This window comes from Triturus cristatus, chromosome 4_1, assembly GCF_964204655.1.
Source record: "Triturus cristatus chromosome 4_1, aTriCri1.1, whole genome shotgun sequence".
Taxonomy (NCBI): Eukaryota; Metazoa; Chordata; class Amphibia; order Caudata; family Salamandridae; genus Triturus; species Triturus cristatus.
In genome coordinates this window covers 1,197,952,961-1,198,025,049 of record NC_140585.1, presented here as the reverse complement: position 1 = coordinate 1,198,025,049, position 72,089 = coordinate 1,197,952,961, and the positions used below count along the sequence as shown (strand labels likewise).

Genomic DNA, 72,089 nt, shown 5'->3' with positions numbered 1-72,089 from the left:
TGAGTGACTTATGTTGCACCTGCATTTAAGAGATAAGCACAATATACACATTCCTATATCTTTTCCTATTAAAATATCATATCTGTACTATCATAATGCAATTTCTAAATTACCCAATGTTTAACAGGCTTGAGCTTCTCACTCATAATGTTGTCGCTGTATAACGTTTGTAGGTGAAACAGATGGCTGCGACGATTAGAAGGCTAATAATTTCTTAGGTATTTGTAGACTCAGTAATAAACTCCAATTAAGCTCTTATGGAGTACTAAAGTGTTTGAATGGTTTCTTTTAGATTGTGATATAGGTTTTTAACCATTTACATAATAGTGTTATGTTGCTTGCACTACTTGTCAAGTTCCAAAATTGCTCTAAAAGTTCCAGAAGACAAACAGTGAACTGAATGGTTCGTAACTAGGCGAGAGGAGATTAAGTAAATTTTCTTACCCAAAACAGCATGAAGCAGTTCTCTGTACTTTTTTTTAAAATACACTCCTTGAGACAAGCTGAATGCGCTGTACAAACGCGTCGAGCTAAGACACTATTCTGTGTCAGAAACACCAAGATCTTTTTTTTCGGAAATTCAACAGGACGTAAACGTGCTTCCAACCGCTGTGCCAAAAAACTGCTCCGAAATTATTCCAGAAGAATTTCTGTTCAGAAACGATGGGCAGAGTGAAGGGGCTACCGGCGTCACACAGGGTTTAGTTGAAGTACAACGTTCTTCTTTTGAGCATGTGTGTTGAGAACTACCAACTCCGCTCGCACATAAAAACGAGACTGCTCACCCAGATTCTTTATCAAACGTTCATTGCTTCGTGAGCTGGGTTCTGGAGGAACATTTAGAGGGTTCAGGATATATTTTAGGCAATTTTCGTGGATGGAGGAGTTTGCTTCCAATATGGAGGTTTCTTTCAAAACATTTTATGCCAGTTCCTTATCAGTCTAGTAGCATGAACATAGGATGATGGTTCCCAATATATTTCCTCTGGAACAAAACCCTTCCATACAATCAAATAATAAAAATATTTTAACAAGGTTAGTCTAGAATACTACTAACTTCAAACTCTTCTACTTTTATTGAAGCTGGCGATTTTTGTAATCTTATGTTTGGGGGACGTTTCTTCAAAAGAGCTACATGAAAGAATGGAGTGATTAATTATTTTCTTAACTCTAAAAGTACCAATGTGCCTGGGCTGACATTTTCAGTTCCCTTTTAAATGCAAATGACAGGTGGACAAACAAACTTGATCTCCTTCTACATAAGTTGGTCCTACTCTTCTCTTTCTGCCTGCATATTTTTTTTATATGATGCCTTAGCCTTTAACAAATTCTCTTGAGCTGACTTGTATTTTGTGAATCTTTCACCATATCTCTAACTGCAGGGACTGGCTCATCACACTTTCCCAACACTACACTAGGAAGTCTTCCGGAATGTAAATAAAATGGGGTATAACCAGTGGAATCAAGTACAGAGTTATTATATGCAAACTCAGCCTCAGGTCTGGCCAGTCACCTTCCTTATCTAACAATTAAGAGTGCAAATATTGCTCCAACTCTTGATTAACTATCTCTATTTGTCAATCAGTTTCTGGGTGGTAACTCGTGGAGAACCGAGAATCAATTCCTAACTCTTTCATGAAAATCTTCAAAAATGTTGACACTAATTGGGATCCACGATCTGAAATTATACGTTTTGTAATTCCATCAGTTCTTACAATATGTTGATTAACAAGCATTTGCAATGCAATAGGTCTCGCATTTACGCAAGTTTGAGCTATTGGCATTGTAAATTACAATGCCTTTTATTTATGTTTTGGTTTTTAAAATATAAATTAAAGCCATTGTCATTTACAATGCCAATAGCTCAAACTCGCATAAATGCATGTTGTATTATATATCTGGATGCAGTGGCAAAAACAGCAAAATACCAGTCAGTCGGCACACTATGCTAAACACAGATTCTTAATTTAGGTGTTTTTAAGCCACGCCCTTAATTACATCGGCCACGCCCCTTTGAGAGACCTCCCAGTGTTTTCATCCACGTAAAGCACTGGGTATGGATGTTTGAGAGCAGCCTCCTCACCCAAACTGAAGTTTTCACCACCCTTAAAGTTGACGCCGCGACAAACCTAGTTGGGTATACGCATGCGCATTGCGCTCCGCGCAGAGCCGTGTTTCGCTTCCTGGTTACCGACCGGACTGTACCATTGTTGTGGATAGAAGTGTGTTTACCAACCAGGTTGTGAGCGCGGTGAAATGGAATCCTCAGCGGACCATGATGGGCCGGTGTAGCGGAGAGGGTCTGGGGGTGTAAACTTTGATTCTCCCCGCCTCTTGTGTGCTGTGGCCGCACTGGGCTGCCATGGCAACAGACAGCCACAAAGAAAGGTTCGGCAGAGAGACTGGCGCAGGTAGCCGGAGAAAAGAGAGCGCGGGGGGCACGGAAAAGGGGAAGCAAAGGCCAAAAAAGAGACACGAGCAGGGAAAGAGACTGAGAAAAGAGAAAGACATAGCCGAGGGAAAGAGTTAGAACGAGAAGCCCCGGTATTACAAGCGCTCGCCATGACGTATTTGCTCTGCTTTTTCTGCCGGCCTCGCCTGCTAAAAGGTTTCTTGTCTTTATGGGGCCATGTGTTTGAAACACATGGCCCCATAAAGATAACAAACCTTTTGCGACCAACGTAATTCAGGCGAGCCCGTCCAAGTGGGACGGCTCAAAAAGCAGAGCAAATACGCCATGCACAGCTCTGTTCCAATGGCTGGCCACCGTTTACCATAAACGGTGACGCCAGCCAATGGAAAAGAGCGGCGGGGCTTAAAGCCCCTTACAGAAAATACCCGTTAACGTTAAATCTCGCCAGCGAGACTGCGCATGCGCGCAGCCTACGCCAGGCGAGACCTAAAAACAACTGGACTGAAAGGCTTTAGGGATTGATTATAGTGGAATGAAGTGGCTTATTTTTTTAGAAAGAGTCAACAAAAATCAAAATGGTATTGTACCCTTGAGTAGAGGGCAGGTCCATCATTAAGTCCATTGACACGGTGTGCCAAGGATGAGATGCATTGGGCAAAGGCTGCAACAACCCCCGAGGAGCTAGTCTACTTGACTTCCCTTTAATGCATCTTTCGCACGTTAAAACATACAGTCTTATTTGAGTGTTTCTGTCAGGCCACCAACATTTTCTCTTAACTAAACCTATAGTCTTCTTTATGATCTTATGACCTGCCATTGGATCATCGTGACAACTCTTCCACACCAATTCTTGAAGTCCTTTCGTCAATAAGTACAAGACATTCTTAAAAAAAAGGAAGATTATTGTTGACCTTTAGCTTGGTGTGTGATTTTGCCCATTCCACCATATCTTCAACAATAGAACTTCTTGTATTCCCTTGGTATAATCCGCAAATTGATTGGCATAGACAAACTTCGTAGCTGGAATGATGGGTTACTGCTTGGGTGTTTTGACCACATCTGCTAAGTTTAGGCAAAATAAGGCATCTGCTTTCCGACCAGCTGCTCCAGGCTTGCAGGTAATTACAAAATTGAAATCCAAGAAGTACAAAGACCACCTCAATTGTCGTGGTGTGAATGTTTTAGCTGACTTTAAAAATTGGAGATTACGATGGACTGTAAAAACTGTCACTATGTGTTTGGCTCCTAATAGATAATGCCGACGGAGAAGCGGAAAAACGCATCTCCAACATGGAGGGCTACCTACAAACTGTCTCATTTAAATGCCTCAATATGGAGAAGGTCCTGGTTGTAATCCAGGCAAAGAAAGAGGACTTAGAAGCAAGGTCGAGGCACAACAACCTCAGAATCATGGGCCTGCTGGAATCGATAAACACAGGCAAGCTGGAGCTGTATTTGGAAGGTATGCCCATGTAGATTTTTAGGTCTGAGAAAATGTCTGAGGTGGTAATTGTGGAGAAAGCCTATAGGTCATTAGCAGTGCCCCCAGTCCCAGGCCCAGGCACCACGCTGCGACCAATTATCGCTTGACTGCTAAATTACAGGACAGGATGCGGTCCTGTGCCTGGCGAGGGAGAAGCAAAACATCACCTATAAAGGGAACAATCTTGCATTCTACCCAGATTTCACTGCCTCTGTCCAAGCAGCGTGGCCGGAATTCCAACCAGTCAAGAAATAGTTGCAGGCAACGAACATTCCATATGCAATGCTGTACCCAGCCCGGCTGCACATCGGTGTAGAAGGAAAGACCAAAATATTCACCACTCCAAAATCAGCCATGGAATATGTCAAATCCATGAAGAGCCGACGTGATCAAAATTAAAGACCTGACAAAGAGGAACAATAGAGAAACATGTTAACAGGCCAACTCTGCTGAAAATCTTAGATACATGTCGCAACACTATGGAAGGAGAGACAGGCGGGGGAAGCATAACAGCACCTCACAGTTGGAAGCAGACTAACTATTTGACAGCTTTTGTGTGGCAGGGGCGACGCATGTCACGCAATGACACAAGGCACGAATGAAGACGACTGCAGATAGTCTATGAGTAAGGTATTGATACCATAAACGACAAAGGACTTTTGTGGATTAGAGATTCGCAGGCACAATGCATAAGTAGCATACCAACCGAAGGGCCACACTCGGCCACCTCCCTCCCACCTGGGAGGGTATTTGCACACTAGTGCCCCCATATGGGTGTACCCCAACAACAGATATGGAAAACCTTTCCTAGTTCGGGCAAGTTAGTGTTATATGGGGATGGTTTTTGCAAGTTGGGTGTGCTGAAGTGGGTGGGGTAAAAGTGTATTTTAAGTTGCAGATGCAATACAGGATTCATACAGGAAAGGTTCAAGTGCTGTCCACTAATGGGATTTGTACACAACAATGGATCTGGAAACTCAACTCTAGGAAATGCTGTGTCCAGGTGGTTTAACTACATTTCTAACATGGAATGTACAGGGTCTTAAACCCCAAAACATTTACCACGTACAGGCATACTGGGATAGACACAATATTCAAGTAGCGTTTCTGTAGGAAACACCTCACAAAACACAGAGCATAATGTAGGGAAAAGATGGGCTGCAGTCAGGGTGGCATCATCATACTCTGCCCACTCCAGAGGTGTGTTGGTATTAGTGAAAAAGGGAACACCTTTTACCCTAACCCATTCGGAGGCGGAGGAGCATGGGAGGCTGCTGCTGATACAGGTATGCCTGGGCGGCACAAAGATATTGTTCGTATACACATATGACCCTAATATAGACAACCCTGAATTTTATAATGATGTCTGGAGGGGTATGGGTTCACTGCCTCTGTCAATAGTGGGGTGGCGATTTAAATGTGTATCTGGACCCAAAGCTGGACCGCTCGGCAACCACAGCATGACATGGAAAACAGGCACCTAAAATAATAAGGGAAATAATGGAGGCTAAGGGGCTGGTTGAAGTATGGAGGAACCTGAATCCCACTGCCATGGGGGGGAACAAAATGGTTACTTACCAGTAGGAGTAGTTTAGCAGCTTGAAGAGTATTCTGGATTCACATGTTGTGCATCATTCCGCCATCTAGTGGTTGGGTCCGGCATAGTCTTTGTTTTCTTTTTTTTGTGTGTGTTTTGGGCGTCATTGACCACCATTTGGTGCTAGGTCCGTCCCCTGTGTGACGTCAGATGGCACTCCGGAGGTTGTTGTGCGTAATAGCCATCTTCAGATTTTTTTTTCTGTATTCCAGTCTTACAGTCCTTTAGACGATACTTTAGTGAATTGTTATAGTTCCCCACCTGCTTGTATTCCTTGTAGGGGATGCTGGGTGGGTCGCATGTGCATCCAGAAAACTCTTCAAGTTGCAAAACTTCTCCTACTGGTAAGTAGCCATTTCGTTTAGCAGCATGAATCCTTTTCTGGATTCACATGCTGTGCATCAGATTACTTAGCGGTTTCTCCCTTCTTGGGGAGGCTGTGGTAAGAGGAAGACATGGCGAACAGGTGTTGAAGTACCTTTTGTCCTACTTGTTCTTCCTTATTCATTTGTATATCCACACAGTAATGATTGGAGAACGTGTGTGGAGATGCCAATGTTGCTGCATCACATATAGTGCCTATTGGCAAATTGGCTTTATATGCTACAGTTGCTTTTCTTCCTAGTTGAGTGAGCTTTTGGCCGTACGCTTAGGGTTTTCCCTGCGGTGGCATAGCATAGTTGAATGGTTTGGACTATCCATTGTGCAATTGTTGCCTTTGTGACAGGCGTCCCTGACTTGGTATGTGAGTAAGCAACAAACAGTAGTTTGCTTTTGCGAACTTGGTCTGTTTTCTGGCGATAGTATAGTAAAGCCCTCCTTACATCCTGGTAGGAGAATGCTTTGATTCAAGTGATACAGCGGACACAACCTAAGAATTGAGGATTAGTTCTTAAGATAACTTTGTCTTTATGGATTTGAATGTATGGTTCTTCTGTGGTTAATGCTTGTTGCTCACTTACTCTTCGTAAGGATGTAATGGCTATTAGGAAAGCTGTTTTTAACGTGATGCGCTGGAGGTCTGTTTTGTGCATGGGCTCAAATGGCTCTGTCATAAGTTTCGTGAGGACTCTATTTAGACTCCACATGGGGGCAGGAGATGTCCTTGGGGGTGAAATTCTTTTAGATCCTTCTAGGAATCTCTTTATGACAGGTCTTCTGAAGAAGCTTTCGCATGATTAACCCCTGGTGCAGGCTACGATAGCTGTGAGGTGTACTTTCAGGCTTGACTAGTTGATGTGACTGTCTAGGAGGTGTGTTAGGTATATAATCACAGTTTTTTGTGGGGAGATGGAGTCCATCAGGTTGTTTGTTATGCACCAAGTGGTGTACCGCTTCCATTTTGTGGCATAGCATTGCCTTGTGGTTTGTTTTCTTGCCTCTTTTAGAATTCCCATAGTTGGCTGAGGCAAGTTCAAGTGACCAAACTCTATGTTTTCAGGTGCCAGGCCACTAGGCATAGCATCTCTGGCTCCGGGTGGAAGATTTGGCCATAATGTATTGTTGGTAGGTCCTTCTCTGCTTTGAGTCTGATTATTTGTCCCTTGGACAGTTCTAGCAGACTTGAGTACCATGTTTGTCAGGCCAATTGTGAAGCAATGAGAATTAGGTTTGTCCCTGGTTGTCTTGCTTTTTCTAGGACTCTTTGGATTAGGGGTATCAGTGGACAAGCATATGCAAATGTCCCTGACCAATCTAGTGACAGGGCACCTTTTGACAGGTGTGATGAAACCTGGAGGCAAAGAACTGGCATTTCTTGTTGTGTATTGTTGCAAACAGGTCTATCTTTGGGGTCCCCCAGTGTCTGAAGATGTATTGTATTGGCTTGTGTTTCAATTCCCACTCGCAGGAGCAGCTGTTCTGCCTGCTCATTTGATCTGCTGTTGTGTTGTATATTCGTAGTAGGTGTATGGTCTGCAGATTGATTCCTTGTAAAATTGCCCATGTCCAGATCTACTGTGCTAGCTTGCTGAGTGGGAATTACTTCTTGCCCCCCTGCTTGTTGAGGTAGAACATTGAGGTGGTATTTTCTGTTTGAATCAAGACAGTCTTCTTGCCAATGTGTTTCTGGACCGCCTTCAGTGCTAGGACGACTGTTTTCATCTCCAGGTAATTAATGCGTTTATGGAGTCGAGGTCGTTCCACTGTCCTCGTATTTTCAGTTGGCCAAGGAGCGCTCCCCGCTCACTGTGGGATGATCTGTTGTGATTGTCACAAAGGGAGTTGAGCTTTTGAAAGATCTGTCTAGTGCTATGTTCCGGAATGCCCACCATTGCATTTCTGCTTGCAGTTTGTGTGTAACAACCACTAGACCCTCCCAACTCCCTATGACCAATTGCTGGAAAGCCATTCCAGAAGGGTTGCATATTGAGGTGGGCACGAGGAATGAGTGGGATGCATGAGGCCATCATGCCCATGAGTTTCAGGAGTCTCCTCACTGTCAGAGATTGACCCCTCTGGTAAAGTAACGTTTACTGTCTGATGGCTTGTATCCCTTCTTGCCTAGGATGTTTGTGCGAGTTCTGAGTTGAGTCTTGCACCCAAGAAGGTTTTTTCTTGATCTGGGTTTGTGGATGACTTCTTGTGATTTATTGAGAAGTTTTTGGAGTGTGATGATTACTGTTCGCACGTGGCTGCAACATTTTTGTTTTGCATTTGCTCTTAGAAGCCAGTCGCCTAGATAAGGGTATATGTGTATTCCCTCCTTTCGTAGGTGTGCTACAACTGCGGCTAGACACGGTGAAGACATGTGGTGCTGATTTTATTCCGAAAGGTAGTACCTGTTAGAGTGTTCCTTTGTGTAGGAATCTGAGATTCTTTCTGTGGCTTTTGTTCATGGGAATTTGCAAATAGGCGTCTTTGAGGTCTATTGATGCCATGTAATCTCCTTCTGGATTTGAGGTATTATTTCTTGAAGTGTAGTCATTTTGAAATGTTGTGTCAGAATTAACTTGTTTATAAACCTTTGGTCTAGGATAGGCCTTAGTGTAAGGTCTTGCTTAGGAACTAGGAAGTATGGCGAGTAGTGGGGGGCGCTAGAGGGCGCCAGACCAACATGGCCGCACACCCGTGAGGCTCTCGCCAGCCAGGCGATTCATCGCTCCTTAAGCCCATCCTGCAAGCATGGAAACCCGCATCTGATCGCTCCATATCAATCCGCTTGTGCCGGAGCACACTCGCTGCAACTTCTGGCCCATTCTGACCGATGGTTCGGGAGATAGAGGCGTTGTTCCTCCCCCGCAAGCGGAGCTACGGACCATCCGTTACGACGCTGCCGGCATGAGTGTACACGCGAAGCCGAGGACACGCTTCGACCGGAAGGCCGCAGGGGAGCGGCGGCGACGGCGCGGCCTGGGAGCGGGAGCTCGACCGTCCTGGCTCGGCTGGGCTGCCGTGACTGTCCCCGAGCTGAGGTGGAGACGAGGGTGAGTGGCGGCGGCATAGCCGGGTTGCTAGGGGCCCGTATTTATCGGCATGGTGTGCGGACTCTGGGGGGCAGCGAGGCAGTGATCCCCTATGGCCGCGGGCTGTGATCGCTGGATGCCGCTCTTCCCTTGATTTGAAGGCGACGCGGAGTGCACCCCATGGATGCGGAGCAACTAACTTGCCATACTATCGACCGGGGGGGCTGACATTATTGGATCGAGACCTGCGGTGCTGCATCTGGAGCTAACCGCTCGCTGATCGTTCCTGGGGCGGCCTGCTTGTGTACCTTTGCGGACTCGATCTTGGGCCATCTGAGGAGATAACGAGGGATCCCCATGCTGCCACTACACAGGGCTGTACACTAGGGGGTGTGCGACACTGACGGACCACGAGAGGGTGATCCCCCCGCCCACGCTGGACGAACCGCCGTCGCTGGATTCCGTTTGGCCTTGGGATCTGGGGCAGCGCAGAGGCCGTCGCTGGGTGCGGTACGGGGTGCTCGCCTCCAGGTTGCCATGAGGAGTCGTTCCACTTGGGTGACGGACACTGATGCTGCCAATAGCCAGGAGTGGCCCCCCCCCGATCGTCGAAGCCTCTTGATTAGCTAATAGCGTTGATCAGTAATTGAGAGGACTGAGAGAGACGCTGGACTAATCCCGCATTGTACCCCAGGCTGAGACTTTTGCTGATACAGTGGGGCTATTGTGTCACGGGTGTGCTACGCTCAGATTTTCTTGCGCTGAGGTCCAACCTGCATACCTCATCGTCATGGGGAAAACAGATGTTAAACAATCAAAGCTCCCCTTCGAGTCCCAAAAGAAAAAAGCTCGCGCTCCGCCGCCGGGGGAATGCGACTCTGATGAAGGGGAGGTCGAGGAGGTGGATTGGAAGGCGCTCCTGCTTAATATGCAAACCAGTCTCACTTCCATTGACTCCAAGATCGACAACATGTCTAAGCGCTTGGATTCCGTGGTGCATCGCCTTGATCAACAGGAGGAGAGGGTGAAGGAATCGGAGCAGAGGATTTCAGGACTAGAGGATGGGGCGTCGGCCACGGCTACTAAGATGTCCCAGATGGAGAAACTGTTGAAGGTGATCTCCGACAAGAACGAAGATTTGGAGGCGCGGTCGCGCCGCAACAATGTGCGCCTTGTTGGTCTTGCAGAATCCACCGCCGTGGGCAAAATGGAACAGTTCATTGAAGAGCTACTATCTGACTTTTTTGGCGAGGGGGCCTTCTCTCCCCAGCTGGTGGTTGAGCGGGCACATCGTGCCCTGGGTCCTCGCCCAATACCCGGGGCCCCCCCTAGGCCTGTCATCATCCGTTTCCTAAATTACAGAGACCGAGATACCCTACTACGCCTTGCCCGGGAGAAACAACCAGTCCACTTTGAGAATACCACACTCTCCTTCTTTCCGGACTTCACGCAATCGGTACAAGATGCACGTCGTAAGTTTGCGTCAGTCAAGAAACGACTTCTCCAGAGTGGCATTCAATACTCCATGCTGTATCCGGCTAGGCTACGTTTGGTCCAGCATGGAAAGCAGCACATATTTCAAGACCCTTCTCAGGTGGAACACTTCTTAAAGGACAATAAACGACTTCAGGAGGCTACTCGGGCCCCATTGGGGGGAGCCGGTTCCCGCTCACCTGCCCCGGCTCCGGACTGATGGGGGTTCTCCTTGGTGTTTCTTTCTCCCTTTCCCCTCCTCGCTTCCAGCCATATCCTTTTTTTTCACCTTATGATATGCTATAGTGACTATAACATGTAATACGTTATACATTTGTTCGAATTGCTGATCTAACAGGCAGTGAACGCTAATGTTTTTCAGGGTTTCTATGATGTTGTTTAACAAATTTCGCCATGGTACCTCCCTCCCCTTCCCGCACATACCGCTGGTTACTGAACCGCGCGGGTAGCGGGTGTAATATCGGGGGAGCTGGAAGGCGGGTCTGGACCCCAGGTGTCCCCCAATTGGGTGTTCCCCACCGGGGTGATGAGTTGGTATTCTGGGGTTGTACAGGGTGGGGGTGATGCCCGACATGATTGGGATGTCGGTGTGGGTGGATGGGGGTGCTCTCAGGGGCTTGTTGATGTTTTGGTTAACTTTAATACGGATATTATCACAATGCATAGTGCTGAAATGCCACTTGTTAATTTTCAGGACACAGTAATACAGGGAAAGTTACTCGACAGGGCACACTTTGATCAATTAAGTCCTCAATTGGAGATATGAGTCACGCAGGGAGCTTCGATGTTAACGCGGGGGGACTGATATCCGCTCTTACATGGAACGTTAGAGGTCTGGGTGATCCACGTAAGCGCAGACAGATTGTAGGCTCGCTGGATAGATTGAATGTGCATATAGTGTTTCTGCAGGAGACCCATATGGATCCCCAACGTAAAGTCAGCTTCGCCACCAGATGGGCAACACACTCAGTTTTTGCGCCATACTCGTCATATGCCAGAGGTACTGCTATCCTAATAAAGAGGAATGTCCCCTATACCCCTTTGGGCGATGCTTCTGACCGGGAGGGACGGTATTGCCTGACATGGGGGAGAATTGGCGTCGAAACAATTACATTGGCCTGCTCTTATGGTCCTAATTGCGATGACCCGAGCAGCTTCATTGCCCTCTGGAACAAGATCAGAGACATAGGATCTACGTTCCTGATATGGGGAGGAGATTTCAACGCGGTCCTTAACCCTGTCTTGGATAGATCCAACCCCTCTGCCCAACACTATACTAACACGCACAGATATCTACGAGACATATGCGACACCCAGGATGTCATAGATGTATGGCGACACTTACACCCAACACTGACAGAGGGCACACATTGGAATACAGCACACGCTTGCTGGGCTAGATTGGATTATATTTTAATATCTCGGGGACTGGCCCCCTCCTTAACTGCGGCACAGCATGTGGGGCGCAGTTTCTCCGATCACTCCCCGGTAATGGCCCGGTTCCGTTTACCGGACATACTGGGTAAACCGCCTTCATGGCGACTACAACCTACCATTTTACTAGACGAACTCTTTCGCAGTGAATTGAGACAAGACATTGAAGATTTTCTTCTACACAATAAGGGCTCGGTGGAGCGGGCGGCCACTCTGTGGGAGGCGCTGAAGGTCACAGTGCGCGGTATCTGTATCTCCAAAAGCTCCGGCGTACTGCGTGCATTGCGCAACACATTACATACACTGGAATGCACATTGCACACTCTGGAAACTCGGCCAGACTATTCTACCAACTCGGATGCACAGGCCCAATATCGGACAGCGCTGTCTGATTATAACTCCACTGCTGAAAGGGAGGTTAACTTCCGCGGCAAATACTTTAAGGCTAGGGCCTACGGAGAGGGAGAGCGACCCGGTAAGTTCTTGGCGGGAGTCGTACGACCCCCCCCGACGCTCAAACTTCGTCTTGGAGCTGGACGGTGTTGGAGGGGTACCCCTGCGAGACACACACTCAATCATGGATGCTTTCATTACACACTACTCCACACTTTATACCACAACTAGGGTGGGAGCCTTGGACATGGATGACTATCTGAGGGAGCTCACTTTAGGGTGGCTTCCCGACTACCAAAGAGAATTCCTTGCGGAACCCATCGGACTGGATGAAATTAGGGACGCAATTGGGCAGATGACACCTGGTAAAGCTCCTGGGTTGGATGGTCTGCCCATGGACTTTTACAAAGCCTATGTGGACATATTAGCACCGGTGCTTCGGGAAGTCTTCCTGGAGGCACATGATTCCGGGATCCTTCCTCCGTCAATGCGGGAGGCTCTAATTACCTCCCTGCTGAAGCCCGGAAAACCGTCTCAAAATTGCGATTCATATCGTCCCCTCTCACTAATCAACTGCGATGCTAAAATATTGACTAAGGTGCTGGCTAATCGGCTACAGTTGTTGCTGGGGGGACTGGTGCTGTCCGATCAGGCGGGCTTCGTCCCCGGCAGGGCTACCTCACACAACCTTCGCACCCTCTTTTCAATATTGCAAAATGTCGACCCTGACTTACCAATGGTGGCTGTTTTTTCAGACGCCACCAAAGCCTTTGACTCTTTGGAATGGGATTATCTCCTCTGTATCCTACGAAACATGGGGATGCCGATAGGCTTCACGAGGTGGATTGAGCTCCTTTATCATCAACCTGTGGCTCGAGTCGGGGTGAATGGTCAGATATCTGAAGCCTTTAAGATATCGAGGGGCACTCGTCAGGGGTGCCCCCTATCTCCGTTGTTATTTGCCATAGCAATGGAACCATTGGCAGCCAGGCTTCGGCAGCACCACAGAGACAAAGCTTTGCGCTGCCTCCAGCGGGAAGTTCTCATTTCTCTGTACGCGGATGATATTACACTTTACATTCGGGATCCCTCTGTTAACCTTAATCCCATCCTGAGAGAGTTCATCCGATTTGCTGGTCTGTCCGGGGTCCACATCAACTGGGGAAAATCTACTATCTTCCCGCTCACGGCCGCAGCACGACCCTTTCTCCTGGATTATCCTCTACAATGGTGCGCGGATGAAGTAAGATATCTCGGTATAATGATTTCTAGAGATCGCGAAGAACTAATGCGGCTGAACTACGGACGTGCAATTGACCATATTCAAACCTGCGTAACCAGATGGATTACGCTACCTCTCTCCCTGGCGGGCCGAGCGTCCCTCATTAAGATGATCGTTCTTCCAAGGCTCCTTTACCTATTTTTAAATATCCCATATCATCCGGGCAGGTCCTTTTTTAAACTCCTACGCACCGAGCTTACTCGACTGGTTTGGGGTGGGAAGCAACCTCGTTTAGGCTGGGACATCTTAACTCGCCCATTCGCCCAGGGGGGTTTGGGTTGCCGGAGTTTGAACTTTACTACTACAGCGCTCAGGCCCACTACGTCCACTACTAGATCCATCCCCCTCCCTTCATGCCTCAAGTTGCGGTAGAACACTGGCTGGCAGATCCCATCCCGCTGGAGGGGGCATTATTTAGTGTACCTGAGACACGTAATGCCGATCAAACTACTGTCTCCTGCTCAGTCCTAGCCTGGCGACATATTGCAAAAAAAAGCCCAAACGAATATGGCATACTCCCCACTGCTTCCCTTGACATATCACCCTCTGATACCCTTGCTGCAGGAACAGTTATTTAAAAATTTCATGACTAAATTTCACATTAAGAATTGGGGTGATCTCTATCTGGGAGGCAGTTTTCGTTCAGAGACACACATATTTGCTGACCTGACACCGACCCCCATGGACACGTTCCTGTACATTAGGCTACGTAGTGGGATTCGGGCGATAACAGAGGAGTTCCCTGACGAACCACCTACCTTGGGTCCTCTACATCAGTTGCTCAAAGCTGACACTCCAGTGCACGCAGTCTCTAACATATATCACTCACTGCGCACCACGAAGGATCTAGAACCTTGTAAAGCGCGCACCAAATGGGAGGAGGAACTGGGTATACCCATAGAAGATGAGCTCTGGAACTTTTGCTGCCTACAGACCGAGCAGATCTCTTCCAGTAGCAGATTCAGGGTGATTCATTATAAATTCCTGCATAGGCTCTACTGTTCCCCAGCCCAAATGTGCAGGATTGGTCTCAGGGGTGATGATCTCTGTTGGCGATGCCGTGCGCCGACGGCGGACTTTCTGCATCTGGCCTGGGGATGCAGGGAGGTTGCCAACTACTGGCAGCAGGTATACTCTGGCCTCTCCGAAATGATAGACACCCCACTGGCTCCATCCCCGACACAGGCACTTTTGGGTTACACAAAGACCATCAAGAGACCCTACTGCAGATTTACCACTATTGCCTTTCTGATAGCGAAGCGACTGGTGGCATGTAGATGGGGGAGGGGCAGGGCCCCCAAGTTCAAAGACTGGATTCGTGACATGGTACATTGTCAGGGCATGCTGCTTCAATACGCGGAGCAAATAATGGGGTAACCCAGTATCCCTCAGAACCTGGGCAGTAAGTTTATAAGGTAACAGTGGTTCTGTCGGGTGAAAGTATTGCTTTTCGCATTAGGCCTAGTCACACATTGTTTAAACAATATAAAACAAATATCATTATACTGAAAACAACACACAGGATAGTTCAAATTCCAAGTAAATTCTTTATATATGAATTGCGTCATTCATATATATATACATTAATATTACCCGAAAGGCCGTCAGGCAATAATGTGGTGACACGAGTGACAAAGTGAATACTAAGTGCTCCGTGACAGTGTGTGTGAAGGTGTGATATGTACAGTAGTTTAAAATCAAAGTTATTCGAAAATGGCCAGGGAAATGCAAAAGTTCAAGCTGCGCAATGGAAGAGTTCTTTCTTTGGCGCAGATTCTATGCAAAGGTCCACGGAATAGTCGACGTTTCGACCCTAGTACTGCACTCTTGAAAGGTCAGTGCGGGTCTTCATCAGGACTTGAAAATAAGCGAGACGGCCTTGAAAAGAGAAATGGATTCTCAGAATGGACTAAATCTAAGGAGTGGGTGAGTATCCGGCATATGTCTCAGGATTCACTCCAGTGGTATATCGTGTGGATGGGAAGATCAATGTATCTGGTGGCGGTCTTTGTTAGCTCTATGCAATACCCATATTTTATCAAATTTAATATCCATTTGTCTGTAGTGATATTTTGCCATTGTCGCAGGTACTGTGCTATCCTGCCCAGCACTGGTGTTGTGTGTGGGTCCTCGTTTGTGCAGGAGTCAATTTGATCCAGCTCTTCTACCTCTGGAGGGTTGACCTTGGCCTCTTCCCCTTCCTCGATAGGACTGCTTTGGCTGTTGTTACCAGTTTTGATATCCTGTTTGCTGGCTTGGCTGTTGTCCGTTCCCTTGGCCCTGTTTGGATGAATGAATGAACATTAGTCTTATAAAGCGCGAACTTTGCCCAAAGGTGTCAAGGCGCTGCAGATAGAACCAGAAGTCGGGGGTACATAGAAAGCTCACAGCAATTAGGTGGTAAAAACCCATGTATTCAAGGCCTTGTGGAAGAGACAATGAGACTCATGTCCAGAGATTGACAGAGGGAGAGTATTCCAGAGCTTAGCGGCAGCAACAGATTTGTTGCCCTTGCGCAAAGGTTTCTCTTCCTGTGGCTTTCCTTCCGCTACACCCTCCTCTTTTGAAAGCACCTTATTGTTGCAGGGCTCCCATAGCTCTTGCAGTTTCGTTGTCCTTTTTTATTTGTTGGAGCGATTCGTCAAATCCTTTCCCAAACAGGGCGTCCTCTGTAAATGGTCTGTTAATAATGGAGGTCTGCATCTCCTGTTTAAAACCAGATATTCGTAGCCAAGCTTGTCTCCTTAGTGTGATACCTGTGCACATTTGTTGGCTGGCTTTGTCTGCTGCATCGAGTGCTTATTTTAGCAATGTATTTGCAATATTTTTGCCTTCCTGGAAAACTGATTTTGCCCTTTTCCTGTCTTTTTCTGGGAGCTTGTTGATGAGTTCCTTGCGGTCATCCCATTGCTGGTGACCATATCTATTAAACAGAGCGTTTGAATTTGCAATGCTCCATTGTGTTGCTGCCGCTTTCTCGATTTTCCTGCCTACCATGTCCATTCTCTTGCTCTCCTTTTCTGGAAGTGGGCCAGTGTTGGAAAGGGAGTTGCTCCTCTTCCTTGCTGTGGTGACAATAACAGAATCTGGCACAGTATTTCCCTGAATATACTTAAGGTCATTGGAGGAGAGTTTATACTTCTTCTCAACCCTTAGTGTCACTTCTTTGGCGGAGGCTGGCCCCTTGAAGGATTACTTGCCTTGGTCCAGGATGCTTGGCAGCATGGGGCGATACTGTGTGCCCTTGTTGGCAGGAGCTAATGTTTCTAAGATGAAGCATGTTTCCTCCTTTTCCTCTTCAAGGACGACCCCGAAAGCGTCAGCTGCTCTGTTCATGAGGCTGTTATAGAAGATGATATCATCTGGAGGAGATGCCTTCAAGGGATAGCAGCACACCTCTTCTGGGCTCTCCGTGTCAAGGTCATTCCATTGATCCTCGAAAGTCTCAGAGGCGTCTTCGACGTTCTCTGCATGTGGTTTGGGGGTTTGAGGCGATTCGAGGATTTCTTCATCTTCAGCGTCCTCTGTGACTTTGGCGTCGACATTTTCAGTTTCGGTGGTGGGAACTGCGGGAATACGGAATCCCTTGAGCGCTTCGTTGAAATTCTTTTGGAGGAGTATTGCCATTTCTGCCTAGATGAGTTTTTTTTCTTTCGACCTCAAGGGCTCTCTCGGCGTTGGTGACAGATTTCCTCTTCTTTGGAGTGGTTGACTCCTTAGTATTTGTTTGAGAAAACGTAGCCTAATATCAGATGATTGTGGATTACCTTTTTGGGGACTACAAAATATACTCCTTTTTAGGTTGAGCCTAGAATCAGCATGCAAGCGCTGTTCTGGTGAAGATCAGATGTAGTTCAGTACGTGAGGGAAGCCCCACCCACTCCCCCTCCCATATTTTTCATTGGCTCTTGTCTTTGTCCTTCGTAAATGCTGCCTTCTGATTTGTTTATAGGCCAGTTAGTCCCTCCTTATTACGGCCATGTCGTCATTTGTATACTCCCATGGCTACTGGCCCCTTTACTTCAAGTGTTACACAGTATGTTATTTAGACTGTGAGCACTATTTTCTTTAATGAGGTTCTCCTACTGCCTACTCCACTCCCCCTCCCTCGTCCATGCCTTCTCACCCCCTCCCCAGTCTGTACTACAGTTGTCCGTGCCTTCTCGCCCTCCCCCGCCCGCACTCCCATTGTCTACGTCTTCCTTCCCTCCCCCGCCCACACTCTCGTCTGCGCCCCCCCCCCCCCCATTGTCCGTGATGACTACCGTTTGCAACGCAATAGGTCTGGCGCAGATGCAAGTCCTATTGCATTGTAAACGCTTGTTTGTTGATGTGGCAAATAGAATTTGACACTCTTATATCAATACAGTTAGTTTGCAATTAGATGTTGCTTTGGTGAAATAGGTGGTGGATTTGCCTTGCAGTGGATTAAATAGCTACTTTAGACGATTTCCAGCTCTGTCCTCTTCCAGGTAAAATATCACCACTCCCCCTCCAGGACTGGGCAATTGTCGGGGTGGGTGTCAGGGTATCATTGATGTTTGCGCGACAAATTTCTCCCTCTGAAAACAGACATTTTTGGGGAGTGGCGTTTTCTTCTTCTGGTACCTCCACTGATACTGTTGCTTCTAGCCTTGCTTTTGATGGAAAGGCCATTTTGATGATGCACCCTCTCTTAGAACATACATTCTTTTTGCCTGTACTGCTTAAAGAACTACTTCTGTTCTTCAAGGGCAACTGCTTTTAGGGTTTACACTTCAATTTTCATACAGAGCATTTCTTCCTTCATATGCTGGCCAATAAAAGCTGTACCTGAAATGGGCAGGTTGGCAATCTTGAGTTGAACATTTGGTTTCAAGGTAGACAGTCTCAGCCACAAAGTTCTTCTGCAAGAGATCCTATGTCCCTATCTTGTTACAGAGCTCTGCTGAATGCACTACAGCACCAATTTCTTAATAGTATCCCAGACAGCTTTCATTTACCATTTCTAGTATGTATAATTATCAGTGCTTTGCTAGGTCTGCCAACAAAAACTTAATTCCACACCAAATCTCTTTGTGTTATCTTCCCAGTACTGAAGTGCTTGCATTCTGGAGATGTGCGGCCACTGTTCTGCACATTTTTTCCCAGCCATATTAAATCTTTTGCTTTCTCTTCAGGAAGAGCAGTTGATTCAGGGGTTGAAGGATGTTTACACCATAAAGCTATGACAGTGACTGAATAATCCTTTAGATTTACCTCAAGAATGTCATGTTACTGCTGCGGTGGGCAGTACATTTTATTTAAGGGTGATGTTACTACCTTATTCGTCGCTGAGAGGCGAAACGTCTGCTCTGCCATCTCCAAAAGTCCTGGGACTAAGGCAAATAATGGCTTTGGTGCTGCTCTTGGTTGCAGTGTTTCCAAAATCACAAACACGAAGGTCTGAGATGTTTTAAGTGGTATGCTATGCTTTACTGACCCTCGTGCCACTACTTCATGAACATTGATGATATAATCTACTGGCGATACTCTGGAGGGGGACTGAGCTGATCATGTAGGGGTATACGAAGATAGATCAGTATAGTTAAATAGAGATCTTGCATTCACAATGAGCAAGCGAGTAAAGCGGAATCCTAGTTGCATTCTTCCAAATATAATCACAAACACAAAAGGGCAGCGAGGATAAACTTGCCTGAAAAGACAGTCATGGGGGAAAATCCGAAGATTTGAGTAGACACCTCACCCACTTAATAGTGGCATGCTTCATCAGCGCCTATTCACACACTGGTATGATGGTATAACCAGGGTGAACTCAACCAGAAAATGGTAGGAGCTCTTATAAATCATAGCTGGATATGTAATAGGAATGTCGGTGAGAGCTAAAAAATAAAAAAAATGTCTCAGAGTAAACCTAGTGAATTTTCCTTTAATAAGTAGGGTCCCTAGACATAACTAAAAACAGAGTTTGGGTTTTAATATTGAGGTCCAATTTGGTTTTTATTTGTTTTTAAAACCCTCTTAAAGCCGACATGTTTTGGCCCGCCTTAGAAGCACACATGGGTGTAGGGCCTTCAGCAGGGCTGGAAGTGTCCCTGCCTAAATGAGCAGTCATGCCATGCAAAAAAAGAGAAGGTCTAAGGCGCTCACCTTGAATTAAGGAGGCTTTCCTTCAAAAACATAAATGGTGAAACAGAATGTTATTGAGTGCAGGACTGTAACAGACATAACAGTATCATTTATCCAATAGTAAATTATAGAAGCAATTTAGTCCATGGGAGGAGGGAATGGGAACCTTCAACCAGTAAACCAACTCCTATACTCTATCAGACTGGTGTTTTTGAAAAAGAGTGTTATAGATATATCGTGTGGAATAAACCTAGTCGCATTCACTGCTGACAGTGTGTTTTCTTGACTGAGAGCGTACCCAATTTGGATTTTGCAATATATATATTATATATATATTCACTGAAAAAACCATAGGTTTCAGGGGCGTTATAGTTAGCTGGACTTTTCACTCGTACAAAACCATTGAAATTCCCCCGTTATAGTTAGTTCAGCTAACTATAACTCGCGCGCACGCAATGCACTGCTGATGACGTCACATATTACATCACTCATGACATGGTCAGTGACATCACTCATGACATCACTGATGACATCTCAAATGACATCACTGATGACATCATCCAGTGAATGTGTGTTTTTCTGAAAATTATATATGTATATCTCAAGGTCGATGGAAGAATAAATGAGTATACAAGTGTCTAAATGGATGATTTGTTTTTGAAAAATTGATTGTATAACTGACTGATTAAGTGTATCTTAGTGAACACATGGCTTAGTGAGTAATGTTTAAATATGTAAATATCTGTATCAGTCTCTCACTTTGTGTATAAATGGCTGCATGGGTTGGTGAGTAGCTACATGAGTGTCTATATAGGTTATTATTTGGATTTTTGAGTATCAGTATGAGTGTCTGTATGGTTCGGTGGGGGTATTACGTAGTGCATAGGTGCATGAATGAGTGACTCACTGTTTGCATGTGTTGAAGACAGCTTGTGTTCAGGACTGTATGGGTGGATGAGTGTGTGCATGGGTGTGTTAGTGAGTGAATGACTGTCTCAGCAGTGTCTTTAAGAGTAACTACATATGTTTTAAACTAGTATATGTGACTATTGGTGTATATAAGTGAGTATATGTGAGAGTGAGATTGAAAGAGTTCCTGTATGAATAAGTATGTGTTTCTATAAGTGATTGTTTAAAAGACTAAGTATGTGTAAGTTTCTGTAGAAGTAAGTGTGGTGGTGTGTGTATAACTGTATGTGCAAGTAAATGGATGTTTGATTCTTTATTAGCATGAGTGACTATGTGTGTGAGTAACTCTATGGATGAGTGGCGTTGTGTAACAGGATGTTTTTTTTTTTTTTTTATTGCAGCCGGAGTTAAAACATGATATTATATTACAACACTAGTAATAATTGGTTAATAGATCACAGAATATTACAAATCCTCAGCCTGTTTAACAATCTAAGACACAAAAATTTTCTTAAACGCAACTTTAGTAAAATTCATAAAAAACTCAACCCTCCCACGACTCAAACACTTCTTAATAGCAATTTCATATATCTCCCTAGGCTAATAATCAAAATCAAACTTGGTACCCCATATTTTCTCAAACTTCTTAAGGCCTCCAATGCGTGCGGCATAGGAGTATTCGCTCTTCTTGACCCTCCTCATCTTCTGAGCCCATTTCATAGCTGAGGGCATGGAATCCGAACGCCAATTTTGTAGTAGAAGCGACCTTGCGATCGCTGTTGCTATGTAAAGCAGCCTAGTCATGGATTCCGAGAAGAGAAGATCTGGGTCATAACCAAATAAAATTAGCCTACTGTTAACCTCAAGCTTTATATTGCACTCTTGTTCTGAGGAAAAAAATACGTCAGTCCAATAAATATTAATATTTGGGCAGCTCAACATAATATGTGACCAATTGGCGTGTGCATAATTCATGCAGCGAAAACATTGAGAGGACTGGTTAGTGAACATCCTAGCTAAAACGGCAGGAGTTCGATACAATAACCACTTACAAAAAAACAACATCCTACGCCAATTAGCCCCTCTGAGAGTGCAGAAATTTAACTTATTAATTGTAGACCAAATCTGAGGAAAGACTAAACAATTCTCATGATCAGCCCATTTCTTAATTGCTTTTGACTCAAGATCCGGTTGTTTGAAAGAAGCCAGGAATGTTTTCCAAGCACCTGGATTCTAATTGACTGCTTTAGCTAACAGATCCTCTACAAGCTGATTTTGGGTCATAACATAAGTGGGGTTTACTTCTACCAGATATTTATATAGATGGCCATAAGAGTTGACCAAAATAAAATCCTAAGCAATCCCTAGAGATATTTCTGCTACCGTCATCCAATTACCATCCCTTAAGAAGTCTGATACTTTATTAGCATGAGTGACTATGTGTGTGTGTAACTCTATGGATGAGTGGCGTTGTGTAACAGGATGTATAGGTGTATGAGTACATATGATGAGTGAGTACATGTATGAGTGACTGTATAGGACTGTTGGTGAATGAGTGGATGTGTATGTGGATCTTAGAATTACTGAAAAAGGTTGTTGTAACTGGTATTGGTATGTCCATTGTTTTGAAAATCGTAGTTTATATTTTTGAATGTGTGTATCAAAGGTTATATTAGGGGGAGAGGAGGTCTACCACTCTATCACAAGGATGATGTCATCAGTGATGTCATTTGAGATGTCTTGAGTGATGTCATGAGTGATGTCACTGACCATGTCATGAGTGATGTAATATGTGACGTCATCAGCAGTGCATTGCGGGTGCGCGAGTTATAGTTAGCTGAACTAACTATAACGGGGGAATTTCAATGGTTTTGTATGAGTGAAAAGTCCAGCTAACTAGAACGCCCCTGAAACCTATGGTTTTTTTCAGTGAATTTCTAAGGTTTTTTAAATGCTAATTCCTGACTATAATGTGCCTGAAACCTATGGTTTTTTCAGTGAATTTCAAAGGTTTTTTAAATGCTAATTTCTAACTATGCCTACAGAGATAGGACATGTGAAGAAAGAAGAAAAAACGCACTGAAAGAAAAAAAAGAAATCCAGAAAGAAGTGCTCGGGGGTTTTTGATTGTGGCAGGGTTGCTTGGGTTTAAATGCGGGCTGCTTGGGAGGGGGTTGGGGGGGGGGGGTCGCCGCCCGTCCCGAGCTTCAGGCGGCAGTAGGGAGAAAACTTAATGAATATCGTTACCACCACGCCCGGCGCTATCTTGCACGGTGCAAGAGAAGGCCGCACTAGCGTGTGCGCTTGGCGCCGCCGCACAAAGGCTCGGCTGGGGTGCCCAATTGTATCTGCTGCTCGCCCCCCCCCCCACATCGGCACCATCACGCAGGCATGCTAGGCCAGTGCTCGATCACTGACCATGAATCCCTATTCAATGGCACATGGCCACGGGTCCCCCCCCGGCACCTCCAGAGTCACATGCTGAGGCTCTGATCCGCTTCCCGCAGGCACTCGCCTCGCGGCGTGGGGGACATTGGTGCCTCCGCCGGGCGTGCACTGTAGCCAGGGCAACTTGTGAGGGGCTGCTCCCGCAGGCCATTTGGCGCTGCCTCGTGCTGGTCACGCCAGGCCGGCGGAGCTTGGGCCAGTATCCCGCCACCGAGCGACTACCACATAGCTCCTGGCCACCCCCCGCCCTATTATGACCGAGCACGATGTCGCGCTCATCCTGCATGTTGGCCAAATCACTACCGCCTCGTGTCGGAAGGAGTCATGTACTCGGGGCGACGCAGCGCCTCCCCTCCTTCGGGGCGAGTCCGCGCTAATTAAAAAAAAAAAAAAAAAAAAAAAAAGTAATAATATGTATATTGCGCTGTATACATATGTTAAACAAGTTCGGTTGACGTAAACGCTGCCATTTAAAATTCAAAGCACCAGACCAGGGGTGTTTTTTAAAGTTTGTATATGCTTGTTTCCTTCGAGCAACCGACACTCGCAGGGTGCCACTGCTCATCGCATTGTTTGGGGCCAGGGAATAATAGGATCGACGGTGGCCATTTAAGGGCATTCTGGACTGGCGCTTCCCGCTCCTGCCTGCTTTGGGTCCGGGCCTTAAGGCGGGCGGCGACGAGCGTGCTAGGGCCGACCGGGTCCCCTGGCAGCCTAGGCCCGGCCCGGATCGGTGCGCTGGTTTTCGGTACAGGCATCCGCGTTACGCCCGTGTCGTGTCTCTCGCGCTAGCGACCTGGATTTGGCGGGGGAGGGGAAGCATGCCACATGCATCCAGTGGGTCGGCGAACGCATTCCTCGGACCAGGCACCCCTGGTCTGCGGCCTCTCGGTTTTTGCGCCTCGGGTCCCGGTTGGGAACGGCGCTGCTTCCCCTCCTATGCGGCCCTGGAGGGGCACATGGAGCTTGGTGGCGCATGCTAAAAGTGTTCCTGCGCCCGGAGGGCGCATCCCTGGCACCACCTTCGGCCCGTCCGGCCTGCTCTGCTGGCGGGAGTGCGGTGGAGGTGCCATCCCCACGGGAGGGACCCCCCATGTCCTTTCCCTCCCCCGCCTTCCGCCCCCCCCCCTCGTAAGCAGCGTGCGGCCTCAGGGTCGGTGCGCCCGGTAGCGCGCCACGAGCTGCCCCCTGCCGCGTGTGGGTAAGCGGGGGTGGGGGGAGGGCAGCGCCAACAGCCTTGCTGTGCCCCCCCCCCTCCCTGATGTTGAGCCAACAGGAGTCTTGCTCAAGTGCAAGTCTTGCGCAGGTGGTTGTCCAGGCTCTCACAAGATAGGTTCAGAGTCCTGAACGCGGTTAAGTGTCCACAGTTGGTAACATTTTCAACCCCTCCTCCACCGGGCCGAGGGGGTACGGGGGTAATGCCTGCAGGCCACAGAAGCATGGAATAATAAAAAAATAAAAATAAGGATGGTATTAACGTTTTCATTTTCCTCCTTAGATTGTGCCTGGTGTCCGGCCGACCGGTGGAACTCGCTCGTTGCTGGACAGGGGTGTAAGTTCTCTAGGGGACGGGGAGGGACACGGAGAGTAAGCTCCGGCCTGCAAGTACAGGAGAAGGTCACCGTTTAGCGCGGGACATATCAGTTGTTCTTTGTTTTACACAGGAATATTGAGATACCATACGTTCGGATCAGACGGCCGCGCGCACGCTCCGTGAGAGTTAGGACCAAGTCGAGGGATGGATAGCGAGGGTACCCCAGCGCTCTTCTCGACGCCGTCCCAGGTTGAAGAGACCCAGCAGGGCACCTCCCAGGACGCACAGATAGCGGCTATTATTGACCTCGCTAAATCTAAAGGCCTGGCCTGGGCAGCAGACCTCTTGAAGGCCAGCAGCCCGGACGATTCTGGGGTCATTTCTGGTGGTCCTACTTTGGGACAAGAACCGACTGACGAGGCAGGCCTGCCCCGGTCCAAACGTATTCGCAGGGCCACCGTCAGGGATTTCCCTGCGGAAGCACCACCACTCAGGATCCGCTCGGTGCCCACCGCCAAGGGTGCAACCGGGCACCCCACCCTGCCGTCTCCGGCCGGTCCTGCCCTCTCCAGTAGTCCTGGTGCACCTCCTGCTAACTTTGCTTCCACGTAGGACCTGGCCAAGCTCAATGACACTCTGAAGACTTTTATGGCAGAGGTCAGGGCTGGTTTCTCGAGGGCAGCCACAGTCAGGGGACTGCTTATTGCTGACAGTGCGGGAGGGAACCCCTCCGCTGCAGCCACCGTCTGGGCACTGCTAGGGACATGCCGGCAAGCCCCTGAGTTGCCTCCGGTGCCGTGCGCCCCACGCAGCACCTTGCCCAAGAGTGCGGAGCCGGCTGCGGCAGGCTCTGAGAAGGCCGTCAGGCAGGAGGCGGCACCCGCTGGGCCCTCCGGGACAGGGCTTCCCACAGCAGGGGAGGAACGTCAACAATTGGTTGGAGGTGAGCCACCAGCTGGGCAGCCTGCTGCCGTCCTTCCGCCCACCGCCCCATCCCCCGCGCAGGGGGCCAGCACGTGCACACAGCTAGTTAGCACAGCATTGTCAGGGGCAGTACAGCAGACCACATCTAAGAAGGCAGTCACTCATGCCCCGCTCTTGTCTGGGCATAGCTCTCTGATCTGGGAAGTACCCTTGGCAGTAAAGGAGTTCATCTGGAGGCGCGAATTCCTGGACATTTTTTCACTACTTCTGCTGGGCCAGTATGGGCAAGACGCGCGCAGTCTTGGGGGGAAGGAGGACGATAAAAAGGTCAGGTTCCAGCAATGGCCTGAGAAAACAATAGACAAATGGCTGTCCGCTTTCTCCATTTTACATTCTGTCATCCTTGAAAAATTTCCCGAGCAAGGGCAGGCGTTAGTATTGTATCAGCGGCTAATCCACACTGAGGCGCAGAAGTGGGGCGGAGAAGGGTGGCTCAACTATGACCGCGAGTTCAGAAAGAAGATGGCCATATGCCCTGAGATGGAATGGGATCAGAAAGAGGTACAGTTGTGGATGGACCACATGGGGTCTCGGGCAACCCAGAGCGCTGTCTCCCATTCCAAGGGCTCAGGAGGAGGGGGCAGTCAGCCAGGGAGCTCCCAGTCCAACCCAAAACCCTTTAAAGCAGTCCTTTCGGGGTGCGCGCAGGGGAGGGGGCAGGGGGGGGGAAACAAGCGAGTCTCCCCTGGGACATGCAACTTATTCAATGCCGGCGCATGCTCTTGGGGGGCCAAATGCCGTTTTCAACACGCTTGCAGTAAATGCGGGGGGCGCCATCCTGCATCCTCTTGCCAAGCCAAACAAGACAAGAAGCCTGCCGACACCTTCAAACCAACCATTTGAGCCATCACAGCCCCCTCCCGCTGCTGCAACCCCCCCACCCTCCCTCCGTGCTCGGGGGTGCTTCTCACACCCAGCACGCTCAGTCATTCAGGTATCACGGCAGTCTCCTGCGCGCTCGCGCCCCATGCTTGCAAGGGTCCATCCCCAGTTATCCTTGACCGCATGCTCGATCTCCTCAGGCAGTACCCTAACACTTCGGACAGTGCGCTCCTGCTGGAAGGCTTCTCGGTGGGCTTCACCATACCATTTGTAGGTCCCTTGTCCTGCCGCGATGCGGAGAACCTCAGACCCAGGGTCCTTCAGACTGATTCACCACCTGTCCTACCCGGAGGGGGGCTCAGTAAACCACGGCCTTCAGGAGGGCTCATGCTCAGTGTCATATTGTACATTGGACGTCGCGCTTGATCTGGTCAGGAGGGCTGGCAAAGGAGCATGGTTAGCGAAGGCCGACATTGAGTCGGCTTTTCGTTTACTACCAGTGCCCTCGAGCAGTCAACACCTGCTGGGTTTCAAGGTGGACAGCATGTACTACTTTGACAAGTGCATGCCCATTGGGTGCGCGGTCTCCTGTGCCTTCTTCGAGGCCTTCAGCTCCTTCCTGCAATGGGCCTTTCAGCACTCTTACGGTGTATCTGGGGGTCTCCCATTATTTAGATGACTTTCTATTCATTGGGAGGGACGGCACACAGGAATGCAGGGCAGCCCTCGCGGACTTCCAGGTGCTGATGCGGCAGCTTGGCGTTCCCTTAGCCCCCAGGTCCTCTCTTTCCTAGGTATTGAGTTGGACACAGTGGCAGGGGAGGCCAGGTTGCCGGTGGACAAGGTGCGGGACCTGAGAGAACAGATCAGTCAAGTTGTAGGGAAGGATAAGGTTTCCCTGGCATCCCTCCAGAGCCTCCTGGGGAAGCTAAACTTTGCCGCCAGAGTCATCCCCGCAGGCAGGGCCTTTGCAAGAAGGATAGCTAGAGTCACGGCCTCTGTTAGTAAGAAACATCACCTGGTTAAGTTGAACAGAGGGATGCGGGAAGACCTGATGATGTGGGCGAACTTCCTAGTTAACTTCAATGAGTCTGTCATCTTGCGCGATGCCTGGGCTAGCAACCCGGAGCTTGCCCTCTTCTCTGACGCGTCTGGCCGGGAAGGGTTCGGAGTGATTTTGGACAGGGAGTGGTGTGCAGAGAGGTGGCCTAATGCCTGGCACAAGAAAAAGGTCACGTCCAAGATCACTGTCCTTGAACTCTTCCCAATTGTGGTAGCATTTCATCTGTGGCCCAGGGCCTTGTCCGCGAAACGAGTGCTGTTTTGGTCAGATAATTTAGCGGTGGTGCAGGCCATCAACTCCCAGTCTGCCAGCTGCCCCCTGGTCCTGTGCCTGCTGCGAGAGCTTGTTAGGGCCTGCCTAATAAACAACGTAGAGTGCAGAGCCAGGCACATCCAAGGGATTTCAAATGTAGCCGCTGACTCTTTGTCTCGATTGCAGTGGCACCGCTTCCGGGAGGCCTGGCCGAGCGCACGACAAGAGGGGACTCCTTTCCCGCCACACTTGTGGCGGCTGCTGAAGTGGGACTACGGATGAGGGAACTGGGGGAACGGTCCTTAGCCCCTAGGACGGCGAAACGCTACAGGAGCTGTGTGACTCTATTCTGTGCGATTACAGGGGCCTGGGAGGAGGATCAGGTGGCCTTGGAGCTTAGAGTCCAACAATTCCTTTTGTGGGCCAAAGATGAGGGTAAAACGCATTCATGGATAGCGGGTCACCTTTCTGCCATCAGCCACCATGCCAAGCTGAGGGGACAGTCCGACCCCACCAAGGCTTTTGTCATCAAAGCAACATTGCGAGGGTGGGCCAAGATGTATCCGCGCTCCCCTGATCCCAGGTCCCCCATCGGGTACTCATTACTGCAAGGGATGTTGGATTGTATGGATAGGGTCACTCACTCAGGGTACGAAGCCACACTGTTCTCGGCCTGTTTTTCCCTAGCTTTCTTTGGTGCTTTCAGGATCGGGGAACTGGTGGCTCGCTCAAAAACTGATTCCTCGGGGGTGGCCTTGAACGTGAGTGACGTAGAACTGGAGCCGGGTTGTCTGAAGATAGTCATCAGGCAGTCTAAAACTGACCAGCTAGGGCGAGGGAGGTTGATTGTGCTACACGGCCTGGGTGATGTGAGATATTGCCCGGTAGCATGGGTTAGAACTTACCTGCCGCTCCGCCCGCGGGGGGCTGGTTACCTACTGGTGCATCCGGATGGCCTCCCGGTCACTAGAGTCCAAGTGGATCACATCTTACAGGCCTGCCTACGGCTGTCGGGCCAAGATGTTAGGAACAAAAGATTCAGCAGCCACTCGTTCCGCATAGGGGCGGCTACCACAGCTTTCTTAGCAGGCTTGTCCCCAGAAGGTATCATGAAGGTGGGGCGCTGGGAGTCGCAGTGCTTCAAACGATACATTCGGCCCTAGGAGTGGCCGCGTGGCCTTGGAGACATTTTTGGGGACTGCTTCAAAGGGTACCTAGAGTCTGCTAGGCATCCCCCCTTACTTTTGTTCATGCTTGACGTAGATTTATGCATGTAGATGTTGTGCTGTGTTCTCCGTTTTAAATAAACAGACATTCAAACCTATTTCTCTACTTTATTAGGAACGAAGGTGTGGGTAATTGGTCACTCGATCATTGCGAGACTGGCACAATGGGCGGATGCGAGAGAGTGGCAGAATGGCTTTGTCGCCACAGAGATCACGTGGTTGGAATTCCCGGGCTTGCGCTGGAGTGAACTGTCACGGAAAGTGAAGCAGAGACTCCGGGGAGGGTGGCTTCCACCCAACCTCTTGGTGGTTCACCTGGGGGGGAATGATTTAACATCACTAGGAAGGAGAGCTTTGCTCCAAGACATGAGGGACACTTTCTGCCAGTTGAGCGTGATGCTAGGGCCGTGCGAACTGTGGTGGTCTGAGATTACACCACGCGCCATTTGGCGAGGAGCTCGCTCAGAAGATGCCATCGAGGTCTCAAGAAGAAAAGTTAACAGCGCCATGCGCAAATTCACTGAGCAAAGAGGCTTTGGCTTCATCAGGCATGGCCTTCTACACGCCAAATCAACTGGGTGTCTGGAGGGCGATGGGGTGCACCTCTCCAATTTAGGCATAGATTTATTTTTACTGGATCTTGGGGAAGCATTGGCAGCTGCGGGTTGCAAATAGTAGTGGTACCTTGGTGGGGGGCCCTGGTAGTGACGGTGGCCACTCCCAAGGCTGTGGAGGAGTTACAGGGCGATCCAGGGTCTGCACATACCAAGGGGTACATCATGCAGCAGCACCGCGGGGTGCTAAGCCAGGATACCCAGGGATGTTTTAGCGTTGTCCCCTGGAAGAACAACGGCGCCCCGTTAGCCGACAGGCGGTTGTGGGTCTGAGCAACCGGGGGCTGCCATGTATGCTCCGCCCACCCATCACGGGGGGGGGCGTGTGAAGCAAGTGGACTGGGGGTCCACGGATGGGAGAGGTGGCCCCTCCCAATATTTGGTATACACCATTTGGCGTTGCCATGGTGACTCTAGGATTATCAGACGGGCAGGCGGCATAGGGGCTGGCCTGCCCTGGGATCGCCCGTAAGATAACCCACCAGGTTTGCATATTGGTTATGCTAATAAACCTGCAGCAATATTTCTCCACTTACACTACAGTGTCGTGTGTTTTATTTATGTACTTAGGTGTTTTGTGATAACTGTTGCCGATATTGGCACTATGTAAGGCTGCCCGGGGGGGAGGGGGTTGCGTAGCGGCCCGCCCCTTGGAGGGCGGCCGCCTTAGTGCCACAGGAAGGCACAGGGGTGGGAGGTCGAGTCCCTGGGCTAGTCCAGGGGAGACCCCAGCAGATAGCGGTTTCCGGCGAGAGCGGGGAGGAGACAGGGGTACATATACTGTCTCCGCCTCCTCCTCGTCCTCTTGTCCGCTCGTTCGCCTTGTTCCTAGTGCCCATCCTGCCTGACCTCCATGGTCATCTAGCTGCTCCTGCCCTGCCCCCTTGCCCCGTTTCCATGTGCCGACCCCTATTCCCTCCCTCCTGGCTTGTCTGTTCCATTGTAATGCCCCTGATCCGTCCCTCCTGCCCTTTATGGTCTGTTACGCTGCAGCTTTCTCTCCTGTCTGTCCATTATGGTCAGCTAGCTACCATTGCCTATTTCCCCTCTGTTGTCTATGTGCATGGTCCTGTCCCCTCCCTATTGCTTTCTATGGAGTGTTGTGCTGCACTCCCATCCCGCATGCCCTGTGTGGTGTATTGTGCTGCTGCAAACCCTGATGCCTGCCCTGTAGGGTCAGTTTGGTGCACCTCTCCATGTCCCTCCTGTCCTCTGTTATCAGAGTCCATGTCCCTACCCCAATTACTCCTGCCTACTATGATCCAATGTACCATACTTGCGAACATTTTGAACTTGGTAAGAGGGAGATTTTGAAAGACAGAACAAATAAAGCCCATTTGAGCTTAAAAACATTGGACGTTTCCTGGCTGAAACGGGTCTGTTGGCATGTATGGTTGTACTACCACTGCCTCTTCCTTCTGCCCACAATGGTCTATTATATTGCCACAACCTCTCTTGCCAGTCCTGTATTGTTGGTTTGTTGCCCCTGCCCCACTTTCCACTGCCCTCCATAGTCTGTTGTGCTGCCACTGCCCTTCCTGCCTGCCCAGTGTGGTCAAATTGTTGACTCTGCACTCTCCTACCTGCCTTCAATTTTCAGAGTTCGTGCCCCTGGCCTCTGCCTCTCAACAGTATCCCAATGAACAACTAGATTGCTAACATTCTATATTTATTACAAAAGTATGGAACGCCTGACGTCATCTTGATGTAATCAAAACTGTAATACTTAGAGCATTTCCTATAGAAATTACATATATGAGAGGGTCTTATTTGCATCAAAATTATATTTAGTGCTCTAAAAAACTAAAATGAGGACATATTTTCTGAGTTTTCAAATAGCGAAATCTTAGTTTTTTTTATCCAGTTAACCACTTGATTAAATATTGCACCTAGGGGAGAGGATGTGGTGTTACTTTCAGAGCTGCAGACTTTGCAACTGGGGAACCAGGTTGGAGTTTCTGATTCAGCTCAACATTCTGTGATTCTGGTCAAATCACTTAACCTCCCCATGTCTACAACCAAAATGAATTTGATCTTGTGTGATGTAACCAATGCTCATGTAAAGCACTCCAATACCTGACAAGTCTGCACTATATAAAACTGCAAATACACAAACAAATAAGTGTTTTGCACACTTCTGTCATTGGGCTACACGTGGGCTACATCTGGGTGATATTTGTGCTGCATTTGGGCTCTTTTGTCTCTGGTGGCCATCTTGGGAGATTTATTTGTTATGAAGTTTCCTAATTTCCTCATTTACTGCAGTCTCCTCAGTGGGAATACTTTCAGTTTTTTATTTTGGTTCCATCAAGAAGGCATACAGATATGTCACACATTTGCCATAAATTCTGAATGTTATCACTCTAGTTGCTCATTAGATCACTGTAGTAAAGCTACTGCTCACCACAGAAGTCTGCTGCTGGTATTAAAAGTGCATGTTTCGGTCTGCATGTCAGAATTTTTTTATGAAATAGAAGATTTGAGAAGTCAAATGTGCCCTAATTTTTCTTTCTGCAGCACTATTCATAATTTCTATGGCAAAATGAACACCCTCATTTTGTTCCTTTGTAAATTAAATGTTTAAGTGTTACCACTTTATTCCAATCAAGATGGTTTCAGGTGTGCCATACTTTTGTCATAAGTAAGACTGTTAGCGCTCTAGCTGTTCGTTAGAACACTCTGGGACATTCTGTCATTGGGCTATACTTGGGCTACATCTGGGTGATATTTGGGCTACATTTGGGCTCTTTTGTCTCTGGTGGCCATCTTGGGAGATTTATTTGTTATGAAGTTTCCCAATTTCCTCATTTACTGCAGTCTCCTCAGTAGGAAATACTTTCAGTTATTTACTTTGGTTCCATCAAGAAGGCATTCAGATGTATCACACATTTGCCATAAATTCTGAATGTTAGCACTCTAGTTGCTCATTAGATCACTGTAGTAAAGCTACTGCTCACCAGGTTAGTCTGCTGCTGGTATTCAAAGTGCATGTTTCAGTCTGCATGTCAGAATTTTTTTATGAAATAGAAGAGGATTTGAGAAGTTACTCAAAATGTGCCCTAATTTTTCTTTCTGCAGCACTAATCAGACTTTCTATGGCAAAATGAACCCCCTCATTTTGTTCCCTTTTAAATGTTTTAAGAGTTACCACTTTATTCCAATCAAGATGGCTTCAGGTGTGCAATACGTTTGTCATAAGTAGGACTGTTAGCGCTCTAGTTGTTCTTTAGAACACTCTGGGAAGCTGCAGTAGAACACAAAGGAATCAACTGACAGTCTCTGCCCTTGTTGGATGTACTTGTTTTACTGAGAATGTCAGACTTCATTCTCCCATGACTGGGAAAGATAATGTGAATTTACAGAAAATATGCTCTCAGTTTAGCTTATAGATCACCTTCCAAACCTCTGTGGGAAAAGCATGAGAAAATAGTTCTCTCATACATGATATCGCAGCAGAAAGCTTTTTTCACATGGTAAAATCACCTTAGAACACACCACAATTCCTAAAATGAGTATGGTACCATCAACAAATGATTTATAATGTAACTAAAGTCTTAAAACCTTCTATTAACTGCAATGCTTTTTAATGAGGTGCTATCATGTATATTGGTCCCAAGATGGCTGCCAACACTTCTTGGATGAATTACTGACAGCCAATCAGATCTCACGATGAGATGTGTGGTTAGGCTCCGCCAAGATATATCTATCTTTTTAACTCTAATTTTCTCAGGAACTACTGAACGGATTTACATCATTTAAGCAAAAGGCATGAGTCTGAACTGAGGACTACCTCTTTGCCAAATTTGGTGTAATTCCGTTCAGCAGTTCGGGCTGTAGCTGCGTCAACAGGTCCTATGGGAAAATGCATGGGGAAAATGTGTTTTGGGACCCCCCTTTTTTCTCGTCCCCTGCTTTACGAATCACCGTGAAATTTACAGGATAGGAGCAGACCGGAGCTGGCCAAAAGTTTTGAAAATTTCGCGAAGATTCGTCATTTGGCACCAACGTTATTCCAAATAGAATGTTGCGGATTTCCTGTGGAAAATAGGTTCTAACTATAACTACCTACTGGCGACTGCCAGTAGTTATATATATATATATATATATATATATATATATATATATGAAGAGAAGGGTTGTCCCAGATAGAGAGGTCACTCCTGGGGGGGGTGGCAGCACAAACACCAATGGCAGCAGCAACATCAACGAAGACCACAACTTCCAATTGCAAATAAAGCCAGACGCGTTTCAAGCCATAGCCCTTGTTCACTGGCTTGCACAAAGTAAACGGAGGCAGCATTACGTTTGGAACACCTTTATTCATTCAAACAGTCCCGCCCCAATGGGCGTCATCAGGCAAGGCATTGTGGGTCACGTAGTTCCTATGCCTGTGCTGACTGTAAGTTCCGTAAAGACCCAGTGGATTAGTTGCCTCCGTTATTAAAATATAAATCCCAAGTGGGTGAAAGTTCAACAGAAAGCGCTAGTTGCTCACCAATACCATTCAAAGGTGAGGCCCCCTCCACTCCGAAAGTGCGCGCGGTTGCGAGCACAGGGATCCGCACATTGAGCGGCGGGACCTCTCTGCGGCCGGACCAGCCGCTAAACACGAAGACCACAACTTCCAATTGCAAATAAAGCCAGACGCGTAAGGCTGCCTCCGTTTACTTTGTGCAAGCCAGTGAACAAGGGCTACGGCTTGAAACGCGTCTGGCTTTATTTGCAATTGGAAGTTGTGGTCTTCGCTGATGTTGCTGCTGCCATTGGTGTTTGTGCTGCCAACCCCCCCCAGGAGTGATCTCTCTATCTGGGACAACCCTTCTCTTCGTGTTTAGCGGCTGGTCCGGCCGCAGAGAGTTCCCGCCGCTCAATGTGCGGATCCCTGTGCTCGCAACCGCGCGCACTTTCGGAGTGGAGGGGGCCTCACCTTTGGATGGTATTGGTGAGCAACTAGCGCTTTCTGTTGAACTTTCACCCACTTGGGATTTATATTTTAATAACGGAGGCAACTGATGACGCCCATTGGGGCGGGACTGTTTGAATGAATAAAGGTGTTCCAAACGTAATGCTGCCTCCGTTTACTTTGTGCAAGCCAGTGAACAAGGGCTACGGCTTGAAACGCGTCTGGCTTTATTTGCAATTGGAAGTTGTGGTCTTTGCTGATGTTGCTGCTGCCATTGGTGTTTGTGCTGCCAACCCCCCCAGGAGTGACCTCTTTGTCTGGGACAACCCTTCTCTACATATATATATATTCACTTTAAAAAAACCATAGGTTTCACACATGTTATAGTTAGCTGGACATTTCACTCGTAAAAAACCAATGAAATTCCCCCATTATAGTTAGTTAAGATAACTATAACTCGCGCGCCCACAATCCACTGCTCATGACGTCACATATTACATCACTCATGACATGGTCAGTGGCATTACGCATGACATCATCCTTGTGATAGAGTGGCAGTCGCGCGAGTTATAGTTATCTGAACTAACTATAACGGGGGAATTTCATTGGTTTTTTACGAGTGAAATGTCCAGCTAATTATAACATGAGTGAAACCTATGGTTTTTTTAAGTGTATTTGCAAGGTTTTTTAAATGCTAATTCCTAACTATAACGTGTGTGAAACCTATGGTTTTTTAAGTGAATTTGTACGGTTTTTTAATTGCTATGTTATGTATGTATTATTATATTTTTTTTATATTTATTTTACAATAAACTACCTATGTATATAGTTATAGATTGACTGTATCCTGTAATATGGAATGGCTCATTTAAAAAAAAATTTTTTTTTAAATGTTTTCCACCGTGCGCGCACCCCGCGATTTAAAAAAAAAAAAGTAAAACAAAAATTGAGCCTTCGGGGTCCTTCAGGGACCCCCTGACAAAGGCTAGGGGGTCAGAAACTCTCTACCCTCCCCCTTTTCACGTTCGCCACCTTCCTTTTTCCCTGTCGCACACAAAACAAACAAAATGGCGGCCGACACTTCCTGATTTCGACCGATTCGAACGTTGACTGACATGTAACCACCAATCAGAATTACGCTCGCGCACGCTAGGGTGCGCGCTTATAGATATATATGTACTTTCAACTGCAATTTTCTCAGGAACTACTGAGCAGATTGACTCCATATATGCAAAAGGCACATGCCTGTCCTGAGGACTACCTCTTTGCCAAATTTCAAGTAATTCTGTTCAGCCGTTCGGGCTGTACCTTCGACTAAAGGTCCTATGGAAAAATGCATGGGGAAAACGCGTTTTGGGACCCCCCCTTTTTTCTCGGCACCCCCTTGACGAATCACCCCGAGACTTTCAGGGTAGAAGTTGAGCGGAGCACCCCATTAGTTTTGAAAATTTCACGAGGCGCAAAAGTTATTCAAAATAGAATTTTGAGATTTCCTATGGAAACTCGGTCCTAACTATAACTATCTACTGGCGACCGCCAGTAGATAATATATATATTGGGAACTTTCTCTGTTATTTTGTTTTAGGACTGATACAACTAAATTCCTACTCCTACTCCACTTTCCTCATGGGTACCAACACAATCTTAAAGAGAAGCATTTGACCTTGTAACAGGTCTTCCAAACAAACTATGGTGCATTTTTTTATTTATTCTTTTGGAATTTTTATAAATTGAGTACATGGGCTTTTTTTTAGTTCCTTTTATAAAAAATCAAAAAATCTTAGGCACCGAGCCTATCATTACCTTCCACAACTGTCAGATGAAGAGACATGTTTCTCCATAAGCCTATTACTCCGGGCAGCTGTCCGCTCACGTCACGATGCGGTTTTAAAACTAATGAGTTTTATTTATGTTTTATCCATGGTGTATATCCTATGGACTTACTGGTGTCGTTAGGTTATTTTAGCTTGCACTTCAGCACTTTTCCAGTTGTAATACATTTTACATATTTTGTCGTGGTTTTTTTTTAGTGGTACAGCACATTAGTTTGTTTTATTGTTGCATTTTGAATCTTAGTGCATGTATGCTTTTATGGTTGTTAGCCAACAGAACAAGGTTATATAACCTGAAACCTTCATGCTACATTGTAAAACTATAAGGGGGGGGGGGGGGCACGTCAAACGACTGCAAAACGACAGGTGTGCATGTACAGAAAGCAGTAAAGGAAAACATTCAGAAAAAACACAACACTCATACTGCTTACCCTACATTTGGGTGCATATGTAAAACGTACCGCCCTAAAGTAAAAACCCTTTTGAGACAAATATGAATCCTAGCTTGTCTTGTACATTAAGGCCATTACAATTTATAAATAAAGTAATGATGGCACTTCATTATTTTGCAATACATAGCTTAAATGTCCACCTCTAATTCCACTGTGAATTACTGCCCGAAATATTTCACACTCAGATCAACCTTGCAAAATATAGTGTCACACGTGTAAAATTCTGGTATGAGGTTCCCTCACACATATGCAATTGTATGGTCTTGTGAACTGATTTGTCACATTACATATATTCAGTGACACAGGGATTATGCAACTGCAGCGTTTTCTGCATAGTTATGGATTTGCCACATACACCATCTTCTGCTGCACAATCAAAATATTTTACCAAAACAAAAAATTTCAAACCGAGAACTGATCAGAAGTTTAAAAGAACAAATGCTGTGACTCATGTTGCTGCATAATGGAAATCCCTTCACAAAGGTCGAATGGTCACCTTTCAGTTGCTTGTTTCAATATTTGACTGCTTAACTTATACTAGTGAGGTGAAACCTTTGCCCAAACACTGATAATGCACACATATGTCAAAGTAATACTATGAATACATGCTGCATTGAGCTGCATAATTTAGTTGTCTATGTTATATGGTTTGAGCCTCCCTGCAGCATAATTCCAGTGGCCCTGGATATATTGCAATTTGTAAATACCCATATCACAAGGGCATGCTCTGTTCTAATTAGTGGTATTTACTCATGAATTGACACACTTGACTGTTTATAAAAATGTTAAGGCCCTTGACCAGCTGGCAAACCACACCTTGCATGTGTACAGCTGGACATTTTTAGGTAGCAGACAACGGCTGTTATGTGAAAGACACCTTGGGGAGTCAGAGGTTGACCTGGAAATCCATTCTGCCCATCGCTTGCATTGGCTTTGTAGTTTGCAACTCACGTTTCTTTGCTTCTCATTTGCTGGTTTTATTTGCTTGAGCCTGTCCAGCTACAGTTTGGCCAACCCAGTGCTAAAGCTATGTTCACTGTATTCATCCACAAACTCATTTTTGATCAACAGGCCTTTAAACCTTGTTCTCATCTCCTCAGGTATGCTGGACATTCGAATACCAAGGTCAAATGTCAGGCACTGTCTTCCGAGGGTCTTGTTAGGATTCACTATCGACACATGGAATATCTTTAGTATATTTTTCATAGCACAAACTCAAGCACTTTACATAAGCACCAATTGTACTGCACAAAGACATTCACATTTAAGCACGGGAAGAATAGGGGATTCATAAAGACTTGAGCTTACTTCCATAGTCAGCCTTATCCTGATTCACAACTATGTGCATAATAATCCACAGGGAATCCACATAACTTGTGCACCAGACCGATGAAACCTGTTGTGAGCAAGGGAATGTACTGAACATGAGGGGTCTCGATGTATTTAATATTTCTGAGTGAGTGTGTATATATTTTACATGCCTACATTGCCTTTTAAATGTAGTTTGACATTTTCTTTTTTTTTACTATCATGAAGCTAGATGGAGGGCACACATTTCCTGTTCCCTCCATGTACCTATGTATGTGTTGGATGCTGAACTTCAACCTGCAGTGACTACCGGGTGCATTTGAAGCAGGAAATGCTCAGACTCTCACAGATCATGCACAGCAGTACTTATTACGCACTCAACAGGCAGCCACACGCCTACCACCTCTGACACACACAGCTTTTCTTTCTACAGTCACATGCTCACATCCAGGGCGATTGTTGATGAAGGTTGGAAACTACAGTGCAATTGGAAAATGCCCTTTTCTGAAGCTCGCCGTAAGAAATTAGGACTTTGTGTTTATAAGGTACTGTTCTAACAAATGGTGAAATGGACACTTTACAATGAACACAATGACAGCAGCATTGCAACATTTCATTAAAACTACCAGGAAATTATACGTACAGAAATAGCAGCCATCTATTCAAATTCGAGCAACTCATCCGTTCTTCTCACTTAGTTATCCATGTATTAGGTCTGTCCCCTCCAGAAGGCTCCCTGGATCCAGCATGTTCATCCCGGTGTGCTCGGTCCACTGGTGAGCCCCATTCTCAAACACATACACCCTTTGCCATATCCAAAAGAGCCCATGATTTAAAAGTGTGCTCTTACAGGGAGCTTTTCTCTCCCTTTACGGCAACTCCATCCTGCTCCGTTATATGACTTAACAGGCACTATTAACAAAACAAACTGCTCTGAGCCAGGCTGCTTCATAATTCAGTTTGACTAGGTGAGGCAGTCCCTTTAAATGTAATTTGTTTTTTTAAAAACAGCATAGTTCAAAGTGGAAATACAATTTTTAAAAAGCACTGATGCCCGCCCTCCCCCTCTACTTTCAGCCATGCTGCACTGAAGCAAGCGCTGCTGTACAACATGGATGGAAAAAAAAAACCCACAAAGGCAATAGATCACACATAGGCAAGACCAACTGGCTTTGCAAATGCTCATTATACTTTGTTGGCACGCACACACAACATGCCTATGTATTATCTACTAGTTAGGACCGTGTTTCCATAGGAAATCTCAAAATTCTATTTTGAATAACTTTGGCGCCAGTTGACGAATCCTCGCGAAATTTTCAAAACAAATGGGGCGCTCCGTTCAGCTCCTACCCTGAAAGTCTCGGGGTGATTCGTCAAGCGGGGGCCGAGAAAAAAGGGGGGTCCCAAAACGCGTTTTCCCCATGCATTTTTCCATTGGACCTTTAGTCGAAGTTACAGCCCGGACGGCTGAACAGAATTACTTGAAATTTGGCAGAGAGGTAGTCCTCACGTCAGGGAAGTGTCTTTTTCAGGTCTGGTGTAAATCTGTTAAATATTTCCTGAGAAAATAGCATTTAAAAGCATATAAATATCTATGCGCGCGCACTGTGCGCGAGCGAAATTCTGATCTGTTGATAAATGTCAGTAAACATTCGAATCGGTCGAAATCAGGAAGTGTCGGCCGCCATTTTGTCTCTCGCAGTCTGAGGCAGTGAAAAACAAAGGTGGAGAACGTGAAAAGGGGGCAGGGAGGACAGTTCCTGACCCCCTAGCCTTTGTCAGGGGGTCACAGAAGGACCCCCAAGGGTGAAAAAAAACATTTAAATTTTTTACCAAAAAAATCGCGAGGTGCGCGCACGGTGCACATCACTCATGACATGGTCAGTGACATCACTGATGACATCTCAAATGACATCACTGATGATATCATCCTTGTGTAAGAATGGCAGACCTCCTCTTATCCTAATATAAACTTTGATACACACATTGAAAAATACAAAGTAAAGTTTTGAAAACTATAGATACCAGTACCAGTTAGAACAACCTATTCAGTAATTCCAAAATCTACATACGCATCCACTCATTCATCAACACTTCAATATAGTCACTCATACATGTACTCAGTCATCATATGTACTCATACACCTATACATCCTGATACACACCTACACTCATACACACACACCACTACACTTACTTCTACAGAAACGTAAACATACACATACTTACTCTCTTAAACAATCACTTATAGAAACACATACTTATTTATACAGGAACTCTTCCAATCTCTCACTCTCATATTTCCTCACTTATATACATCAATACTCACATATACTAGTTTAAAACATATGGATTTACTCATAAAGACACTATTGAGACAGTCATTCACTCTCTTACTCACCCATACACACACTCATCCAACCATACTATCCTGCTCACATACTGTCTTCAAAACACATACAAACAGTGAGTCACTCATTCATGCATCTATACGCTAAGTAACATCCCCCACTGAACCATACAGACACTCATACTGATACTCTAAAAACGAACTAATAACCCATATACACACTCATGTAGCTACTCACCAACCCATGCAGCCACTTATACACAAAGTGAGACACTGATACAGATATTTAAACATTACTCACTAATACTTGTATTCACTAAGGTACTGTTAATAAGTCAGTTATAAAATTAATTTTACAAAAAAAACCATCCATTTAGACACTTAATTACCCATTTATTCTTCCATTAACCTTTAGATATACATATATAAAAATATTTATTTTTCAGAAAGACACATTCACTGGATGATGTCATCAAAGATGTCATCAGTGATGTCATTTGAGATGTCATCAGTGATGTCACTGACCATGTCATGAGTGATGTAATATGTGACATCATCAGCAGTGGATTGCAGTCGCGTGAGTTATAGTTAGTTCAGCTAACTATAACGGGGGAATTTCTATGGCTTTGTACGAGTGAAATGTCCAACTAACTATAACTCCCCTGAAACCTATGTTTTTTTCAGTTAATATATATATATATATATATATATATATATATATATATATATATCTCGCTATCGCTATCTAGGTCTGTCCCCTATATTTAAAGCAAACTTTTTTATCTACTGGACGTTTCAAAGTTTACTGAATTTGCTATGTGTCAATAATTTCGATTGGTTACTTTTTGGGTCCAAAAGGTACACACCGACAAGAAAAAGACAGACTTGCCTTGCTTATTTCCATCTATGTCCCATCAACTACTTTGTAAAGCTGCACTGCACGCAAGCACCTACACAGATTTTCAAATTGTCAGGGAATGGTGTACATGTATAAGAAATGCCCAAATGGAAGGTTCCTGGTTGACCCCTCTGCAATAGCTAGCTTAGTGAAGCAGTGTGTTCTGATCAGGTTCTTTTTATTAATATTTTTGATTGGTTTCTTTTGATGCAAAGTTGTCAATGATTGTTTATCATAAATATACAAGCATAAATCAAAGAAAGCGGTCTCCTTTTTGTGGCAGGTCATGGTAACCCATGAGCTCACACTAAGAGTTAAGCCAAATGCAGAAAATACCAACTCTGTACCTTTCTCATTTTATAATAATCACCAAAAGGGTTACTATTTACCCCCATCTCATCCTTCCATGGTTCCGTGCAAAAATGCAACTCATTGCTGTGCCCCTAATCTGACTTCTCCCTAAAAAAAGGCAGACTGTTAAATAAATAAAAAATCTTCAGAGAATGTGGGGACACAGTATATGTGGCCTATATAGAAAAATCTTGTATGGTATTTATGCAAATGGATTCCCATTAAAAATAACTTGGAAATCCTTGTCAAAGAATCTTGTAAAAATAAATTGCCCTCTGAATAGAATTATCAACAAGTTATCAAGTTTTAAGAACAAACAACTACATGGATTATGATTCTAGGCGTGATCCATGGTTCAATAAACTTAAAATCTGCATGGGGTTGACCTTTGTCAGGGGTGCGATTAGGGGGAAGTATTACGTAGTTTGTGTTGCTTCTTTGGTTCTTCCTTTGAAAAGAGGACTATTATGCCACTACAGCTTTCTGACAAGGTTATCACTTGTGCCATGTGTAGCTCTCTGGAACAGGTGACTATACTTGCTGAGAGTATGTTGAAGGACTGACAAAACAAGAAGTTTAACTACTGTCCCCAAGACCCACCTCTTTTTTGTATATCAGTGCTGTCCAGCATAAGATCACTAGTATGTGCAAGAGGAAATGTAATCCATTTTTGCAAGGACTGACAAATCCTGTGTGGTAAAATTGTAGTCCGACACACAATATACCACTCTCCTCATTTTTATTTCGCCAGTGGAGGAATTTATGTTGTTGCACTCCCACCTTTGCCTCTGTAGCACGCCACAAAATGATAGCTACAAAGGTCTTGATTACATTTTTTTTCTTTCAAAAAGACAAAGAATAACAGATGTGCTAGAACAATCACCATTTTGTCCAACTAGATTCTGAAGATCCTAACTAGTTTATACATGTTTTCCTTAAAATGCCCTTGAAAACATCGTTTTGTAAACATCTGGATTCAAGTATGAAAACACCAATTCATTGTTAAAGTTAGTGACCTTATCCTTAATTACTTTTAAATGCATTTCAACTCAGCTAAACCTTCACAAATCTTCCCCAAACGTGTTTTGCATCATTCATGGCCTCCATACCCAGGAACTATTTCTAATTTCGCCAAACATGCCCAGTTCTTACAGCCACTCCATGCAAGCTTCATAATTATTGAAATTATTTTTTTTGATGCGGGGATGCAACTAATACGGACAGCTGGAGCAAAACAGATAGTTACTTGCGTCTCTGCCCAACTGTTAAAAGATGCAAGAGGGGGCCTAAACAGATACAACACTGCATCGCTGTAGAGACTTAGTCCCAAGCAAGTCACCATTTTTCTTACTGGGTCCCAAATAGCACATATGCTTCCAACTACAGGGGGAAAATAATTTAACCTGAACAGCGCATCCAGTGGCAGTATCCAACTGTCGACAACACTCTAGAACCATTATAAAAAGGGCTTCCTATCCCCACCACTAAATGACAAGGTGCACAGCATGTGAATCTATAACTGGATTACACTGAAAAACTTAAATCCACACAGAGTATATATTAGTAGCCTGTGCTAGATTCTCCCAGACACCAAAGATGTGAAGAGCTGCCGAGAAAATGACAACCCATCACTCAAATCACATCTTTCTACATCATAAATGCCACAACAATGCTTTAAACCAGCGTAGTGTCATGGGGCAATTAAAAATCTCATTAAAAGATTTTCCACAGGTCCTTTATTTTAATTTTTTTTTAAAGTACAGATTTGAATAAAGAGGGCAATGAGGCTGGCGGGAAACGGTAACTGTGAGGTAAACAGTTTTACAAAGATGCTGGGGACATTTTTGTGGGAGTTCTAATGCAATTTGTCACCTCATTCAAATCTTCAAAATAGACTTTATTCTACATGTTTAGTATTAAAAATAAAAAATACACACAAATGCACCAGTGGAAATACAACGAATGTTGAACTTCCACAAGTCATTGTTACAGTCCAACACATTTACAGTACACAAACATGCATCAAATTAAACAAAAATAAAAAAGTAAACAATTTATAATTATGTAGATAAAAAAAAAACCTATTTAGAGGATCCCTGAAGTTAACAACAGATGACGGTAGAAGTTTAGTGCTCATCATTAGGAGTAAGATGTTCATTTCTGGTTAGTTTAGTGCTTCCTTTGAACACGAAGTATGAAACATTCCCCAAGTCACACCCTGAACAGACAGTATCTGGCAAAACCAGTGAGAAGAAAGTACATCATGCCATATATTCACTTTCCCCGCACAGGGCATACTCAAGTCATTCTTCTCACGAGGTACAACACAGCAAGACTATTAAACAAATCATATGCTCTTTCAAACTGCTAAGTGCATTGAGTATACAGAAGTCCAGCTGCTTTTTATAACATGCCATGCCCTAGGAAAAATGCATATTTGTAACTTTCTACCTCTAGACCCCCAAAAGTTAACAATAAACCTAAACCACTCTCTGGTACCAGCAAATAATAATTTCTTTTTTTTTTTTAAAGCTTATTCTTTTGCTTCCATCCCAGGCACAAAACCATCAATAATGTAGTGGAGTGTCAAAATGTTAGAACTCCTAGGTTAGTCATTTATCGTTTGGTGGCAACACTTAGTTTGTGGCACCCACCACCACCAACATTCGGAGAATATATTCGATGTGCTTTAGCTAAAGTTAAACACTAGGGCGACAGATAATAACTAAGGTGCTAGATCACACAAACAAAGAAATGATGCCACCAGAAGTCATAGCATATTTCAGCTTAAATTAATCCCAACACACAACCTGCAACAGAAAATTAAACAGCAATATAATTAACACGTCTGGCCACACATTGCCAAGAGACAGTAATTAAAGTCTTACAATAAACAAGCTGTCCACCTGGCAGTGGCTTTTGTTTCTTGGCCCCTATAAAGCTTTTTCAAGTATGCTCACAAGGCATGGGAAAAAGGTATTAAGTGTTAAAGTCAAAGTTATAACAAACAAAAGTGCACAAAATCATGAACCACACCTTAGAGATCCTCATCAAACACAAAGAATTTTAGACTTCCATACAGACTACACACAAAAAAGGAAGAGACCTATGGGAACCAATAAATACAGGCACTGCCAGTCGAAAAATGACCAGCGCGGACCAATTAAGGGTCTGTTACAGGGGTGATGCTGCTTTACAACGCAAGATTTCTGGTCTCTCATTCTTTCCACCACAGAAAAGCTTAATGACAGCCTTACAAAGAAGGATGCATTCAAACTGATGCTTCTCACACAGGTTATCCTTCAACTGCATTTCAGCCACTATTGCAAAAGATTTAAAGTGATCCTAAACTCTAGTACTTTTCTGTTTCTTTAAAAAAAAAAAATTTTTTTTTAAAAAGTGAAGCTCAGAATGATATTGCTGACATAATCAAACAGACAAAATGCCCAAAGCATCAATTAAAATATTTATGGGAAAGGAGAGCTATGATCGGCCTCCAAATAAAACACAAGGAAAGAGTCACAATTATCAGTAAAAGTATGCAGAATTAACATTTAACATATCCGGTCTAATAGGAATTCCCTCGCATTGTGTAAAAGGCAAAGCATTTCGCAATTAAGGTCCTTAGACAACCAAGTTTCTCAAAGAGACCGTACATAAAAACAAAGGAGAGAAATCAAGCCCCTAAAAAACCTTCAGGAAGCTCTTGACATGAAGAGATGAATCAAAAGGTTAAACAATCTCTTCTGATCTAGCACCGTGGAGGCTAAGGTGCTCAAATGGGTGGCAAGGGTAGTGGGGGCAAAAATGTATGGTTCCATTTAAAAAATAAAAAAGTTACTATTCCACCCAAAGAAAGAGACACCCACTTTCAAGGGAATAGATTAGGTCAAGCAGAATAGCTTTTCGTTCTGCATAGTCACACTTGCGCCTGCATTTTTTTTCTTTTTTTACATTAAACAATACATGCCAAAACCCAAATGCCACTGGTTACAAAGGTGGCAGGACTGCCAAGCTGCTTTACTTAAACCCTTCTAAAAAGGGGCACACCTACCGGTACATAGATTAAAGATTGTGTATCGGGCAGCCATCGTAATTCAGGCACCAGGAAGACACACCATGTGTCTAAATAAACAGATTTAGATTAATATGACTAAAGCAGTACATTTGTGAGAAGTGCTGACGGGATGTGATGTTTGCTCCTTGCAGGGGTGGTTATCTTCACCAAATGGAGTAGCCACCATCTGAACCGCCCACAAAGTAGTTACCCTTCCGCTGTGTCACCACCACATTGGCACCCTGCATAGCTGCCAGCTGGGCTGCATTGGGAGGGACTCCTGGAGGCGGGGGCTGTGTAGAAAAGCAAAAAAGAAAATCAGTTTAAGCAATATCCTGTGGAGAGGAATTGCGGAGAACAAGGATATATACACACACACACTATATATACATACACTTTTCGAAGGTACCCTCGCCCAGCTCATTTCAAAGGATCAAGTACCCTAAGCATGCATATCACAAGCAACAACCAAAATATGAGAATGTGGTAAACTTCATAGTCGCTCTTTCCACAGTTGATCTGGTCCACATTGCTATTCTGGATGAGAACTCATTAGTGTTAGCTAATTGCATTTTACTGCACGGACACTGGAATTTCACATAAATATCCTTGAAAAGAAATCTGCAATACAAGTACCACATTCTCCACTCACACAAATACACAACAGCAAAAATGGATTGCTGCAACACATAATTTGCAGCAGGTGAAGGACATTTTACTTTCCTAAACACAAAAGAGCTTGTGCTCAACTTAATTCTTAAATAACAATAGTAAGGCTAAAAACAAGAATTCCGACCCTGGTACTTTTTGGCTTCTCTACTTAAACCATGCATAGCTGAATGGGTTTACAGAGTTCCTGCGGGCATCGCTCCGCACAAAAAATGTTGTGATATTGTTTACTTATCACTCTTTCTACCAAAACCCTAGAAGCAATGCAGGCATTGCGTACTATGGATATGATAAGCACACATCAATCAAGAAGAGTCCAAAGCAGCCATAATTAAATTATTGAAGTACAAAACAAATATTTAGGAGGGTGGGCAGAGCTAAAACAAGCTGGCTATTTGCTTCTTAGCTGGCTTAGTTTAGCTAGAGAAAAGAAATTTAGCTAAATTACTAAGGATAGGACACTACATATGGTATGATTAAAACAGCCAAAATTACCATCAACATGCAGCTGGCTATCCGTCTAGACAACAGGTCAATGAAAAATATTGTAACCCGACAGTTTGAAGACATACAGCCTGTGGTTGCAGTGCACACACCATGCCATCTGGACAATTAACTTTCTTTAAATATAGTTCTGTTGTTACTGACAATAGACACCATATCACAAAGTGTAGTGGTGCACTGGTCTACTGATCTTCCTCCACATAAGATAAAACCAATTATCTCTGGTGCAGTATTATTAAACCAGTTTCACCATCCAGCAGTTGTGCGCAGTGGCGTAATAACTACCCAGCTAGCGTAGCAGAGCCAGTGACCTGCAGATGGATTTTATTTGTAGTCTTTTAAAATGGATTCAGTCAGTGGCTAACTAACCTTTTGACTTCTGTGGAGCCACATTTATTCAGTAATGGAACCAGAGTCATTACTGCAACCATGGGTCCACAGCCTAAGTAATTTCAATGATCTGAACCACAAAAACAACCCACAAAATTACAAAAGCAAATATTCATGAAACAAACGCATAAGTAATACAATATTTTAGTTATTTCACACACAAAATGTTAAGGGGAAGGCTGGAGCTTATCTAAATTCAATTAGGGACATCGATCATCCATACTATATCCTGTTTGATTTGTGGTAGCAGCGCAAGTGCATCAATCCGATGATACCAACATCATTTTTAGTGTCCAATTCCAAATTTCTTCACATTTATAAGAATGTTCCATTGTACATTTTGCTTCTTTATTTAAATAAACTTGATCACTCTGTGAATACAAATTTTATTTTCTAAGCAGTTGCAGAATCCCTCTGTAGATATGGCGGACACTCAGGTCCCCGACCCACAGGTTAAGTACCACAGGTTAAAGTAATAAGCAGTTGCAATGCATAACTGAACGCATTCTTCAAAATATTTAGAAAATCGTAAGAGTAGCGACCAGTTATAAAATTCTGTAAACTGAACAGATGTGTTCACAAAACAGAACTGCCCCCCCATACAGAAGTCATTGTGACCAATATTAAAGGTTAGGCAAATTACCATTGTTTGTAACTCAAGATGGGATACCCAGACTAGTTTTTAATGTTTAAACATTGTTACTTGTACTCACGGCACCAAATCAGCAGTACACAGCCAGCACCTACTATCTTCTAGCACAAAAAGTCTGTCATTGTTTATTGTTGTTATCTGGGCATAAGCAAACGCAGGCATGGAGTTGCAAATTCAGAAGCTACGACTAAGGGGCTTCAGTGGCTGCTCTTCCGCTAAGGCAGAGGAGCATCGCCACACTTCTCAAAAGGACAAATTATTATTTTATTTTCTCTATTGCAGTCAGTGGCAGGGCAGGGCATAGCAGGATGACAAGTGGGTCACACCCCCTATCGGCCAGCCCTCATCGGCTGGCCAAACAGTCATGCGCACTTTGCATGTTCCCCAGCAAGCTGCATTACACAGCCAGGTGAGGAACATGCACAGGCTCCCTGTCCAAGCGCCAAACCAAGGCTCTCAGACCAATCATAACGTTGCATTGCAGCATTGGGATTGGCTCTGGGGGGAGTCTGGGTGCCCAGGTGCTTCCTGCTGCCAGCCAGGGCAGGAAGATGAAGAGGACAGAGGAGATAGCAGCTGGTCGTTAATCCTCCAAAAGCTGGAAATGGGGAGGGGGGGAAAGGTTTTACCTGGCGTGCAGTTGGGTCTCTAGTCCAGTGTGGGGGCCATAAAACAAATATTAAACCCGATCTTGCTTACACATAAATATGTGTAAGCTAGTGGAGGTTCGTTCCATATGGCATTCATAGAACTCTCCAGCACCTTTGATTTGGTGAATAAGACAAGGCTTTGGTCATTCACCAGATATCTTACTCTGACCTGTGGGCCGAGCAACACACCCACAAGAAAATAGACCCTACGCATGACCGCAATAGTGGAGGCTCAGAATTTAAACTATCTAGGAATAATCGGACATTAATCTAAGTTGAAATAAACTTTGAACAAAAAAGGCCTCTATATTTGTAGGGGCAGTTGAAGCAATTTAGAAATTTGCATGAAAACTTGGGTATGAACCTATAAAATAACTAATTATGTTGTATGAAAGAAAGTCTCTAGTTGAGCAAATATTGTGCAGCTTTATGGGGTTACATCAACCCAGGGATTTAGCAAAAAAAAAAAATTGAAAATAAATTCTTAAGCAGACTACTAGCAACTGCAGGAGTACTGGAACCTTTATCCATTCAGAAACAGGCTGTGCTGATTTGAAAGAGCAGATTAATATTTCACCTTAAGGCTGATTGTCTGGAGTAACCCTTTCTCCATGCAACATTACAAAAACGTGGTATTCCCGCCGGTTTCACGGTCTCCATTTCCTTACTATACTCTGACCCCTCAGCCCGCATTCAAATCATTAGCTCCCCTCTCTGAGTCCTTTGCCATTTCTCAAGGCCTCAAGACAGAGTTGTCCCCTCTCACCCTTATTTATTATTGCTATGGACCCCTTAATTCGCCATCTCCAAGACAACCACATGCATCAGGCCTAACATTTTAAATCTGGACCACTTCTCGTGTTTATGTATGGCGATGACATACTATTATTTGTCTGGCAACCCTCGGACAATCTGCCAAGATTTACTGTTTGACTCAACTGGTCAAAGGTCGTTAAGCTGGGAAAGACAGGTGCAGTCCAGCCCTTTTGAAATATTTGAGGGAGTATCCAAGGGGTGCAGCCAGAAGATGAAGTGTGCTTCTTGTATCAGGCATGCATTCTTTTTGACCCTAGCAATTTAGTAAGTTTTTTGCATTTAGTTTTGGACTTGGCCTGTCAGCTCTTATAAGTTTTATGTAAAGGTGGGACATTGGCACTTATGTCTATGCAAGTTCTGGGTTACTTGTCTTGAATGAGGATCATTTTAGACTCTTAGGGCTCGAGTCACAAAAGTAAAGTCACACGAAAGTCTAACTTTATGACATTCAGTATTCACAAAGGGCATTTACAAGTAGTAAAATCCCTTTGTGAAGACTGAAAGTCGCAAAGTTAGACTTACGTCCAACTTTACTTTCGTGAATCGGCCCCATTAGGTTTAGAAACATACTTCTTTTTTTAGCTTGTCAGCCTTTTTTAATTTGGCATGAAGATAGTGCACATTAGCTGTGGTCCACACACCCTAAAACAGCTGAATACAAGCATATGAAGTACGAGGGTGGGTAGTCACCCCCCCCGTGCCACTCCCATTATTTCACAAACTGCACTGTTGATTTTTGTCTGGAGAACCACATACGTTACTGCTTGAAGCAGGCACAGATGGAGGCTCATCAGGGTTATCATTAGAAGTACAGACCTTTACATTTTTGGGTGATATTTGGAGGCCTGAAGCTTTTCTTGCTACATTCATATTTCTTGTGCTTTTTACCATCCAGAAAATTATATTTGTGCAGTATACCCGAGAAAACATGTACACGTCGTTTTCATCTTGTTATAATGCAACCCATGATAATTCACGTTCCCAGCTATCTTTCTTGAATACTCCCCCCACACCAACTCCCTCCAAGCAGCGTGCGCTTTTGCACTGTGCTTCTGACTCACCAGGCATTGCTCTCTCCGAGACCTGTTGACTTTGGCACTACTTGCTGTGTTATGGCACAAATAGTCCCCGCTTGGTAATTCTGAGGGCATGAAGACCGTGGCACCAGAACAAACTACAGAGGGCAGTTCTGGTCACAATGTGGCACCTCTTCACTTACCACCACCCCCCCCCCTCCCACCACCACCCAAGATTGCCCTCCTCCCAACTGCTATTGAGAGCCAAAAAGCCTTAATGTTTTTTTCAGCCAATGCGATTTGAAGGCTAAGGAGTTAACTATTCGCCCGTTGTTTTAGTCTTGAAAATTCACATGGCTCCAACCCATTACGCAAATTTTCCCTCCGCCAACTCATAGAAAGTCAGTAGGTATATCAGTTCAACATGTTAATTGGCATCTCTCTGGTTTTAGCGGTTATTGACTGAGCTGGCCCCAAACTTTCTGGCAATCAGCTGCCGACTGCATAACTGAGGTCGACACTCTACCATCAACCCCAGGAAATAATACGGTTGAAATAGGTCAAGAGCAATGGTAAAGACCGGGCATGGTTTAGCGTACATTGTAATGAAGTGCACATAGGAATATGAGAATCAAATGCTGGCTTTTTCACATGTGCATTTTCACAAACCACACTACCTACTTGTGGCTTATTTTCGTTATCTGTCAGCATTTAGAACAAAAGTGGGGGTCACATGCAAAATAGACGCTTGCATGCATAAGGGAGCTACTTAACTAAAGTTTATTTACATTCTTTCTTCAAACTAGCACCCTTTGTAAAAAATATTAGCTGTTTTGTGTTAAGCAGTAGGTATTTTATGTTTATTGCTTTGTGGGTTCCGTCCTACAGCTTCCACAAGCTCTGTTCAAGGGCTTAGAGGTAGTTTGGAACTTGATTGTCTTTTTACAGTCAAATAAACATCTTCAAAGTGTTAGAACCAAGCCACAGCTTTTTTCATGAGTACGTCATCCTTTTGTCTGGAATTGATGAATGTACATTTGTACATTACAGGCGATTCATAAGATAGGGAAGCTTATATATAAGCACTTGAGATTCACAAGTGCATAAACTTACACAACTGCAACGCACCTCACACATATTTAAATTTTGACATGGACTCCAAAAGTTATCATAGCTGCGCGTGTGTTTACAGAAAGGGCATGCATCCAATTCTAGACTTTATCATGCAATTGAAAATTATGTTTTTTTTTATTGACTGTGCCAAGTGGTCCACCATCTTGGATCGGTAAATAATAGATGATAAAATGACACATGCATCATTCAATTGGTGCGCACTAGCCTGGTGAAGTGTGTGCTTGCATACATCATCACTCATGCATGCGCATACTGAATGACATTGGAATTAATAGCGTTATGAAACTTTAGCACCATGCATGTCATGACATTTTTTTGTTCTACTTTTTTTGTTGCGGGTGGTGCACAGCATTAATAAAATGCATTGGCAATAGGTCCCAAGTGTGAGACCGCTTGGCTTTTTATTTTATACTGAAAGTATTTCTTCTGCACTGTGTTTTCTATTTTATGTCTTAATTTAAGCTGTTTTATGTAAGAATATTTTTATGGCTATTTGCGGAATAAAAGCTTTTGATGTTGAAAAAAAGAAGCAAAATGTAGAATGAGATAGATGGACTCGAGATTCACATATATGGTTGAAACTATTCATTCAACAAATATACCACCATCATACTTTTTGGTAAACCACAAGGCATCCTGGATATCCTTTGCTTACGGAGGTAATTTTAAATAAATACAGTGGAATACATTACAAATACCTTCAATTTACACAACTGGTGAGTTGCTCAAATGCTAACATGTTTAAGATAGAAGCACACCAAGTTAATTTCTTAACAAAACAGATACTCTGCAAAACACAGGCAGCCCAGGTTAACCAGAATTTATCTTATACTTACAGGGATGCTGGCTGATGCGCCCGCACCAAACCGAGCCCCAGCATCGTACCCACCATCAACGAGGACTGTGGAGCCTGGTGGGTAGACTGCTCCGATTGGATAATAAGCCATGGGCATTGACTGGCCCATGGGGCCAACAGGCATTGGCTGAGCCATAGGAAGATACAACGAAGTACCAGGATATTGTGGAGACATGTGAGCCATGTTTGGTGCAGGTTGAGGCATATAGCCATGGCGAAAAAGCTGAGAATGAGACAAATATATTTGTTAAACACTAATTTGAGAACCAACCAGCCAAAATGTTGGGCTAAGAAGCCAGCGTATGATGAATTTACGTGCACATATGTATCAATGGTTAAAAGAGGTCTGGAAAATATGCCCAAATACATGAAACTGAAGTTGGACATGTTTCCTGTCACTGCCATCTAGCTAGATAAAGTTGTGCAGCCTATTTTTTATATTTAAGCAAGATTGGGTCCAGTCAGGATGCTGCTCTCCTCACAGACGAAACATCACATGTGCAGGACGATGGATTTTTTTAAAGTTGAAACAATGGGCAGAGGACATCTCCAAAGAAACAAACATCTCTCATGGTAGATTAGGTGCTTTCCACCAGTTTAATATACATTTCTGACTTTTGAGGAGAGGCAGTTGAAATGGGCGAGGCTACGTTTAATAGCACGTGGCAATTGCACAAGGATGTTTGGCTTCTAAGATGAATCTACTATGAAACGGTTGATTTTATGGCAAAATTCTGAAAAAACATTTTTACGTTTCAGCGTAACAAAAAAAAAAAAATGGCCCAGGTCCACTAAACATCAGCCACTAAATAGATACAAGCACCTTAAATGGTTCTCGGTTAAAGCTGGGACTCTGCTGGGAGTGCACATCCCTCTTGAAAGGAGAGTTTAAACCTTTCTAGCAACACACAACCAAACATACAATAATGTGTATGGGGCAAGATACATGTGTTCTGTGACCGAGCAAGTCTACAAGCCAAGCAAGATTTACTGAAGGAGATAAGCTCTTTGAGATTTAGTCCACACCCAAGCATCAATGATGAACATTATCAGTTAACAAAAAAAAGATGATTGAACTATACGTGATGCATTCTAAATCCAATATCAATTCTTTTATTTGATAACAAAGATATTAAAATATTAAAATAAGTTGTTGAAAACAATGAGCAGGTCCATACCAAAATCTAACAAAAGTTCCTCTGTATGGAAATACAAGCTTACACTTCAGAACAGGTGGTGTTTTTGGAGGCTACTTACCTCGGAGTAAGCTGGAGGTGCATCAGTGTAAGGAGGAGCCTGAGGAAGATGCATGGACTGTGGGTATACAGGGGGTGCATTGGGTGGCTGGCCTGGATACCCAGGCTGTGACGGATACTGACCTAATGGGTAGGGAAGAAAAATCAACAGTTTAGTTTTTCTGATATTTTTATATACTTGCAACATTATTTACAGATTTTTGCATAGTGAGACAGTGGCTCCTTAGGGTCATTTTGGAACACTGAAATAGCATAACTGGTTAAGTACATCAGACTTAACTACTCCGTAGAACTTTACAAAGTAGACACAAAGAAACCATTTCCAGCATTTTAGGTATGCTTAGTAAAAACAAATGTAGTGATCTGAAATATAGATAAACTAGTCCTGACCTAGGTTTGCTCCAGAGTTTAGGACACTGGGCTCTTTGAGGCCATATGCCATGGTAATCCTGCTTGATTTATGATTGGAATCACTGATATAAGGTTTCCACACGAGGATAGTGGGCACCCATTATTTGGGGGAGGGGGGGGCAGCTATAACTTAAGTGATAAGATACTAATGGCAACATCTGCTCATGCACAAAGTTATGCAGCCATCTAAAAACTGCAGGTAAAGGAACGAAAAAAAGTTATTTATAGCTTCGGTAACAATCTCTGATATATACACACTTCCTACAGGCACATTACTAATCTTACAAAATTCTGGCTGCATTTCAAAAGAATCATGGGTATGCTCAATGACCTGCACATCCATTTGTATTGGTAATCTTAAATCTGTATTGAAAGGAACATATATTACGGGTGCTCCTATTGTTAGAATACCCACCCACCATGGTATGGAAATGCTAGGATTAAATAATCTCAGGCAATATCAAATCACAAAAACATCAGGGCACACCACATCACTATATCTGTAATCCAAGAAATATCTGTCACAAAGTAAAAAGGAAAAATTGGTGACACTCAGAAGTGTCAATCCAGTAGACCGCAAGTCAAAATGTCCATTGGGTTGAGGAAAGACTAAAAGAATCTTGAATCAGGTTCTTCTTTAAGTTTTAATTACAGTTTTCACCAGAAAGAAAAGCATCAGCAGCCGATGTACGTTTCGCCCCCCCTGGGCTTCTTCAAGCCTCTACTATGGGAATGATGCAAACGAATTCGAAACGGCCCTCTACCCCGTATAACTTTTCGTATTGTTCTAAATCGGAAGACATTTTGGACTTGCGGTCTACTGGATTGACACTTCTGAGTGTCACCAATTTTTCCTTTTTACGTTTCGAATTCGTTTGCGGTTCCCATACGGATGGACACTGAAGTAATATTTCCCTTTTATATTTCAGGCAACCCGGCTCCATGTACCTTAAGAAATCTTGTTTCTGTATTTTCCCGTGTAGTCTCAGTAGGTGTCGAACGGCATTTTCGCGTACGGGAACAGCAAACTAATTCGAAACGGCCCTCTACCTGTATAACTTTTTGGATTGTTCTAAATCTGAAGCCTTTGCTTAAATGTGATTAAAACATCATTCTCATAGTAGAGCCTTGAAGAAGGCCAGGGGGGCGAAACATACGTCGGCTGCTGATGCTTTTCTTTCTGGTGCAAACTGTAATTAAAACTTAAAGAAGAACCTGATTCAAGATTCTTTTCGTCTTTCCTCAACCCAATGGACATTTTGACTTGCGGTCTACTGGATTGACACTTCTGAGTGTCACCAATTTTTCCTTTGGGACAGATATTTCTTGGATTACAGATATAGTGATGTGGTGTGCTCTGATGTTTTTGTGATCAAAAATCTGGCTGCGTTAGACTGAAACCAAAAATATTTCAACTGCTCCCTGTGCCAGTAGGGGCACAGGCTCTGCTACGGGACAAGAAACAACACCACAATCCTTGTGATGTCACTAGAGCCCTGATGTCAGTTTCCCCATCCATTTTCTACATGCACTCAGGCAGACAAGAACAGTAGATGGATTAGATGCTGTTCAAGTTACAGGACTGGTTATACAATGGAATCCTGGTGGGCTAATCTTGCAAAGTGACCTTGCCCTCAAACTTCCGAGTCCAAGCATGAATGCTTTGCAAAAGTGTAGAGGGAAGACACAGTTAGCACCTTGCACAGAGAGTTCTTCAACCAGAGGTAAGGGGTAGAAGATTTCGCTCTTGAAGAATGAGCTCCCATGGATTGCAATGGTTTCTTGTGTGCCAAGACATAGCATTCTTGGATACACAAAATGATAAAATGCGAGAACTCGTGTACTGCCTTGACTTTAGGAAGGCAGCCCTGGTTCTGAGAACTAGTTTGTCAAGAAAGAACTGAAGGTCGGTGAGGTTCACAATTAGAAGCTGGAATTGTCTCACGCGTCTTGGTAACATAATGGCAAAGAGAAACGCAGTCTTAAAAGTAGCCGCAATGGACAACCGTGCAAAGGTTCAAACAGACCACACATTAAACATGCATTTACAATGCAATAGGTCTTGCAATTACATTATTTTGAGCTATTGGCATTGTAAATGACATTGTTAAATTTCCCTTCATGAAACATTAAGCAAATGCTGTAATGCAAAATGGCAATAGCTAACTTTTTATAACTGCAAAATCTATTGCATTTGTACTAGTGCAAGTTAACGATATTGTAAATGGTACCTTTGTCTCCGAGATTGGGTGTATGCCACAGCCATAACCACACGGACGAGTTACCTGCCCGGTGGGTTTTAATATGGAATGTTAAAAACTGAGGGACAGAAAGAATCCATGGGAGAACTGTGTGGGGGTTCTGAAGCAAGTGAGAAGAAAGCATGCGGCGAGACATACCATATTTGGGTAGGAAATAAGCATTAAAAAAAATTCAGAAAAGTCATAACACAAGAGAAAATATGAGCAGTATGGTTCTGCACAATGAGAAAAAGAGTGCAGGGGCTCCGTATTTAGTAATTGGATGATTGACAACAGTCTCAAATTAAAAGTTAAAAAATATAGGTGTTCTCAGATGACAAGCTCACCTATAAAGACCAAGTCAAAAACGTCATAGCATTCAATTTTACACTTGAGGTCAACATAGAAGATTGCCCATCTCATCCCCTTTGATTCCTTAAAGACTGTGGCCACAGCTTTAGTCCTTGCAAGGCTGGACTACTGCAATGGACTTGACAAAAATCTACCAAAAAGGTAATTAAACTCCAGACTATGCAGAATACTGCAGCATGGATGCTTCTTATCCTCAGATCCCAGTCAGCATCCCAGACCACAAGTAAACTACATTGGCTGCCTATCGAGCGGTGTATCACCTTGAAGGCACTCTGCATATCATTCAAAGCACTGGCCCCGACTACATGAAGAACAACTTTCAATTGTATTCTCCTGGGAGATCCTTATTCTCCAGCTACTCCAGAAATCTGGTTGCTCTCCGAACAAGCATGTGTACTGGGAGGCAGGAGTTTCATCAGATGCATTGCTCTAAAATGGAACAGTCTTCCCCAAAATATTAAGTCTGCCACTACTCTCTTGGCAAGTCGTTAAAAACTTGCCTTTTCTCAAACTAAATGGGCCACTTCCACTAATCACAGACCGTGCAAGACGCCTCCAGGTATATGCGCAAATCTGATCATCAATATCAACTGAACTATCATATGCGATTACTTTCCAGTCAATGTGGAAAATAAAGCAAACATCACTGCTTATCTGGAAAGCCAAGTCTGCCATGAATGTGCAGGTGGATGCAACAGTTACTCTTGCAATTCTTTAAAATATATAAACTGGGCTTTGACTTCAGCCAGAAAAATATTTCACGCTCACCTGACTCTTGGAAGTTTGACATATCAGTCCAGGTGGAGTGGTTGCACTGCAACACACGAGGGGCTGTTTTAGAACTCAAATGTACACTGCATCAGTCACACAAAATTATTTTTCACTAGATGAGCTGTATACAGAAAGCAATGGTTTTGTCCCCCCCCCCCCCCCCCCCCCCCCCATGCAGCAGATTATTTTGACCAGGAGTCAAAAAAGCAACAAAAGACCTATTGGCACTGCCAATGCTCACGGAGATAAAAGGAGTGTTTTCTACTTAAGTGGATTAAAAAAAGATTCTCTTATTGGGGAGCAGATCGCATACTCTGCCTTCATTGTTTTGACTCAACCACATAGGCAGGCCCACACACAAACCCTGACAGTAAAGGGACTTGGAGGTTGTCGGATCACCCACCAGTTCGCCCTCGGTCCACAGCGGCAAAGTGCTTTTCCAGGTGGACGGACGTCAATTTATAGGCAATAACAGCATCCATCTTCCCACATTTAGGCTACTCAACACCATCTACGCACACATTCGCAAAAATCAGAACCCGAAGAAACTATTTACAAGTAAGCCACATTATTCAGGAAATAGGATCTGGAAGCCAGACGCTTCAGAAAAGCTTTCAATCATAATTCATGTGAGTGCGAAACTCCCTCCACCCCGCCAAAGACTGCTTATTAGGTGGGCCAACTCATGGTCTCCTTCGGCTTACAGCCAATAAAGCTCATGTAATTCCAACATGGATCTATTGCAGATCACTCGCCGGATCGCCGGATCACCGTGTGGTAATTACACAACCCATGTGAGACTTTTGGAACATGGCATGATCAATAGACCCAGTCACGTTGGGTAGTTGGGAAGGTAACACGATTGACGCATTTCAATTTTTTAAAAAGTACGTAAAAACACAAAGAAGATTTTCATGATATGTTATTTTGTTATGGTGCCTAACAGGACTACTACACTGCCATTATAAAGATGTAGGCATCCCTTTCCTTCATGCATTAATGTGAGGCATTTAGGGGGCAGGCCTCAGACAGAGTGCCAGGGATAAGACTGGCATGCATGGCATTTTGTATTTGCTGATCGTAGCAGCCTGTCCCAAACTCCAGAAACTAGGTGGCGCTGCATGGGCATCCCACTGATTGCAATCAAGAGATGATCCTACTTCTCGTGTAGTGTGGTCCAGAATCCTTACATGAACGATACCATCGATTACATACAATCAAGATCCATTCCAACTTACACCGGAGTTCCCCTTCCCGAGGAGAGATCCCCTTGTTTCTCTTACCACGTTGCTTGGGGCCCCGAAGAGGTGCTCGTGACACTGAGCGGAAAAGCATAGTTCATTGTGGGTGCCTGAAGCTGCTTGCACCTGTGATCGGCTCAAATCACAGCAAAGAAAAGGCGCCCGTTGCTTTAGGCGCCGATGACATATTCTCTGGTAGGTACTCTCAAAGTGGACAAAACTACCCGCTAAAATGACATCACGGGACCCGATTGGATGAACACAGTCTGGAGCCACCAAGCCCTTGTCATTTTCTCTTTTTCTTTTGTCACTTCCTGTACGAGTCGTGGTGACAGACCGAATGTAGAAGACTTTGAAATAGACTACAAATCTCGCTATACAGCATACCACACTCACTGAGAGGCGTAACAAATATCTTAACGAAGATGTATAGGTTTTCAATAGAGACAGGGCTGTCCTTGTCTCCTAGAAAACAGCGCTTTAAACTATCGTGCTTTGACTATCATGGCCACCTGATAATATCAATGCGCATGCACACTTTTTGTAGTAAATACTGCACGAGAAAGAACTCAACTGGATATAAAACAAGTGTTTTAGAGCTGTCTAAACCGCTTTTTTTTTTTTTTTTTTTTTTTAAAAAGGTTGATTGAAGGTAAAGAAAGGAAGTAACCAGAGTCCTGCAAACTTAACTGTCCTGTATTTAAAAAGGTAATCAAATATGATTATGAAGAAAAAGGAGGAAAGAATTTAAACAATTGCCTAGGATCACAAAACGTGGTTAAAATGAAGCCGGAATTAACCTTAACTTTCAGTTTTCATATTGTGCAATTCAAACCCTAGAGGTGCACGCTTTGCTTCACCTACGCCCACCGTACTGCCACCATCCCATCTGTCCGCCACTCTGAAAGCAGACATGCGGCCCTTGATCACATTGTAGACCAAATTTATGGCCTCTGCGATAATGTTTGTGTGCACACATGCTCTAGGCTAGGGCATGGGTACTCACAAACTCTGTCGGGGGCCAAATTTACAGTGTGGTGGTGGGGGCGGGGTCAGAAGGGGAGGGGTGAGGCTAAAGCAAAAAAAATAAAATTGTGACCACGAGGTTGAACACAGGTCCCTGCAGCAGACGACTTCGTCCACTGAGCCACCAGACCCGGCATACACACATCTCTCCCTCCCCGTCCCTCCCTATCCCTTCCTCGCTCAGTCTCCCTCCCTCCCTCCTCATCTCCCTCCCTCTGTCCCAGAGTCTGGGCTGCTGCAACCGGCAGTGTTTGCTAACACTATTTTTTTTAAACCCTAGTAGGACGTCTGCAAGGTCCGCCAAGAAGGCTTGCCGGGCCACTGGCGGCCCGTACTATGAGTAACCGTGCTTATGGCTTGATCTGGAAGCAGGAGAAGAAAAAAACACAAAGAAAAAAAACAAACAAAAAAAACACCACTCCAGACCATTAACTGGTGAATATCAGTTCAGAATAGAAATTCTTGCTCTTACTTTTCCTATGGTTGTGATAATTGTTAATCTGAACAACCTTCCAAAGCAGGAACCGGTTCAAAATTTCTCCTCTTTTTTTTTTTTTAAATATCAAAGTTTAAAAAAACATTTTTTAAACTGAGTAGTATTGATAGAGGAAGTAAACTTACTCTTTACTGCCCGATTTGCACGTTTTTTTTACATGTGCATATTTATTTTTTATTTTACTTTACTTATAAATAGCGCAAACTTGACCTGAATCGGGTATCAGAGCACTTTACATAGCACCAGTTGCATTACATGAGGACACATTTTATTTTTTTTGTTCGGCACGGGGAGATAAAAGTGATTTGCCCAGGATCACAGGATTTTTAGCATCATTGCTGAGACTCGAACCCAGATCCCCAGATTCGAGGTCAACTACCCTAGCCGTTAGGCCAACTCCTCCCTCTCCCCCATAGCATTATTAATCAGAAGGCCGTTAAAGGCAAATACAATAATCAATTGACGAAAAACAATTATAGAACAAAACATAACCAAAGATAAAAAGCCAGCAGTAGGTGGCATCGTAAAGTAACGTGCATAGTGCAACAAAGCCATCAATCAGTTGAAGTATAAAAACATAATCAAAGAAAAAACAGCTGTGACATCAAAGAGTAACGAGTATTGTGTAACAAAGCCAACATCATAACATTCTATACAAGCCAGGTTAATTGTAGTTACTAAATAGTATGTATACAGCTCTATAATAAAACATACAGAATAAATACAGGTATGAAGCATAAAAAAAAATATGAGGGTACAACTAATCAAACACACTGCTCTGTAAGCCATATTTTTTATGCTTACACATTTTAAGTCGCATACGCTCGACGAAGGGAGAAATTCTAAGTAGAACATAACTGACGTATAGTATCCAACTGATATTCGAGGGTAGTAATAAAATGGATTGCCTAAAGTTAGAGTAAAATTTATAGAATATCAGTAGGTGCAGAGTGGACTGTACAGAGTAAGCATCTTACTGGTACACATCAAGAGTCGCTGGGTGACTAACTGGCTCTGGAAAGGCCAGCATATAAAGCACAGGGTGCATAATCTCAACCTGGTCAGATAAACCTGCTGGTAATTATCACTTACCCATATGAGATGCGATTTCGTGACAGGTCAGGGATTTAAAGAACTATGTTTAACCTCCGTAGTCTCTACTGTTGCTAGTTCAGCTCAAGAATAATTACCAATTACAGAGTGCTTGTCCAGGTACCATTGATGTACTTGAAGCTAAACCAAGAAATTAACAAGCGTTACAGTTAACACGAGACTCCCACTTTAAACAGATTATTTTATTCTCTGGTATTCTTATCTGATGAAGGACAAAGGATTCACTGTGAGGCCGCCTCAAGAGTTCCACTCAGGCTTGAGTTAACTTTAAATAGCAATCCTTATTTTCTTTTAAAGAGTCAGAACAACAATGCCCAGTGGTCCTTGTGGACTCACTATACTTTGGTATCATCACATCACCTTGATTTGATGAAAACAACATCTGTGACAGTGTCCACTTCTCTAGAATTAAGGCAGCATAATCATACTTTTAAACAATCCTTTACACAGTTTTTAGTAGGAGTATCCTTCTCCTTTGGTGACTAGAGAGACAGGGGAAAACACTGCTGCTGACAGCTTAAGAGGTCTTTAGGCCTTGCACTGAGCCCTCTTCTCACAGGGATTCTTTAAACTGTAGAGCATAAAGCGACCCATCCCCACTTACCTTAAAATAATATCCACGAGGTGGGCTGCTTACTTGGGTGAATACCACGCTGTCTTGAACCGTAGGGGAAGTCCCCACGGTCATCTGGCATCCAAGGGTTAATTATTACCTTAACCAAGAGAACCCTCATCCTACTGACAAATGAAGCTCTGGAAATACGAAGGAATCTCCATCACTTTATTTATTGGACAAGAATCTAGCTCTACATTCCAAGTCCCATTACATTATTATGTAATGTGACCTAAACTTGACTTACAAACTGAATGGTATTACCCAAGACCTATGCCATGAGAAGACCAGCAAGGTGCCATCTTCCTAGGGCCGTCCTCCAAACAGTAGAACTTTCCTTTGCCTATGGACTGCTGTAGTTGGTCCCTCGTTTTTCATCCATGCTCTCCCAGTACAGTGGTCCCCTGAGAAGGCCAGTCAGGTGGTTCACAGCAGTGTAGAGAAGCAAAGAACAACCTCCTGAAAGCAACTTAAAAAACATAAGACATTTTAAAAAAAATAAACACACGAGCAGAGCAGGAGATCAGAAAGTGTAAAATTCGTTTTCAGGTGTTGGTTTCTGATGCAAGTCCTTATTTGAAACATCCTTTATATAATGGTGGATACAGCCAAAGCGTTTCACCCTTCAAGAGGGCTTCTTCGGGTGAGAGAGTCCGCAAGCTGGTCTTCACAACAATCCTGTGTACGGCATTAAAAAAGTGGTACATTATGGCTCTTTTAGTGAGCCAAGGTACCAGGGACCTGGCAAAACCAGTGGAGACATCCTTCCTGTCAACATGGGTTGACTATCTTGAGAGCTGTTACTCCTACGCTCGAGAACCTGACCCAACCACCACTAGTAGAGAGGAAGGCACCATCTTTATGTTTGAGCTGCCATCCCAAAAGTTGTTTTCTCTTTAGCGAGACAGCAGCCACAGTATCCTCCCAGAACCATGGAAAGTCCCCAAGACTGGACAAGACTCCAGCTGATCTCTTTAAATCTGACAAGCTTCATATGAGTGACACAATGCACACCACTTTCTGGCCAAATTTTTATCAAGTTTTTGATGATTCCACAAATTAATCATTTTGCGTGCAGCCCATTCTAGTGGTTTTGCCTCACGAACCACTGACTTGAGAACATCATTCCTAGTTGGAGCAACGTCTTGCCCCTTAACGGACGCACTGCTTAGTCCTTTGAAAAAAGGTACCTTCATTTTCAGATTTTCAACGCTGTTTATTGACAAGTAATTCCAATGGTATAAACGATTCAGAACTTGATTAAACAGTCACATGTGAGACCGTCCATGTATTACAAACAGTTCAAATGCTGCAGATTGCCATTCCAAGCCTTTTCTTTCTGCAACACGGCGTATACATTAAAAACATCCTCAGTAGTATTTCCAATGCATTTCGGGCATTTTCTTCGCCCTTCTTCAGGGATTCAGTACAAATTTTCAAAAAACAACCGCGTTAAGCCGTGAACAACAACCTCAGTAATGACCCTCTGTACAATATATCACCATGTCTCATGCCCTGTGTTACCAATTGCCCGATTCAACGTTTTCCCTCTACTTACATAGTTCCATCTAGAAAGCTGAATAAGATTCTACATCCTAAAACTCAACCCTTCAACAACGTGAATCGGGCAATTGGTAACACAGGGCATGAGACATGGTGATATATTGTACAGAGGGTCATTACTGAGGTTGTTGTTCACGGCTTAACGCTGTTTTTTGAAAATTTGTAGTGAATCCCTGAAGAAGGGCGAAGAAAATGCCCGAAATCCATTGGAAATACTACTGAGGATGTTTTTAATGTACACGCCGTGTTGCAGAAAGAAAAGGCTTGGAATGGCAATCTGCAGCATTTGAACTGTTTGTAATACATGGACGGTCTCACATGTGACTGTTTAAACAAGTTCTGAATCGTTTATACCATTGGAATAACTTGTCAATAAACAGCGTTGAAAATCTGAAAATGAAGATACCTTTTTTCAAAGGACTAAGCAGTGCGTCCGTTAAGGGGCAAGACGTTGCTCCAACTAGGAATGATGTTCTCTTTAAATCTGACCTAAGTATCTGGGTCACCTGCATGGATGCTGTTTATAATATAATTTGGGTTGGTGCAGAAATACCTGCCACTAGGAAAGGGGTACAGATTGTCCCAGTCTTTACAAAAGAAGTCTGAGTATTACCTCCAACTATCCACGAATCTGTCTTCTTGACCATTGCAAAAGGAATGTTGTAAACAGGTCCTGGAAAGATTACTAGAATGGATTGATGAAAATCATTCTTGCGCACCTTAAGCTCTAAAACCAGTTCCATTGACCAGGTTTCCAACCCCTGATGGTCAACTTGAAGACTGGATGTTGGGGTGGGGGCGGACCTGGGCTCTCTTCGCTCATTGACACAGAAACATGTGGTCTCCGTATACGCAGGTGATGCTCTGATCGATCGGAGGCAGACAGAATATTCTGCACAGATACTCCCGAACATGAAGCGAGAATTTGGGGAAATATCAGAACTCCCAAGCTAAATTGAGCGAAACCCAAAATGTTTCCACAGGGTGGGCTGGTGTTCCGATTGGGGTAATTTCACGGGGTGGGCTCCCCTGGGAACTGGACTGAGTGAAGTATTTAGTAATAGAACTGGCACATACAGAGTTCCTGCATCTTTATATCAGGAAGGTGGTAGAGGGGCTGTGCACAACAGTACGATTCTAGAAAGCTTCCCCCCCCCCGTCATGGATGGGTAGGATAGCCATAGTTCAAATGATCATGCTTCCTTGGTGCCTCTGTCTTGCAGAGCAAACAAAATATGACTCCCAGACACTACTTTAGGAGTATAGCCTTATATTTCAACTGTTGTAGTCAGAAAAGCAAAAATATAGCATTGGATTGTCCATGCATAAAATAACTTGGGTTCGGGGTGTGGACTAGAGGTCCCCCACATGGAGCTGTACAAAGTATGCAGTTCACTGGCTGGACCTTGACAACTGTGGAACAAAAACAAAAAAGCCTCCTGCTCATCCGGTTGATTGCGGAGAAAGAGGGCTCTCCTGGGCACACCGTATGATATGCCAGAGGTCACATGGCTGCTGCAATGAGCTACTGATAGCAGAGACATTTAACTGTGGTCACTACAACCATTTCTTAAAATATCCGAGTATATGTTGGTACAACGTTGGAAGGATGGGGGCTGTAATACACTGGGGGACTTGTATCCTGATGTTTTCTTACAAGGGAGGATGCTATAGACTCCTTTACACTGAGTCAATAGTTATAAGATGGCTAAGATCTCGAAAACACAGCACGCGATTTGTGGTCGCCCTTCCCAGAAGGGCAGCAACATTCCAGTTCTGTGGTGACACTGCTGGACATGGCAGGAGGACACAGAGCAATAACTCATATCTATAGGGCACTGAAAGAGGAGATTCCAGCTGCAGCACTGCACATCCACGAAAAAAAAGGGAGTGCTAGAGGAGATCATGACCGCAAAACACCATGAAGGCGTGAGAACGGTAAGCTACAACGCTAGATTTAAACTGATACAATACAATTACGTACATCAAGCATCACTCACCAAAAACATTACGTACCATATACATTACGAGGACTGAAAGGTGTACGGGACCTTGGCGGCAGATTTCTATACATGGTATGGTCCTCTCTGCCCCAAACATCCTACTGGAATGCAGTGCTAGAAACCTTAAGAGTAACGACTTCGTCTGTGCAGCCCACAAAGCAACAGGTACTGCGGGGGTTCATCCCATCTCTTTCTGATAAGAAACTTTCGACAAAAGTCGTGCTGCTTGACTTACTGTTAGCAAAACAATAAAGCTATAAAATGGCTGGGGGCGGAACCCCGACATATGTTGACTGGCTCAGAGGTGTCCAAACGGGCAATAGCTTAAGAAACACGAATGAAACGTCTGCAGGGATGAAAAGCAGAAGATGACTTGGGGACGTGGGCAACCATGCTTACTGATTTAAGAGACCCTTAAAAGGTGTCCACTGGGGAGCCAACATTATGATGTGCCCGACATGCGTTAGAACATTAGGACAGAGGGTGGTAGATTGAGACCTGACGACAGTTGACACAGGGGCATGGTAACTTGCCTACAACCCTTACGAAGTTAAAATGTTCTTCTCTTCAAGGGAAGTATGCCCTAACAGGGTTAGAAAGGGTGAGGAGTGGTTCAGATGATTACATTATAAATGTCAGGAGGAGAAGAATCCTTTAATTATGTCACATTGTTACACACTCTGGGTCGTAAACTTAAAGTCAAAGGGCCTCGATATTTCGGATCGCATGGAGGGAGGTGTGTGTACTTGACGCAGAGGTTCACAGTTCCATACAGGGAAAAACATGAACGGCAGAGTCGTGCACTTAAGAACCAACCGCTGGATGTTCATTGAAAAGGCTACCAAACTCTTAACCTGTCGCGACCATGCATGGGAAGTGAGCATAGCCTTGTCTGTCGGAATGTGAAGCAACTGTACAGACTGAACGAGGCTTTGCGTAAAAATCATGCTGCAGAGAGTTAATGGGCACTGTCAGCGGCTTCGAATAGTGACATAAAGGACAGGAGAACTACTGAGCAAGCAAAATAAAGGTCCGGTCAGGTCAGCAAGAGACACCGCACGCACACACAGACATTCCTATATACAACCGATGGCAAATATTAAAAACACCATCTGTTTAAATAATGCGAAAATCAACGTGCAACACACACTCATTATGGTCAACGATAACGTACTGCTCACCCCCCATCAGATCTGAGATCGATGCTCCCAGAACAGTGTATTATAGACCCTAGAAAGAAAAAAAATGACGGCCAGTGTCCTAGTATAGTCATCAAGCAAGTCGTCAATACAGATGTATAAAAGTCAGAACTGCCTTTTAATATGCGATATTTCATTTAATATTCCATTGACACTAAGAACGTATAGACACAAAGCAGCAATGATCGTCCATTAGAAACAATATGCCCAGATTGGGGGTTTGGTGAGATTAATTTCTAACTGATTAGAAAGAGTTCCGAACATGCAGGCCGACACCGTATTTCAATATGCTTTTAGAGCTCGCACCACACCATTTCGGGGTGTTCAAAAAACCGCAGAGTGCGGAGGCCCCGCCCAATGCCTGCGACAGCCTTGCTGTGGCCGGGAATAAACGCGCCCGCCTCCAAATCTGCTACGATACTTCCCCATAGTTAGGTCCGGGCACTGTAGGGTATCAGTGGTTCCCAACATGAGCACCCTGTGCTGCCCCCACTCCGTTGCTTCAAGCCCCGCCCCTTCGGGACGACGCCATACCTTTGTTGTTCATGTTGACCCGTACGCTCCCACACTTCGTGTACTGTGCTTCGCTTTCCTGATGCTTTTTAGCTTCCTGAAACCCTCGGTATCTTTCTCGCACTTGTTTCCGCTCCTTTGCTGCCTTTGTCTCTCTTCCGGTTTTGTGATCAACTTCCTTGTTGTGAAGCTGCCGTTATATATACCGCCTACGTCACCATCGTGACGTCTTGACGCTGTAAAGCTACGTCTGTTATTAAGCGCCGTCTCCCGATCAAACCATCTGTCTTTTTTAGTTGGGTAAGCGCAAATTTGTGCCATGAGATGCTAAAGGACATACTAGCGAAATTAGGTCTTTGGCTGCAAACTAACCATACATATTGATTTAGACTACTGCTAGGTAATTATGAAAAATTAAAAACATATCTGTTTTAAACCAATGCAATAATCAAAAATGCATTAAAGTGTCGGATCGTTAATATTGACGCGCATTCTATTCTAAAGATTCCCGTAGATTGAACTTGTAAGGTTCCTTTTCCAAAATGGAGGCGTTTCTTATTTCCATCTGAGGGAGACGAGTAAGCTTATAGTCTAAAAAAAAAAAACAATACGTCTGTTTTCTATGTTTCTTATGCCTAGCAACTGACAGCTGTAAACATGGCAGTTATGTTGTTACAGAGAAAAGCAAGTGTCTTGCAATGGTGTTTCCTCGCATTGCGTGAACCCCAGTGTGCATTAATTTCCATTATTCAGAAGCAAAATAATGCATTCTAAATTCTTAAAAGTGACAAGTTTTACCACATATTGGTAATATGGTTTATAGTTCAGAAAATACAACGTGGAGAAATCACTCTTATTGGAAATAACAGTTACAGATAAACAGCATATTATCTATTATTTTTCCTCTGCAGCTCTCCATAAGCAAATGTTGACAGAAAACGATTTAGCATGATCTGTTCGAAAGGAACTTCTGTATGGAAAGTACTGCTGCAGCTGAGCAAATAAGACATCCAGCAGGTCATGTTTTCATCTCAAGTTCTCAGCACAGAGCTTCTCTTCTATCCCTCGATCACCCCTGGTATTTACAGGGAACTCTGAAGCAGCATAATTCTTCATTTGGGACAAATAATAACAACAGTTTGGGGGGCTGCCGACGGCAGAGAGGTCTGACCCCCGAGTAATTTGGAGAAGTGGAACAGTGCGACGACTGCTCAGGGGTTGTGCAAATTTTGGGCTATTTTTATAGCGCAAGGGGTTTATAGCCAGACATTTTGTCGGTTCCAGACACCCAGGGAGTTGGTCCGGTTACTTTCTCTATCACCCCTTGTTGTTCAAATTTGATTAGCTCTTGCTCCACCAACGGTCGTAAATGGAATGGGATGCGTCTGTGTCTTAAGGCCACGGGCTTCACCGACGGGTCAATGTGTAGTCGCACCGGAGGTCGTTTCATGCTCCCTAGCCCTTTGAACAGTTGTGGGAAGAGTTCCAGGATGTCTTCTGTCTGCAGTATTCTCACCGCATTTGCAAACGTTACCAGGCTTAGGTCTTCCGCGGTGTGACTACCCACGAGGATGTCCGCTTCTCTATCGACCACGTGGAACGTAGTCGTTACTTCGTGATTTTCTGACTTCACTTGCACCGTCATTTTTCCTTTTAGCGGCAGGGGCGTCTGACTCCCATACGTGAGAATTTTTACCTTGGACGGCGTGAGTTGGGGTCTTGCGTTTAACTTCTTATAATGTTGGCTCCCCATCACATTGACCGACGCTCCGATGTCAATCAGGGCCGTGGCGGGAGATCCTGCGATCTCAATCGCACACGTCGGTTGAGGACGTCGCCTCCGTTTTAGGTCGCTTGTGAACGATATGAGGAGGCACTCTTCTTCTTCATCAGTAGACGGGTCTTTGAGGTATGCTCTGTGTTGCGGGGACACCTTCACCGTCCGTGCCGTGTCGGGTTCTTCAAGCGAGAGGTGTCTCACTGCTCTCTTCAGGGATCGTCGTCCGGCACTCCTTCTGCCTCGCATGCCCCCTCGGCATACACTGGAGAAGTGGTTCAGAATCCCGCACTTCGAGCAGGTCTTCCCTCGGGCAGGGCACTCGTTCGGGGCGTGCTCTTCTTTGCCGCAATATCCGCACTGCGACTGATGCGGTCTTCTTGTGGGCCACCGCCCCCTGCTGCCACACCCTGGGGTATACGCTGCATCCACCCGTTTTGTCTTAATGGCCACTGCTGGACTCGCTGTGGGCATGAGTGCCGCTTCCATTGCCGTGGACCGGACCTCGGACAGGTCGTGTGACCGTGCTAGGACAAGCATGTCTTCCAGCAAGATCCGGGGTTGTCGGAGGATGAGCGTCCTCATCTTTTTGTTTCTGCACCCTTGGATGAGTTGCGCGCACACTTCTTTGACTGGATCATCTTCCGTGCAAGTGCTGGCCAACTCCCTCTAGCGTGCGTGGAACGCATCCATTGATTCTCCCTCTCTTTGACGGGCCTGCCGCAACTTGAATCGTTCATAATCGGGGTTTAATTGCGGGTCAAAATGGGCATTGAGTGCCCTCACCGCTGCGTCGTAATCTGTGGGGGCCCCTGTGTTTGGTAAGTGCTTGAATAGCTTGTATATCTCATCCCCTGCGAGGTGTAGCAGCAGTGATCTCTTGACGGCACCATCCGTTTCTCTGGTGGCTGTGAAATAATTGTCCAGCCGTCCAACCCACACGTTCCACCTTGGAGATGCCGTGGCGGGATCAATTAATTCGCTAAACGGCAGTAGCGCGCTAACTTGAGAATGCACAGGCGTGGCTGGGGCTGCCGCTGCTGCTTGCAGTGGGGCTGCTGCTGCTTGGTCCGTCATCGTTGTGCCTGGCGATACCCCCTTCCGGTTTACTTGCGATCCTCACTGCTTGTGAGTTTATGCACGTGTTGTTGTTTGCTCCTGATGCAAAAGCTTTCTTTCACTGCCGTGCTTATGGGTGATGTGGCCTTGCTATTTAATACTTCCCCCTCTTTTTCCTCTAATGCCTTGTGGATGTGCTGCCCCCAAACAGGCTGAATGTCATGCTCTCTTGGACACTGGCATTTACTACCCTTTTATTGGCTTCGCCAATGTTGAATTTTCTTGTTGGCCAGGGGTAATGCATCAGCTGGTGCGCTAGCTGCAGTCTTGCAGGTACACTCACTTGATTGGCAGCTGTTCCTCCACTTATTGGGCTCTGGTGGGCACTCCTGCAGCCTTTTTATATCCCCTGCTTGCAGACAGGGATAATTTGCCCTTGACAATGCTTGTTGCCAGCCTTTGATGCAGCGCGTGCGCGTGAGTACCGCTGGGGGGCTTCCGCCTTCTCCGACACGCTTGACACGACAACCCGGTGCAGGATCTTCAGCGCATGCGCGCTTCCCTCGGAGGAATGCAGGCCCTCGCGCGCGTCATGACTCTCCGCGGGGCTTCGTAGAGACGCCGACTGGAGTGGCACCGCCTTGACTGTCGCTGCAGTGAGGGCGCGAACACAGAGCTCACCTTCGACCGCCCACGGGCAGTACTACACACGCCGCTCTGCTAGCGACGCGGCTCCACTCAACTTCAAACACCGGGGCAGCCGGAGCAGGAACCTCGGAGAGCACGAGCAAACAGCATCAGATGTGAGGGGTCTTGAGCGCCGACACCCTCGTCGCCAGTGTTGGGGTCCACGACCAGGGAGGGGTTACATGCATGTAACGGTAACGTTATAATGAAACACACGGACACTTAGGTTGCTGGTGTGGACCGGAAGTCTCGAGCGACTCCGGTCCCTTTATTTAAAGCCTTCTGGCCACGCCTGGCCAGAAGGTGATACATTGTAGATGTAAGGTTCCGGGTTGGGGTTTCCGTCCGACACGAGCGGCCAACAACTAGACCGCTACACTAGCTAGTGGTAGTTTTTGCGGTTGTTGAGTAAGTGTTTGTTGTGGTCAGGCAGGTGTAGGTTAGCGTAGTTACTGCAAGATATCATATTAATATTACAGAGGTGATTATTAGGGCATACCAGGATGTCTACTTCGCTTACAAACAAGATTTTGTTTTATTTTTGCACTTTTATAACGCAAACTCGACCCAAAGGTATCAGAGCACTTGACATGAGCACCAGTTGCATTCCAGACGGACACATTCATTTTTAGGCATTGGGAAATTAAGTGATTTGCGCTGCATCACAAGATGTTTGAGCCTCCCGCCAGACTTGAACCTGGTTCCCTAGCTTCAAAGTCAGCCACTCTAGCTGTTAAGCCGCACCCTCTCCCACAGGAGAGTTGAGTGAGAGTAGTACACGCCTTGCGGCTCCTAGAGTCTGCAGGGCCTTTGAATCTGGCAGCGGAGGGGACGCCGCAGCGTAGCGGTTGCCCCATGAGGTAGGCTGCGGAGTTGGTCGCTATGGCGGTCATGGCATTTGCTTCTCTGTGCCGGACCCCTGATCATGGCGTCACACAAGTAGGAAAACGGGGTTGCTCCTGTGTTTGGAAAGCACCCCTGGTGCAGCGGTGACTTCAAAACAGACAATGGGAGGTTCGAAGCGCCTGGCGGTCACACGTAAGGGGCAGCCAGTGAGGGAGGCAGTCCCTTCTAGAAGCACTGGCAGTCCATACGGGCGCAAAGCTTTCTCTGCAATGAGCGAGGTCTCAAGTTCAATAAAAAAAGCAGGGCTGCTGCGAATGCATGTGCTGCCCCAATGAAGGAGAGGGAGAGAAGGAGCACCTGGCGTGCAGGCCGGTCAGGCCACTTCGGTTCGCACGGGTCACTAATGGAGGAGGTAGGGGCTGGGAAGGATAAGCTTTTAGAAAAATGGATTGAGCATGGCCAGAGCAGGAAGATAGAGGAGCAGGAGGTAGACTTTAGGCAGGTCTACCAACAACTGATACTTGAGGGTGGGGACACCCAAGGTATGGACATTGATATGGAGGGTGAGGCAGATATGTCTGGTGCTACAAGATTCAAATGGAACC

General features: G+C 45.0%; 1 protein-coding gene across 1 annotated transcript; it reads right to left on the bottom strand.

The window, feature by feature from the left end:
- Positions 1–43,273: 43,273 nt before the first annotated feature.
- On the bottom strand, positions 43,274–67,287 carry DAZAP2 (DAZ associated protein 2). The gene is made up of 4 exons (XM_085654486.1): positions 67,137–67,287; positions 53,556–53,677; positions 52,279–52,521; positions 43,274–45,904 (listed from the first exon to the last, which is right to left on the bottom strand). Exons 1-4 carry the CDS (start codon positions 67,147–67,149, stop codon positions 45,776–45,778), a joined length of 507 nt encoding a protein of 168 aa, XP_085510612.1. The 5' UTR covers positions 67,150–67,287; the 3' UTR covers positions 43,274–45,775.
- Between the last annotated feature and the right edge of the window lie 4,802 nt (positions 67,288–72,089).

What these genes read in the sequence shown, in the direction of transcription:
- DAZAP2 (XM_085654486.1), bottom strand. An exon ending in CACCTCCAGCTTACTCCGAG is followed by an intron (nt 52,522 to 53,555) that starts GTAAGTAGCCTC and finishes TCTCATTCTCAG; the next exon opens with CTTTTTCGCCATGGCTATAT. An exon ending in GCGCATCAGCCAGCATCCCT is followed by an intron (nt 45,905 to 52,278) that starts GTAAGTATAAGA and finishes TTTTCTACACAG; the next exon opens with CCCCCGCCTCCAGGAGTCCC.